Source organism: Diadema setosum, chromosome 14, assembly GCF_964275005.1.
Source record: "Diadema setosum chromosome 14, eeDiaSeto1, whole genome shotgun sequence".
In the NCBI taxonomy this organism is placed as follows: Eukaryota; Metazoa; Echinodermata; class Echinoidea; order Diadematoida; family Diadematidae; genus Diadema; species Diadema setosum.
In genome coordinates, this window is record NC_092698.1 from 28,446,551 (window position 1) to 28,501,238 (window position 54,688).

The 54,688-nt window shown below is 37.9% G+C and overlaps 1 protein-coding gene across 1 annotated transcript; it reads left to right on the forward strand.

Moving 5' to 3' along the window:
* The first annotated feature begins 3,901 nt into the window (after positions 1-3,901).
* On the forward strand, positions 3,902-48,940 carry LOC140237856 (LHFPL tetraspan subfamily member 2a protein-like). Its single transcript, XM_072317788.1, has 2 exons — positions 3,902-4,493; positions 47,791-48,940. Exons 1-2 carry the CDS (start codon positions 4,019-4,021, stop codon positions 48,045-48,047), a joined length of 732 nt encoding a protein of 243 aa, XP_072173889.1. The 5' UTR covers positions 3,902-4,018; the 3' UTR covers positions 48,048-48,940.
* The last annotated feature ends 5,748 nt before the right edge of the window (positions 48,941-54,688 follow it).

A 54,688-nucleotide genomic window follows, 5' to 3' on the forward strand; every position in this document is an offset into this window, starting at 1 on the left:
TTGACATTGTAACAGGAGCTAGGAGCCTTGTATCCAGTCACATGTAGCTTTGTATGGCAGAGTTTGTTTTGACTTTGCTGGTTTCTGATGAAGGTGCAATGACCTGCTTGCCATACAGTTTTTTCATGTACAATACAGTATGACATGACAAAAAAAAGAGAAACAAAAGAAACAAAATGTAAGGCATATTATGACTCAATACAATGATCTTCATCCGGTGGATGTCATTAGTCATTTGTTCATTTGGGAGTCCTTGGGTGTCATAAGTTCATGCAGGGTCCTTTGATCTGTCGATGTTATGATTGATGATTTCTATTCTAATTGCCATTTCTGATGTTGATACTGGTGTAAGTCATTTTGATACATCAGGAATGAAGAGAAAAAGTGAGCCAATAAACCTTTCGTTGTTGACTACACTTGTACTTCGAAACTTCCAAAGTATTTCAATATCAGATCTGTAAACAATTCCCATTGCTATTTCTCACATAGTACAACACTGCACACTCATGGCACTGGTCCAACACCCCTGACCAGTAAAAATCACTGTCGGACCTGTAACTTTTTCAAGAATGGACCTGTAAAAGATGGAAAAACTGGGCACCTACTGGTCCTACAGACAGGTCAGACCAGTAGAAAAAAATGGGCTACAGTGTAGTGTGCAGCCCTGCATAATATCTCTTACATACCGGTAGTGTAGCTGATGTTGTGAATCCTACAAATTTGTACTCCTTTTCTTTTATTTGCACAGAAGAGGATGAAGCTGTCGGGTTTTGTTTTTCTTTTGTTTTAAAACAACATGGCAAGTGTGTCTTTGTTGCTTCTTGTGCTGAGTCCAAGTACGTGTAGTGTGTAGCTGATGAGAACGAGATGAACGTGGTACTTCCTTTAATAGACTCTATGGTTACACTATTTGTCTAATCGATGGCACCATTCTTGTGTAGTCCTTTCTGGTCTGGGATCAGCAATGTTTACACTGCAAATTGGATTTTATAATCACATGATTGCCTACACTTGGAGCAAGACCTGGTTTGACTACCTCCCACATATACCGAATCCCATGCAACAATTAATACTAAAGCTTTCAAGCCGCAAAGCATGCAATTACTAATCACTGAGTCAAATCCAGAAGATTTTCTGTGCAAGGCTATAAATTGTTTGCCATTATTACAGTGCCCGGACGTTAAGTTCATACATGGGCGATCACACGTAGCAAAAAAATTGGCACATGAGCCAAGAGTATGTAGCCTGGACGATGTGCATTGCTTGCATCTATCACAGATATATACATGAAGGGCAACTAAATTTTTATTCCTACCCTAACTTTATAGTGTTCCTCTCCTAAACGACATTTGCCTATAGAATGTAAAATGTATGTATAAAATTTACACTTTTTATTGCCCTTTTAATATAATTAAGGGTCTTTTGTCAATTCAATTCTGAAAGTGGTCATGAGTGAAATACAGAGAGACAAAAGAACACTGTGGAAATCACCTAACTCACAGCTAGTGAAGTGAACTTCCTATCCTTTGTGTCTCTTTTCCCAGAGGACTATGTGATTACTGAAGCAGTACGAAGGCTCACTGAACATTCACAATGTACAACCTACCTGTTCCTTTTCCAATGTCCCAGCTAAATTACCCTGGTTGTCTGATAGATAACAAGTTACTTGCAACAGGCCTTTCTAATTGGATCCACAGATTATAGTTCAGGTGTGCCAAAGTAACAGGTACTAAGGTATTGACTAACTGTGTGAGGAGTGTTGTGACACGTGGGAAGAGGGTACCAGTAACCTGTCCCGGCAAGTATTTTATTGTCTATGGAATCATTGGTGCAGTATTACAATCTACCAGCTTTTTTGTAATCATGTATTAAATTTCCTACACCATGAAATCTGCAAAAAAATTTTAATCAGCAACACCTTCTTTCTCATGATCTTGAACTTTATGATCCAATTTGAGAATGGATGCGAATCCATGGGAAGGAAAGTGCAGTCATGCAGAAATAAGCAAATTTTACATCCAAGTGCAAAGTGTGGAAAGACCAAATAACAATATGATTTGTTCAAGGATATATGTTAAACTTCACCAATGGCTGACATTCTTTTATCCACCAAGGGTTAGTTTAAGAGTTATGTAATAATTATGATGAGAAAATGCTAGGACCGTAGGAGCGGTACCCAACCTCCCAACAGTCAGTCCTGGACCAATCTGTAGATTGAAAGGTTATGATAGGTTGATTAAGACTGGGTTAACCTATTGTAAGCTGGAAGGTACTAGTGAAACACTGCAATATCATCTATCATTGACAATTGCGACATCTAAAAAAGCACAATGTTTTTGTGAAAAGTGCAAGGCAACTGCCATAAAGCCACTCAAAACTGTGCCTGCAAATTTGCAGAGCTGTATGTGGGGTGCAGTTTTCCCAAATTTGTTATAAATCACATTTTGCAGTGAGGATTCACACAACACTTGAACAGACAAACCACTATGCTTCACATGAACCCCCACTCAATGTGTGGATTCTTCCTGTGGCCACACACATATAACATACAATGATGTACAGCATTGTACCAGAGTGCGCCACTTGGTATTGTACATATTATATGCGTTCATATCATTACAAATGTAATATGGAAGTAAATGCCTGTGATCTTCGTACTTAGGTTGACTCTTGTTGCAGTGTGAACGGAAAGTTCAGACATCACATTGTTGTTGTTGGGTTTTTTTATTGAATAACTTGATATCTCAGAGGAAGAATCAGTTGACCAGCTAGTAGTAGACATGATAGTCTTGCCCTTTAGCTATGAAAGTTTGTAAGTCTTCACCTGGCACCTCACAAGGGCTTAATCCCAAAGAAACCTTCACAGTCAGCAAACAGGATTTGTTCTCTAATAATCTGGGCTCCATTACGTCCAGAGGTTTCTTATTGCCAGCAGTGATTCCTATTCTTATAAATGTACTCTGTGGAATCAGTTGTTTGAAAGAGTCAAGCCACATGACAAGCTTTGACTAATCACAGAGTACTTTAAAAAAAAAGAATAAAGAAGGAAGATGCTACTACTGCTGAGTGAGCTTTGTATTCTGCCTGACTATTTTGTTGTACCCATGGAGTGGAACCATTTATAATCAGTTACAACACTCACTAATCTTACTAAATAAGGAAAAGGATTAACTGATCTTTGTCGTTTTTGTTCAAATGACTTTTGGACTATACACACATAATATTCTGAGGATTAAGAGAAAAAGGGGTCTGCGTTTATAGTTGTGTTATGATCAAACAGTTAATTCTCTTTGTATGTAAAAATTAGGCCTTCTTTGCCCTTTTACTACAATGATGCATTTTTCTCTGAAGGCCCTTGTGTTCTAAAAGCCTTTTGGATGTTAACACGAAGTGGGCTCAACATTGTTTGAAAGGAAAGCTTATAAATTGCAACAGCAAACCTACCCTTTGCATCAAAGGCAAACTTGAAAAGAAAAATAAAAATAAAATTGATAAAAAGAAAAGAAATAACACCCTCAGGGAGCATCAAGAAATTATTTCATTCTGCAAAACCTAAGTTTGTAGGTTGAGCTAAAATAGCTAAAATAATCTTTGTAAGCAATTTGTTTGGATCCTGGAGGAATCTCAAAGATACAACTCCTGTACTTGTAAAGGACCTCTGATTTATCAAAGGATGGCAACTTTATTTGTGATTCATCATGTGGTTGTGAAGTACAAGCTGAATATATGAACTATGACATTGAAGGATACCATAGGCACTCACCTTTAATGAAAACAAGGAGTCACTACAGGAATGTTTCATTACATCACCACATTGCTCATTCTATAAATGTGCTACATCTCTGATGACTTTCTGTGTACTCACAGTCTTTTCTATCATCTTGTTTTGTTTTAGGAAGAGACCAACGGAAGAGAGAAGACCAAGTGTATTGCTCTAAAAAACAAATAGAAATAAACTGACAACTCAGTCAGCTGTAGTTTTATATTGAAGAGGAACTTTTCCAGGTGAGGTGTCAAAATGTGCTACGTCATTGTAACCATCCGTTCTCTCTTCTGGACCCTCCTGAGCATCGCCATCGTGCTGGGTCACCTTGTTGCTCTGATGACATCATACTGGTTGCTAGGAGAGGAAGAGATGTTATTGGGCAGCAGCAACCTGTACAGTACGGACAATTCCACTCTGCCTGTGGATGTACTTGAGCCCTCGGAAACATACACGCCAACCTTGGGCATCTTCGTCAGGTGTTCGCAGATCTTCCGTGCGGCCGAGCCCGATGCGAGCGAACCAGTCCTTAACCCGGTCGAATGCACGTCCTATATCAATTCTTTCATGGATATACCTAGCGGGTTCTGGAGGGCATTAGCCGTCTTCTACGGAGCTGGATTCTCTGTGTTGGTTGTGGTGGCACTGCTCTCCGTGTTCAGTCTGTGCTTCCAGAGTTTGTGCAAGAAGAGCTTGTTCACAGTCTGTGGTGCCATCCAAGCAATGGCAGGTAAGATTTTCATTGTATTTCTCTTTTTAAAAATCTTCATTCAGGGAGGCAATTAAAAAACAAAAAAATTCCTGAAGAGGGTTTTTTGATTGTTGCCTAGCAACTTCCCAATGAAAAACTGTAATGTGCAAATAACTATGTTTTTATGGCAATATTAATGCCCTTAGTGTTCCATTTGAAGAAGTAAAAGGCAGAATTGACACCTGTCAGGTAGAATCCACTGTGTGGTCTCAGCTTCTATGACTAAAAGCTTGCTGGCAGCATCACAGAACCTAGTCAATCAGTTGAGATGTGTTGACATTTGAAGGTTGAGTGTACTTCAGGGATAAATAAAGAGAGCCTAGTGGACGTTTATCCCTGACGCTCCTACCCCTATAGGTCAAATGATGACAACAAAACTTTCTACACTACACAATTAAGTGACTACAAGACTGCTTGTGTGTGTGTTTGTGTGTGTGTGTGTGTGTGTGTGTTCCAAACATCCGTCCTTCCACAACCTGTTCTGTCATTCCTCTGTCATTCCTTAAATGTCACTTCTGTCTGAAAAGATCCAAATGGGCAAATGGAGGGGTCATCCAGAGGCCTAGGTCTTCCATCCCATGGCTGACTGACTGTGAATACTAGCACAATTGGACCCCCATTCTCAGGCTGATTTGTCAGACCTCAAATGCAGCATGAATGGAATCAATTGTTCACATTGTGTAGACATTGATTTTTTCTTTCCTCTCCCTCTCTTTGGTGCTCAAAAGCCAAATTTCAGACACAAACTTTTGGGTGATATCTTTGTCTTCGACAGGTTTCACTGCAGGAGCAGGGAGGTGGGAAAGAAAAAGACCTCATCTCCCTGAAATAGATGGATACTTCAAGAATGAAAGGGGATGGGTTCTGTGTGTGTGTGTGTGTGTGTGCGTATGTGTGCATTTAATATGGATTTCACATTGAATGAAACTCAAATAAAAGAATATTATTAAAAAAAAAAAAAATTTACATTTGTACGTGCATTTGTGTTTGTGTTTGCATATCCCAGTCGAGAAGATATTAGCAGAGAAGATTTTGATCTGTTTGAATCGTAATTGAGTGATGTTCGTTACACTATGTAGTCAGGTTCCCAATTACAGTATGGCAAAAAGAGAAGGGTAGGGGATAGGCTACAGTATGTAGTTGTGCATTGCCTGCGAGTTGGTGTTAGTTACTTGAAAGTTTTATGATATTTTGAAAGTCTTACCAGGGGCGGATCCAGGGAGGACCACAAACGGCGCACGCCCCCCCCCCTTTCTTTTTTGTTGAAACAAAAGAAATAAAAAGAAAAAAATGGGGGGAGGGGTGCCTGCGCCCTCCCTTTATTTTTGTAAAAACGCCCCCTGTTTACGAAATTCCTGGATCTGCCTCTGCTTACAGTATTTTGTGGTGTTTTGTCACAGGAATTTATATACCAGGTACCTCACTCTGGAAGCATCATATTTTGGGCTTCTGATTGTGCTATCATGTTTGTTATTGAGTTACTTACAAATTAACAGCATGCCTTGCTTTATAGTGAATTGTGTAATGACTCAAATAACGTAGTACTTAAAAGGATCATAATGTTTTGGTTGAGACCTAACTTCAGGTTTCTAGCATTTTGGGGCAATATAATGAGAAACCTCATGTGAAATATGAAAGATCATGTAATTCCAGGAGGAATTCAGCATTTATTTGATGAAAATTGGTTTTGAAATGGCTGAGATACCCAAAACAGAGTAATCCTAATAAAAGGTGGGACCCAACATTTATTACGATTGCTTTATTTTACTTTGTTTTTGGATGTCTCGGCCATTCCAAAACCGATTTCCATCAAATCAAGGAGGAGTTCCAACTGACTGTAATTATTCAGTTGTCACTTTTCTATTGATGTACAAAAGAATTCCACAGGTGCATCTGTGCCTTTGGTGACGGGGTTTGATGCCGCCGTCTTGCTGAGCAATCTGAAGATTCATTTTGAACATTAACTTAATGTTGGCTATATTTTGCTTGTTTATCTATTAAATGAAACGAAATCTCACTTAATGATAAAGCTCATTAAACAAAGGCCAATCCCTTCAAGAAATATGTGCAAAAGTGTAAATCAGAGCTGTATCATGAATGTGAAAATGTTTAAAACTGTACCCTCCCGGAAAGCCGGTTTTATCACTTTTCCACTTAATTCCTCCAAATAAAACTGATATGGAATAATCTTCGAGTATAATTCTATATTAATAGATATCAGATTAGTGGCTGGGCACGGCCAGTCGAGTAATTTTCATTTTCATTTCATCATTTTTTGCGCAATTTCTATTTGCGCATCCCCGTGTCTTTACCATTATATACCACCTATCTTTTATAAGTAGGGATGGCGAAAAGTAATTACCATCACAAAGACATGTTTTCGTTAGAAATTGGCTGATGATTATGCAATGAGACATGAGTCAATTGTCTTCCTATCTGCGCGGCAGATCCAGTTTGCCACATGCTTCAAATACTTTCGAGTGGCGGCATCAAACGTGACTTCCAAGGAAATACGACAGTTGTGACTCCACTCTCTTGAACCTCCTTGATCAAATAAACTTGGAATTTGTCTTAGAATGGTATGCTCTGTACTATTTCACAAGTGGTTTCTTGGTATCTCGCAAAAAGTTACAAGCCCAATCCTCGTCTCCACCAATACTGTACCATCCCTTTAACAGGCTGGTAGGACATAAAATGTGCATTTAAAAACTGAATGTCAAATTTATGTCATACAGCTCATTTGTGCAAAAATGTGTTCATACCAAATAGCAAAGATGCACACACATACATCAAACACATCCCATGCATTTCATAATGGCAAAGTGACCAATACGCCCCTAAATATAGAAGTCTGAACTCCTTTTCTCAATGGCTGTGGCATAAAGTGCTTGGGACAAGGTACTTTGTAACACATATTGTCTTTTATCAGTGGAAAAATGAGCAAAGAAAATGGGATTCCATCGGGATTGAATGGAAATATCAAGAAGCCTGTTTATTAGTGATGGCAGAGTTTCATAACACGCTCACTTGGTAAAGTACATGCTGTACATGTATCATGTGTCTGGGATGTTGCCGTTCACAAGAAAAAACAAAACAAACTAAATTCTGTACAGCCACTGTGGGTGAATGCCTAACAACCAACTTCCTATAGATCTTTCAGACACTCTAACCGCTTTCCACTCCTTCTGCAATGAAAAAAGATTCACCTGATCTTGTCGCAAGCTTTGTGTGATCCGTTGACGTCAATCTTAGGAGATTACATAAGACATACTACCTGATTGCGAGGATAAAAGGGAGGCCCTTTATGATTTTATTTTCTGAGAATCACATCACATATTTGTTGATGATGGAAAGAATGCAGGAAAAGGGGAATTTGACAGAAAACAGACACTCCCTAGTCAGTCCTCATGGATGTAAGGCCTGTAGGGATCATTGGTTGCATTTATACATGTACACCACTTGTGATTTTCATAGTTTTTTCCTCCATTCCGAAAACCCACACAAAAATTATAATGAGACATATTCATGAGGGGTATAGGAACAGGACCTAGAAATGTGGACTCATGGATATGCGCTTACACATGAGTTTAGATAAAATCCTCATTTAACACACAAATCACATGATTCAGTTCACATTCATGTACAGTGTATCATGCAACAACTGGTCCATTTACTCTATTTTTTTTTTGCCGCCCTGTACACGTGCCCCCCCCCCCCTTACTCAAACACTATCAAAAGTTCATGCAAAGGCTTTTGTCTGACAATGGGAAAATTACAGTAGTTAGATTCATTATGTACACTGAATAAAAGTTGTGAAGACTGAAACATGTTCAAACAGAACCATCACTGCTCTGACAAAGTGAGCACCATTTTATCTCAAATTTGGGATGGTTTTCTGTCAACTTACATATAATGCATGTGCTCCATCAGCTGCAAAAATCATTTTGAGATTTTCGACATGTCTGTGGTTAAAAGAAAACAAATCTGTAGTGACAGAATTAGCAAATGTGTGGATGCATTTTATTTCTTTTTCTGGAAACTGATGGACAGAAATGGCATGGCTGACAGATGTTCAGCAAATAAAACTCATATTCTTGGGGAAAATTCAACATACCGGTAGACAGTGACCCCTCGTCCATGATGAAAGAGACTTGTTCCATGTTTATTTCACATTTCATTCCATGACTCTGCAGGCATGCAAAATATTGATCTGCATTGGCCCAAATTAGATGTAAAAATATAACTCAATACAAGCATCTGCCCACACTTGTGTACATACAAGGACAATTGGTGAAGGGCACCATCTGCTATGTAAGAGGAAGAGGAGTGAAAAACACCGACTGCAGGAAATATCTAACATCAGACTAATTGGTTTTTTGTCATCATCATATTGAGAGGTGCCACTTGACTGTGCAGGCTGGCAACATAGAATGACATAATGATGTATATAATCTGCTGATGTCAGAAAGATGTACCATATCACTCCATTGTTTCATCATTGGATCTGGCATGTACAGCTATTTCGTCTAAAACAATGTGAACAGGGCATTATTGATTCATAACACTCTGTGAGGGTGGTGTGATATAGTTTTTACACAGAACACCTGTTCCTTGGAGTCAATCATATCTACCATAATAGTCTGCTCCTTTGGTCTTACTTTCAGACAACAAAAGAAAAAACAAACAAACAAACTCTTCACCTAATCCATGACAATGAAAGCAAACTTGCTCTATTGTATTGGACCACAAAGATGGAAGGTTTGGCATTCCATAATGGTCAACCAAATTCTGGTAGAAGATGCAGTGGTTTGGAATCTAGACCACTTCTGCAGTATTAACCATTGATTTGTTATTACTCTGTATGCACAATCCATCAATAAATGTATGAGCACAAACGAAGTGTACAGGTAATATTGGAATTTGCACTAAATCTCTCCAATGTTACTGCCTACATCTGAGCTGATAGGCCATGGTAGTTTGGAAGTTTAAAAGCAAATCACAAAATTTCCATTTTTCCCAGTCTCAGAAGAAGAATGGTCCTGACATGAACATCTTCATGATGTTCACGGTAGAGCACATGCAAATGGTTTACACACTATTTTGATTTCCCTCAATTCTCAAACTTCTGAGGATGCTGAGAGTATTGGAGCACCCCATAGTTTCCAGGTTTAATAGCCAATGGGAAAATGATGTGCCTCATGCATAAATATCTAGGTTTTGTGAAAAGTTTAAAGTTTAACTTTTCACAGAGAGTTCAAGCATGACAATAAATCCCGAATTAGTTCTTTATTGCTATCAATAATGCTATTAGATTGAATGTATACTACCAACAATAGCTACCATTAAAGGTAGGGGATACCATTTACAGACCTCCCAAAATGCAGCAAAACATTAAATATGAACCTCAGGGGACTTGTTTAGGCCACTGCTGAGAAATTTGGAAGTCAACAGTTATCTACAATTTGAATAATGCACAAAACTCAACTACTCAGTAGTTCTGTGTGTCAGCCACACTTAAGCCTTTTTGTTGCAGTCTTCTGTATTTTCTTTTTTTAAACACAAATCTAAAAGTATAAGAGCTGATGTAATAACATATAGCGTGTGTGGCAAGAATGTATATAGAAATGTTTGTAAGTTTTGATGAACTTTCTTCACAAAATATACATGATGGACACACATGCAGTGCATGGGTCTGCAAAGGTAGCCTAGTAATGTACTGGAATTTACGGTGAGCCCCGAAAAAAATTCAGTTCAAAATCTAACGGTCAATAAAAATGTACTAAATGTTACCTTCCACTTTCAATACTTTATGGGAGTTTCTAAAATGATACTCTCTTCAACATACCACTGTATTTATACAACTCTTCATTTGAGGCATGCAAATGGGATTCCCTACCTTTAATATGTGCAAATGACACTGAAGTTTTGATTTGTTTTCTGATCACTTCATTCGTCTTTAAAGGGGAAGGCTAGTAACTGATCAGTGGGAATCAGTGGAAATGCTGGGAGATGATTGTTCCAATCCTTATGGGATTCATTCAAGAGTTCATTATATATCTATTGTTGTGTGAAAATGATTTGCTTCAGAATGGTCCCATATTCAAGTAATGTGCAGTTTAATGCTTCCAGGTTAGCGTCCCTGGTCAGTGACGGAGCATTAATCTGCACATTACTTGAATATGAGACTGTTCTGAAGCAAATCATTTTCACACAACAATAGATATACAATGAACTCTTGAATGAATCCCATAAGGATTGGAACAATCATCTCCCAGCATTTCCACTGATTCCCACTGATCAGTTACTAGCCTTCCCCTTTAACAACACTAACATACTGAAAGTTTCTGAGTAATTGTCTTTATATTGAGTGGACAATGACATCCACTCAATCACATCCACATCCACATTCAATGACTTCCTGGTGTAGAAAGCAAAAATTAAGCACCAAGTCCGAAAGTACACAAAGTGTGTACAAGAACAACAGCTTGCATTACTGTAAATTACATCCTCCTCCAGTAAAGTATATTTGCTATTGATGTGATCTGCTTCAAAATTTTGCATGATATCTAGAAACATTTGCATTACTCGAGGTATACCAAGTCAATGCCTCTTATCAAAAATCAGACGTGATTCATTGTGCTCTCTGAAGGCTAGAGATCATCATTCTGTTGCCTAAGATTAAAATGTAATATTTCACGGACATATTTCATTCGTAGTCATTATTACCATTTGAAGAGGCTATCTCGGTGTGCACTCGGTTCTGGCAATATCCCAGGTCATTATATCTCCTACTTTGTTATGTATGCATGTGTGTACCAATCCCAGGTCACCAATAATCATTATCACCAATCTTTGAAATTGTGATTGGACGACAAGCAAGCCCTGGATGATTCTACTGAGTCATAGTTGAGTGGCCTCTCTTCCCAATACTCCCTTTTCTTTTATTCTTTATTCTCTCTTTCTTCCCTTCTCTCTCTCTCCTTTCTTTCCTTCACTCTCTCTCATTTTTCTCTCTGCTCATACTTAAAGTTACATGTCAATCCATCCTTCATAGTCAAAACCAGACGCTGTCAGAAATACATAATAAAACGTCTCCTTGCGCAAGTCAGACAATGGTGAAAATAGATGGAATCGTGACGGCCGCACAATGTGCTCATCAGCCATCCGTGACGAGAGGAAATAAACCGGTCCGAGAGTGCATTGTCTCTCTCTTTTTTCTCTCTTTGCAATCTAATTTTTTCAAACTATCCAGACATCATTTCGGGAAGTGACTCACGCCCGTGTGCTGACTGAAAATATCTTTTAACTTCCCGGTTTGTTTTTTTTTTCTCCCTCTTTTTTTTCCTCCTTCTTTTTCTTCATCTTCTTCTTCTCCTGAATCTATCTATTTTCATAGCTGTTTCATATTGTTTTACCTCAGGGCAGGGAAAGTGGTGTGTGCTTGAGGCATATGATTCCAGCCTTGATTAGATGCAAGCTCGTGAAAATTGAATGAAGACCATGTGTTCATCGGATGATAAGCTCTGTTTTATGGTGCTGACTCTTCTTCGGTGCTGACTCTTCTTCTTTGAGGGATAAGAATCCTGATCTCATAAATGGCCCATAGTGGAGACTTAATGTGCAATAGGGAGATTGAAAATTTGTAGTCAAGATTCTGATTCTCTGTACTTATTCAAATATGAATTGATAAGACCAAGGAGCGTGAATCTCCTTGTTTGGTAAGACCAAAATGTTGCAAAAGCTCACCTAATTTTTGCTCACACATTCTGTTGGCATTCTGGAATCAAATGTGAATGAACCATCTTGTGGTATCTCTACTTTAAAGGGATGGTATACTTTCTGTTGAGATGTGGAATTCAGATTTAAACATTTTGCAAGATGATTAGAAACCACTTGTGAAATATGAAAGAGCATACAACTCTAAGAGAAATTCAAAGTTTATTTGATGGAAATTGGTTTTGAAATGTCTGAGATATCAAAAAACAAAGTAAAACAAAGTGGTCATAAGAAAAGGTAGATCCCATCTTTTATTAGGACATCTTTGGTTTTGTTATCTCAGTCATTTCAAAACCAATGTTCATCCAATAAACTTTGAATTCCTCTTAGAATTGTATGCTCTTTCATATTTCATAAAGAGGTTTTTCATTATCTGTAACAAAAAGGTTGGAAACCTGAAGCCCCATCTCAACCAATACCATATCATCCCTTTAATATACCACTGGACTGTTCTGTGACCTGGTTGGAAAATTCCTTAACTCTCTGAGGATCACTGCCTCAGATTTGCATTGTTACTGGTACAGTTTGTATTTCCTTTTGTGGTGATAGGGGTTAATGGCCATGGCAGAGAAAGTACATACACGTAGCAATTATGTACACCTTGTAGCAGAGGCCTTGCTGTCTCAACATATCCTTGTTTTCTCATACCTTTTCTTATCTTTGTGTCAGCTTTGTGACCTACAGTAATCAGCTGAAATGAGATCAATTCTGCCTTTGAATCATTTGAGATGTGAGAATAGATGCTTCAAAAATCTGTCGGCATTAACTGCCAATGAATTGTGAGTCAAAAGAGACTCATAGATCCTCTTTAATCTGTCACACTTCAAATGCAACGTAAATGTCCATCAAATATCAAACATTCATTTATTCATGTTTTGATTGTTTCTCTACTAATCATTTCTGTTATGTGTTCATGCATTTCTATAGGAGGATTAACAAGGTATTTTGACTTGTATCATGTTTTATTTAGATCTGTATTTTACACTATTTTATTTATATATTTAGATCTATATTTTACACTATTTTATTTATATATCATACATGTATGTTATATCATAAATTATTACTGAGTAGGCCTACCTGTATTAGAACAAATGGTTTCTATCACTAAAGGAGTAGGTCCTTTGTGGATACACAATCTGTAAACTTATTACATTGTATTCACCTTGTATGAAGACTACCAAACACCACTTAGAGAAGAACTAGGATTTGCATGATTGCAAAGGATTTTGAATTGAATTGTAATTAGCAGAAAAAAAAAAAACATGTCCTGTCATCAACAATTCTTCACATTCACTTCACCTCTTTTGGTTACCAAATGCAAAATATGTATGTTTCATTATTTAAATAGCAATAAGAGAAAAGAAAAAAACAAACTGTTGTGGATAAATGTAAGCTTGGACTGTATGATTTTCAGCATGTCAAGTGTGGGCAAATCTGAGGCAACAAGAGAGATTGGTGGAGTTTTGGTGATCATGACCTTTAATTCCCAGGTCAGTGTTCCGACTGCCGGCCTCTTTGAAATAGGATTAAGATTTAGTTTGAGGTGACTGGGCTAAGCCTTCCTTGTTCCTGAACCATAAAATCACACTCGACGTGGCTTTGATTGGGGGAAAAAGCAGAATGGCTATTGACTCACCTTGCCTTTGGTGCAATGACAGTTTTTACTTTCTTTACTTTCTGAGACCAGGAAAATATCCCCCACCCCATGACAGATTATCAAAATGGATCATGTCTCCAAATTCCAGCCTGTCCACTGAAAAAAAAAAAAATCAAACGAAATTGCCACACTCAGTGTACCGTAATGGCATGAACAATAAAATGATCTGAATTATCAATATGATGATATTTAACAATGTTCTATATGTGAATGGGGTCTAGAGTTTATTGAAAAAGAGACATCCAAATGCTTGTTTTAGAATGACTTTACAACTAACATCTTGTATCCATACCCTCAATATGCCACTGAAACTACCTGCTTATGGTGATACCAGGTTCAATGAATACGCAGCAAGCAAGTGCATTGTTACAAAATGTTTTCTATTGATGTACCTTTGATTTTCATGTGACACTGCTGAGACTGACGTGGCATTGGCATGTGATATGAACCCATATATTCACTTAAATTCTGACTTTCCAGGAAGCCCCTGCAAAAAGTGATACTCCAGCTCATCGTATGCCACCTTGACATTTTGTATTTGTGAAGAAAGGACACTGTTCAACAAGCATGAATTGCATTGCTTCCCATGACGCTACTGTAAAGAAATCTAAAAGTTACTCGAAGACCACTTTGAGTTTTCAAAGTATTATTATCTAATGTCAAACTCATACAAAAGCTATAGGAGCTTGCAGTGTTTATGATTTAAACTGTCACTTGTACGAAAGCATTTACAACATGTATGACAAGGAGGTACTTTGTATGAACTGGCTTTTAATGGAATTGAGGCACCTTCCTGCAACATTCTTCATTTCTAGTCAGTGGGACACTGCCACTGAGACACAGGTGATTACACAGTTATACAGGTGACTACTGTAATGAGTAAATTACACTTCTCACACCTCGCGATCTAGGGAAGAAACACTACTATAGTACCCCCTTGCTGTGAACCATTGTACTTCAGTGTTCATCATCATCATCTTGGCAGTGATCTTGTGCAGCCTACAGCACCTGTGGCGGAGCTATGACTCCGTTACATGCTGTGGTTAAAGGCACTGACTATTTTGTGGTGGCAAAATGTCAGAAGTTTGCAAACTTTACTGTCTGGACTTTGTGATGATGCTCAAATACATGTAAAAAACAAATAAGCAAAACTCTCCACCAGACACAATGTGTGTGAATTAGGTTTTCACTGAAAAGAGATCTGTTAAAGAAGTTATGTATTCCAAGCTTATAAACCATTTACTGAATGGTTTTCTATATATGCCATTTATTTTGCAGGCTTGTTATTTTCACGAGTCAGTCAGGTACTTCTCCCAAATTTCACAAAACATAAAAGTATTAACTTTGACCTCAACATTAATATGACATGCATACATACATTTCTCCATCCACTTTTTAACTCTATGGTGGCAAATTATCACCACCCATGATATTGTTGGGAAGTCCTGATTCACACACACACACACACACAAAAAAAAAAAATTGTACTAAATATATGGCATATCATTCAGTATTCTAACACTAATCTCTGTGGGAAATATTGAGCATATCAAGGAGGTACTAGGCGCCTAGTACCTCCTTGAACATATGGACTAGCAGTAGATACAGTCACTCACATGTTTTGTACACTACAGAATCATTTAGTGTGTATATTTATCCCTGACATTGGCATCACGTCATATTTGTATAATATCAGAAACAAGCTCAGATTTTTCAGACTGGAAAACATTGATTGAATACCACCTTTAATGTCTGGTTAGTTGGCTGGAGGGAAGTCTGCTGCTCTGTGAGATGAGTCAATGTATCATGAGTTAAAGACCTCGATCAGTGCAATACATCGGGGGTTGAATGGAGGTCAATAGTTTGTTCACCTGTCACAGTGTATGCACCATATATCTTTATGAGTACTGTAAAACCAGAAATGTTCATACACATTTTAATTTCATGAGTTTTGTGAGAGCCAAGATTCGCGAAAGTAAAATGCAAATGAAAGTTCTTGTCTACTCTATATGCATTGAATGCCAGTAGCAATTGGCGAAAATTTCATGCTTCTAAAAAGTCTGTCAGCTGCAATTAGTAAAAATTTCATGCCGCAAAAATATCTTGCTTTACCGTAATGAATTTTGCAAATTGGGAATTGTAATACGTTTTTGTGAGTGTTTGAATTTGTTATCAAGTACCACGGTGACAAAACGAGAAATAGCCATTATTACTTTTGAAAAAAAGAAGTAGTGATTTTCCACCTTGCAACATAAGATGCATAATAATTGTGTTACAGGTGGCAATAACTTTGAGTTATAAATATCAGTTAATTTGTCAATTCAGGTAACTAAATACTAACTCAGCAAGATATACCACTACTCTGTATACAGTGCTTACTGTGGAGCAACCTGCAATCATCGACAAATAAAACCAGAAAGAAGCCTTAGATATTCTACTAAGGGCAAATACACACACACACACACACACACACACACACACACAGACACTTGAAAATTGCAAATCAAATCTTATTTCCTCCTGGTAATAAAAGGGTCTGAAAAGAGAGGTGAGCACAGGCAATGTGAAGTAAAGGAGTCAAGACTACTGTAACTGTATCAGTTTGCAAGAACCAGTGTTTACTGGTGGGGAGAAACTTTGGAATACTTTTCGATCAATGCAAATGCATTTATTGGGACCTGTTTCATCATGAAGGACTTTGTTCAAAATTATTTGCAGAGGACTTTGATGAATTTCATGGAGAATTAGCCTCAGAGATTAAAGAGATGAGCTCCACAAACATCATAATCTTGGAGATGTTAGGGGTAAGGCGTACATCCCCCCCCCCCCCCCCAATCCAGTTACAGTGAAATGATATTATATTAGGCTGACTTATAAAACCAGTTGCAGAGCCTTCCCATGAGATAGCCTTACAGATAATACACCTTAGCGGATATGGCACAAAAACAGCACTGCTTAGTCTCTGTTGCCAAACCTGTTTGCCTTGCCGTAGAGCTATCTTATCAAATACAAAACAATTGTAAATTCTTTATAAATATTATTTGATTTTCCTCTTGCATACTCTTGGTGATGGTCAAAGATGTATCATAGTTTCTATTGTGTTTTGTGGAGGTTGGTGAAGAGTTAGAAAAGAAAGTATGTGTTAAGTCAAAACCTGTCTGAAAATGTAGACTAGGGTGTCTATTCATGGAGACACAGAGATAATTTGAGTGGCAACAATTTTGCTATCAACATGTGGCTTGAATTCTGTTGGAAAATGACACAGAAGTGTGCAGCAAACTTTCAACATGTAGCAAGGAGCCCCTCAGTTATTTCACATACTGTACGAGCTGAAATTTTCGCGTACAGATATTTTCACGAATTGGTACTGCGAGGACTTTTTCGCGTGTTGTTAATTTCGCGGTTGCGAGTGTCTAACTGAACTTAGTTATTTGCGCGTTGTTATTTTCGCGTGTTGTTATTTTCGCGATTCAAAGGCGATTCTCGAAATTCGCGAAAATAAAACCACCGCGAAAATTTCAACTCGTACAGTAGTAAGTCAATGTGCTGGTGAAATTGGCATTTCAAGAGAATTCAATGTCAAGCCAGCATTGTATATCTTGAGAAGTTCAATGAAGATATGTCTGTTCTATAAAACATCAGTGCTGGAGGTGAGTGTATCCTAGTGAGGAAAAATTTTGCATTCTACAAAATATTCTCCCCCTCCCCACCCCAGTAACTCCTCTTTTATTTCCCCAGTATACTGCTGATTTTGTTAGAGCACTGTGGTACAGTGGAGATTGCTCTGGATCTCACAGAGAAGATACTGGGTTCAATTTCCTTCTCATGTGTCCGACCTTAGACTTGGTGTCTCACTCATGTCTCTTTTTGACTAGGGTTCTCAAATGGTTGCATGGAAATGCTGGGGTGCTGCAGATGACAAGGTCACCGGAAGTGCATCTTGTCCAAAAGTGAACAAGACTGCATTATTATCATTCCTGTCAATCACATAGATTTCGGTGTTGAATTAATACAGGAATTTAAAATAGAAGTTTCCCGTTCACACACAAGGGAAAAAGTGAGATTTAGAAATTGATTTTCTTATGGTGATCAAAATTTCAAAGTTTTTTCCTGTGTGGACAGAAAAAAATCACTAATTTTCGCAATCCTAATCGCGATCCAACTCACACTATATTAGTGCAATTTTTCAGAAAAATCACTATTATTTTGCCAAGCGTCGTGTGTGTGAGCGCGATCGAGATTCGGAAACGGGTATTTTTAATTCCATCATTCGTAGCACGTGCGAAACTCTATTGGGACCGCGGGGTCAGTCTTCGGTCATGCAAGTTTCGCGCATACGCAATTTGGCCACTGATCATTCTATCCTTGCTGCGAAGTACGATTTTTCCCTGTGTATGAACGGTCGGAAAAAAAAAAATCTAAATTTGGATCGCGATTGTAATTTCGATTTTCGTTGTGTGTGAACGGGCCTATTTATGGTCATTCTTGACTTAGACTGGAGGCATTCATGTAATGCTAGGAGACAACAGAAAATAACATTAACCAGACAAAAGTTTCTCTTACAAAGTCAGTATCCTACTACTGTTCCAGCAACATTAGTACACATTCAATATTACTGAGTGTTGAACAGGAAATGTTTATTGCTAATGCCAGCGTGGTTACCTTGATCACAGATATTTGCTTTCCAGTCAGACATGCCAAATTACACATTTTGAAGAAAGAAAGTATAATAGACAGGCCAATGCATATTTGCAGGGGAAAAAAATATATTGCCTTTGTCAAACCAGGAAGTTGAGAGAGGAGTTGTAATCATGTTTGGAGTCACTATGAAGTGAAGTAGATATTATTTTTGATTACAATGGGGCTTCAGATTTGTATTTTTACCTTTTATTGAGATAACAAGAAACTACTCATGAAATATGAAAGAGCATACAATTCTAAAAAGAAATCAAAGAAAATCACTGAGTTATTAAAAAAAAACCAAAGTGGTCCTGAGAAAATGTGTGTCCCACCTTTCAGCAGGATCACTTTGTTTTTGAATATCTCAGCCATTTTTAAACAGATTTTCATCCAATAAACTTTGAATTCCTCTTGGAATTTTACAATCTTTCATATTTCATAAGTGGTTTCTCATTATCTTACAAGAAAGTAAAACACCGTAAGTCCCATCTCAACCAAAACTAATGAGATAAAATACTGGGGACATATCAATCACAGTGTGAATTCTTTTCAAAAGAAACTTACCTGTGGCACATAAACACACATATATACACACACACACACACACACACACACACCAAAAGGTAAGGTGTGGGGGGGGGGGGTAGAGAAGAATATGGAAGACAGAGGTACAGATAGAACAATGATAAAGAAAAAAAGAGAGAGGGAGAGAAAGGAGGAATAAAGGAACCTGTGACTGAGGAAGAATCTAGAGTTTACAGACATTCACAATGAGCTGTCAGGTAGCTCTTTTGGTTATCAGCACGTGGGAAGCGTGAGAAGTCTTTTTACTTCAAATGCTGTTGACTTCCTCAAGAATCCATTGTTTGTGCTAGCAGCCTACTGGAGCGGTATACTTTGAATACCTCCCCCCTGAATAGTCGGTATTCTTCAAGGGTTTATTGGAAGTGCTTGGTCATTAGTGAGAAGAATCAACGAACGTCTTGAGATTCTACTCTTTGTTATGTGTTTTTATAGGGGGTAGGTTGGGTGGCAAGGGGTGCCCTATTGGTCTGTCCAATGCCCACGTGGGTGGCAAAACTTGCTATTCTTTGAACAGCCGTTGTTTCTTGACCATGAGTCACCATGATCAAGGTAACCCACAGAAGGTCAGGCAAGGCCCAGAATCAAGCGGAATTTGGACATCTGTGAATATGCTTGTCTGATTAGTTCTTCCTTGAAATTGAAGCGTGCCACACCTTAGCACAAGAACCCCTGTAGAACTAGAACCTGCAGTCCTAGGCAGAACAGGAAGGCTGTTGTATCATCCTCGTAACAGCATAAAGAAGAAGAAAAATGACACTATTTCACAATTGGTTGTGATGTCATCAATCACTTTTCACAGTGAAAAATATTTACCTGAACAAGAAAGATGGGGATTGGGGGTGGGGTGATTGAATAGGAAGGGAATATTTCACAGATTAACAACCTCACAAAAGAGATAGAGAAAGAGGTATGATGAATATATGGGTAAGCTTTGCTTGAAGTAAGCTGTATATCTGTGAAAAGTTTCCAGGCCAATACTTCATCAATCAAATTGTTAAATGATCAAGAAAAAGTGTTGGAATGTATTGGATTTTAGAGTGAGCAACCTTTTGCTTTATCTGGAAGACCTTTCCTGTGTTTTATGCCTTTGACTGTTGAAGAATTGTTGAAAATCATCAGTAAAGACCAATTATCTTCTGAATCTAAAACTGTCCCCGCTCGGTCTAGCTGCCTACATTCTGAAGAGGAACGGAAAAGTGTTGTTTGGTCCATGCCCTATGTAAAATCAGTGAATAGAAAACTTAAATCCCTGAACAATTTTCTTCTTTTTTGTTTTTTGTTTTTGTTTCAGGAGCTGCATGGCGTGTTATTAGTCATGTGAAAAACTTCTCACTTCTTCTGTAAAGTTATGAAACAAACATTTACCACTCTATCTCAAACTAAAACACCCTTTATGTACAGGGGAGGTGATCCATGTAAAGAATATATTGAATTTAGCTAGCCTTGACAGGAGAAAAAAAAAATTGCAGAGTATACGATTCTTTTATGATTAATAAGGTTAAAAAAAAATGCTGCTGCAAAGGAAAATAAAGGAAGGCATTGATTTTGCCAGTCCTTTTGTTGGTCAGCAAACAGGAGTTCAAAGATCACATCCGCACCAATTTCTAACAGCAGCTTTTGAACATGTGAATGGGGGAAGGCCAAGGGTAGGCATGATGGAAAAAGAATTTGTGCCTTTTGTGCAAGGGTATCCACCTGAAAAGAAGTGTATTTGTCAGAAATTGGGTCTCCGTGGGATTGATTGTGCAAGGTGCTGTCATCGTTTGATAAATAAACATTCGGGATAATATCTCAGCTGTCTCGCTGTTAAGGAGTGATTTGTAAAGGCTCCCAGGCAAATAGCAATCATGTGATTGATTTTTGGAGAAAAAAAAATCAAACTTGGATGGGATCAACCGTGCCCTGTGCAATAGTAAAGCGCTTATTTGCAAACACTCCTTGCTTGTATGAAATCTTGTGAAGGTCTAAGACCTGGTAATGAATGTGTGGAATTTAGAGCAAGTTTTTCCCCTTTTTTTTTTGGGGGGGGGGGGGTTGGAGGCTATGAATAGCCAAACTGATGTTTGAAATTTGTTTTACATTCTTTGAAGGGACTGAAGACAGTGCTTCAGCTGTATTAAGATAAAAATCATATTTGATTTAAAAGTTATGACCACAAAGATTATTGTGATACATCACATACAAGGAAATGCACAATTTGAAAAGACTTAAAGTGAAGTTTACCAGAGACCATTGAGGTGGTTGCAAATTTGGGACTAATTCACCAAGATACTGAGTTTTGTGTAGGTGTTGAGAACACACACATCTCATGCCCTGAGGAGATGCAAATAGATGAATCACAGGGCATTTCCATTGTATTATGTATTTTTTGTTGATAAAATTCAAAGGTCACTAAGCAGCTACTTGTGCATAGTACTTCTCAGAGCCATTCTTGTTTTTAAGCAAACATGGGTCACTTAATGCCATGGGCTATGGATAAGTGAGAACTGTCTTTTTTTGCCATTCATTGCATATGATTATCACAGATGCTAACATCTTGCTTTCTGTACAGTAACTACTTAATGCCATCATTTCTCTGAGGGAGCTTCAACTCTTTCTCCAGATGAGTGTGTAAATGGTGTAATTTTGAATGAAGCATGCAGAAGGAGCTTGCAAGTTTTCTTCATGTAATAGATAGAGCTGCATCAATGTCTGTGGTTGAATCCACTGCTGTAATATCATGATATAGACTGTGTACAGTGATGGCTCGGAGAGGACCCACACAGAGTAGGCCCTACTCATGTGGATCTGTTATCCATTCTCACCCTTCCTCAAAGTGGGCCTCCTTGTACAAACTTTCTTCCGATAGCCAAAGATATTTAACGTTTCCACCTCCACACGTTGACATAGCTGCTCTCTGAGTCACACATGTCCAATTTATGACTTTTTGTTTCTTTCATACAGTGATTTGAGGTCTAAATTGATGTTTGTCCCAATTTATGACCTTGCTGGTTTGGTCACCTGTGGAAGAAAGGGTAAAAAGGGTAAGAGATGTAGTGATGACAAAACTGATCTCTTTTGTTACTTTTATAAGCGACCCTGAATGATTGCTTTTAGACAGGATTAGAGTGGCTGCATGACGAAATTGCTCTCATTCCCTGAATGGGATCCTTGTTTATTTGTGGCTCGATATTCAAGCAGCTATATAGACCTACATATTAAATATTTGTTTCTTTTTTTTTTCCAAACAGATGTGTACATTGAGAAGATTTTCATTAAATTTTGATCAGGCTAGATGAAAAACAAGACAAATCATCCACTGATGTTAGGATTACTTTCTATTTATGTGTTGATATCATTGCAAGATCCGACTCATTCAGATGTCCAATGCAAATCATCAAAGTCTGTGCCTTTGCCTTCTTTACATGACAAGACATTGGTACTATTCGGTCTAAGTCTTTTTTTTTTAAAGCCGAAAGACATGCACACACACACACACACACACATACAAAGAATGATAAAGATGAAAAGGAATACCGTAATAATGATGTTAATGTGGATTTGTTATCCCAATCTGTAACTGTGACTAACGTCCCACGTAGCCGTATTGTGGTCAGAATGGGACAAGCCTTACAAGATGATGCCAGTGGCCCATAACCACAAGATTTCGAAGAGGAGACTCCCTCCCACTAGAACCGGGTAGTTTCAACTGGTGTTAGAGCATTGTCAGCAGACCAACAGGTATGAGTCAGATTGTTTTGGGAGGTAATCCCTTCAGTTTTGTGGGAAAATTTACCCTTTTGGCCCAGCATTTGGGTGGTGAAGTAGGGATTTAGGGTGTATGCCGAGACTGAGAGTTGCCTGTGAGGAATGAATAAGTTTGGTGGAGTGTGACTATGGACAAAGAATGGATTGGGAGTTGATACACTGATCTCATATGTTGCTGTGCTTCCTTTTATCAATTCTATGTGTAATACTGGTACAATAAACATGGCTGTTTATTCTGTTCACTCATGTATTTCAACAGACACTCGTGAAGATAGTGAAGTTATTATCATTTTTTTTTTTTGTCTATATGACAGATGATGTCTTGTTTTAGCCATGAAGCAGTTCAGTATGTGGTAGAGGAATTGCTAAAATCAGCCATAAAACAGGGATCTAACTTTGTTAGGCCCCAGATAATTGCTCACAAAGGAGTGCATTTGGGGAGAAACTTCGGAGAGTTGGAGGGATTTTTGTAGATATGTACCCTTGAAGTTTGACCATTATGTTTAAGAGGTATCTTTTTGAGATGATCGTGATATTTAAAAAGTTGTTTGTATGTGTGTGTGTGTTTTTCCTCCTTTTTTTTGGGGAGGGGACAGGGGGACTTTTTAGACATGAGAAGGAAGCTTCACAATATTTCATCAGGTTCCCAAAAATATAGCACAGCTTGACTGCAATAGTTTCCAGTTATGGAACAGATAATGTAACTTGGTACATTTGCTCAAATATCTGCTTCCTGCACCATATTTTGAGAAGATAAAAGTTTCTTTCCCTTACTTAGAGGAAAAAAAATGATGAAGAGAGAATTCATACTTCCACTGAACAGAATTGTCCCAGACCTGGTACTATTTCCTGACTAGGATTCACTGGTCCCTGGCCTTGATATCAGTTTGTTTTGACTCCAGAAATCACACTTAATACCTGTGATTGAGAACAGGGTCATGTGACTGGGATCATTGAATCCTCTTCTCCCCCCCCCCCCCCCAAAAAAAAGAGAATATCTTGGCTTAACTCTCTCATGGCCATAGGCAAGATTTTCATTTGTAGTATGAATTAAGTTGTCAGACAATTGGTTCTGGAAGGGTTAAGCAGTCAGCCTTCACCTCCATAAGTTTGTTTGGTCATGGTTGACATGGTAGCCTCTTTCTTACAGCAGACTATCACATCACAAATGTTTTTATCTTCGCCTCTGCCACAGAAGTTCTGTTTTTACCAGCGTTGGTTTATTTGTTTGTGTGCCTGGCTTTTGCAAAATACACTGTAACTCAAAATGTTATGAATGGATTTGGATGAAATTTTCAGGAAAATTGATAATTACACACAAAACAGAAGATTAAAATTTGGTTGTAATCCAGGGAATCCTTTTGAATCTTTTGAAGGATTCTATATGATTGGGAAATATGGCTTGTTTCAGCATAATATGTGCTTGATGGAGGTCTCCACATGCTCTCCGAGTGCTTTACTAGTTTGTTTTGCTTCAGATATTATTAAACAGGCCTTGTCAAATTTCATTTTCATTTTCATTTCTTGTTAACCATAAAAAAAGAAGAAACCATGTCCTGAAAACTATGCAACTTTCATTTATTAGGACTGCTTCCTTTGTTAGCTCTCTAAATGATTTAGACAAGTAGATTAAAGCTCCAGTATCAAATTTCAACAGCCCTCCATGTGAGTTTATGATTGCCATGAATGCGAGTTTGTGCGTCAATATTTTGCAGTATTTGTGAGTTTTCAAATCTTCCAGATTGCATCAGCCAGTGAAGATTAGTCAGTTGGTAGTAATTATGATGTTCAAATGATTCCATGTGCACAGTCCACCTCGCTGAATTGATCCAAAATGGTGAAGGAACATCAGATTGTGTGGAAAAGTCTTGCTACCAAAGAAAAGTTGAGATGAAGTTCTTCTTTCACAATAAGGCGACAGCTGCCATCTCTCCTAAGTACTTGACATTGGAGTGTCAGGCCTGGGCATCCCTGGGTATCTCAGAGGAGAAGGTCAATTATCTGTGATTTTAGGGACCATTATTCTTCTATTTCCCCCTAAGTGGTCTGAGAATATATGCCCCCTTCATCTTTTGTAGGCATACAACAGGCTTTGCTCTGTCATAGGTGAGAGCTCGGCTTTGAATCAGCACGATTCCGTTTTCTATCAACTCTATACAGTTTGTTTTTTGTTTTTTAAACCTTAAATGGATACCACCATTAGCATTCATCTCAGACTTTTGCATCTTACCCATCAACTCCACGGCACAGAATAAGCTTTATGAAATCATTGCAAATGGCAATTCTTTCAAGCAAAACTGACTCGCTCAAATTAATTTGTCCTTGTTACCTCAGGATGACTGATGTGTACCAACTCAGTTGTAAACAACAACAAAGACCAACTGTTTTACATCAGCTTGTAAAATAAAAAAAAGAGGAAAATTCACTGCAAATACCTGGTCTTCCGGGCATGGCCATGGCGCATGACTGTGACCTCTGATTGACATGGGGCTATCGTCTGTAGCAGGTGATCGTTTGACTGTAATTCATTATCCCAGTGACTTCTGGGTCAGCTTGGGCCTCCAGGGCTACTGCTAAGTGTTAGTTGGGGTGAGGGAGGGTCAGCCCAGTGCTTCATGCTATGGTATTCCCTTTAATCCCACAGAGTTAATCACATAATCACATTACCGGGCAGGGCTAAATTGGTAGGGGTGATGGTGGTGGTTTTGGTAGTTTAATATACTTTGAAGTGGTTGCTCTACTTGGTTATTGATACTATAGCCAGCTTTATTATAAGTTGATAAATGAAAAAGAAATGCACCAATCAAGAAAGGATTAGTATAGACCTACATTTTTGTGTGATAGACTATATATCATGATCCCCCCCCCCCATTTCTGTGTCTTAGCCATCAAATTTTGGTAAGCTTGAACAAGTCTAAAAAATCAATTTCATAATATTAAAGATTTAAATAGACAGTAGGTAACACAACAAGCTGAAACTGCTGGTATATAAGGCTGCATGCAAAGTTCATTGGATTGCACTTCATAGAATGCTGTGAAGAATGATCTATTTGTGTCTGGATACAACGTACACAGTTTGGGTGAGCAGTGAGTAGTGACTGCATGGTGTATCCACAGTTGATGATCTAAACAGATCCCAGACAAAATGCAAACTGGGCCAATGGTAAGATGATATGATTCTGTCAAGTAGGCCCGAAGACAAGTCAGGTCGAAACCAAGTTGTGTTACAAACATGTTTTTGATCTCACACAAACTTTAAATGTTACTAGAAAAAAAAAAACCAATGAAGTATTTGTAAATGTGGTTATTACCATACCACATCTAGCAAATACTGCACTTTACTGCTTCTGAATTATAGGCATGATAGCGAGGCCCAAGTGTGTCAACAGATATAATAATAATAATAATACATACAATTTCTATAGCGCCATTCTCCACTTTGATTAAATGCTCAAGACGCTTTACAATAGGTACATCAGAGCAAACAGATTGAAAATACAAGTACATCACAGTAATAGAAGAAGATGAAGAAGCAGAAAAAAAAAAGACATGAAAGTCTGTCTTCAAAAGACACTGGTCTTCAAAATGCACTGCTAAACAGATAGGATTTTAAATTACTCCTGAAAGATGTTATAGAGCTTGAGTCTTTCAGCTCACGAGGAAGTGAATTCCACAGTGTTGGTCCAGCGTGAGCGAAAGCACGTTCCCCCAAGATTTCCTAGAAAACGGAATATGTAAGAGACCTGAAGTTGAGGATCGAAGAGTTCGTGAAGGTTGGTATTGACGAAACAAACAAACATTGTAATCAGGAGCTGTTCCCTCAATAACATGATAAACCAAAAGAAGTATCTTAAACCGAATACGCTCCTGTACAGGCAACCAATGAAGACTCTTCAGGATAGGTGTGATATGACTGCGTTTACTTGACAAAGAAACAATACGTGCAGCGACATTTTGTAGCTTTTGTAATTGGGCAATTTGCGAGTTTGGTAGATTGAAAAACAAACCATTACCAAAATCAAGGCGTGAAGAAATAAGTGCATGAACAAGTTTTTCTGTGGCAGAGCGAGTCAAATACTTGCGAATAAAACCAATATTGCGCAATTGATAACGGACTGATTTAGAAATGTTGGTGATTTGATCGGACATAGCCATGTGAGAGTCAAACATAACACCCAGATTGCGACATGACTTTGACAGAGGAATATCATTACCTACAATCGAAATACAATTAATATCCAACTTATTCAAGTGAGATTTAGAACCAAAAAAGATAAATTCACACTTGCTGTGGTTTAGAAACAATGAGTTAGACCTCATCCAAGCATCAATATCAATGATGCAATTTTCTAGACAGCGCAGTGCATGAGATGCTTGGATTTGATGTGGTGGAAAAGATACAAAAACTTGTATGTCTGTATAAGCCTGTATACACTTCTTGAACAAAAACCAACCTTTTATCATTATTCTTTGCAACAGTGATATAATGCAGAGCAATTTCTTTTTCATGAGTGATAGTGTAACATGTTTGCATTGAGCAGCTTACGTTACATCACAATATTCTTATTAGCTTGCATGCCTGTGGTGTCCAGATCGTAGTATGTGCATCGTGGATGCCAAGGCGTACTTTATGACATGTGGACATTAAAGGTTCAGTTTACCTTTGGGAGCAGTGATTTCAAAAATGTTCAAGATATCACATTTGATGCATATGTGTAGGTCTGTTGTATCATAAAACATCCTATCATATGAAATATTTGCAATAAAACCTAAAATATAAGGAGATATCAGGGTTTTTCTCAGTAAACCGTAACTGTATACGGTTTAGTCTGGAAACATTTTTATTATAACTATTGTTCACATTTTGTGTATTTAACAACACTTAACATCGATTATATGGATTCAAATTCTGACAGTGGTTGTTTCTATCCCTAACTCACATTTTAGAACTATTTTAAAGCACTAATGCTTTCATCTGCAAATGGTAAATTATGCCTTTAACCTGAGTTGACTCAATGGGGAGAATAGCTGTTTGCACAGCCAAACATCAAGAGTCACAGTTTATTATCAGAGCTGTGTGCCAAATTCAAACATTGTTGGGATACCCCAGACACATTTTATTAGCATTGACTCACCTTTTCAGTGTATCCCACTGAATTATGCCAGAATATGTTTGCTCTGAAAAGCACGAGTGGGCTTTATGGCTGAAAAGGGATTAGACCATTTTGTTTGAAACTTGCCCCAAAGAGGAAAGGAGACCTCAAAATGTACTATGTCACATAAATCTGTCCTTCAGAAAAGCACATACATGTAAGTGATGTGTAATATAACTGTCAAATAATTTATATGTTTCTTATTTATGATATGAATTAATTTTCTTGATTGTCTTGTGATGATTTCAATGTGAATGTGCTGATCAACCCTTGATGGGATCATAACTTGGCACAGTCTACATTATGATACATACTTAAGTTGATAGCATTCACGATGAAGTGGCCAGAATGGAGCATAGCAGAAATATTTGCAAGAACAAGGATACTGGAATTTTGGGGTCTGAAGGGATAGACTACTACAAGATGTATACTACAGGGACAGGCAGCTTCTTCTGGACCCAAATCACACTAAATCAAGACATGGTAGTTGAACCTGTTTACAATCATTTTAATGGCATGCATTATCCCACTCTTTAAAGAGTGCTGTCTCAAGATCTTATTGCTGAAGTACGATTGTAAGGTGTACCTAGGGAGGTGAGACTTTCACCTCCCTGGTATACCTTTAATAGTGAAGACAAGAGTTACAGACCAGGCAGATGTTTACATACCCTGTATCACATTCCCCAAGCTCAATGCCTTTTACACAGACCTTCTGAAGACTACCTTTTGGGATTAAATGCCACAGAAAGAAGATGTCACGGTGTCAAGTTTCCAGAGTGCTTTGGAGTGGATTAGTATGTAGAACTATCTTACCGCCCAGACAGCAACAGCCAAATTTGCCATGAAATTGTACCTCACCATCAAATTTCACTTGTACAAGAGGACAGTCTGTGGTGTGCAGTGGATTTGTTGCTTTGCCTCTGACTGGGTTCAGAGTGCTGTAGACTTTTTACAAGCTCTCTTGACTGTTTTTCTGAGCTGTAGAATGTGAATAACTTCCAGGTGTCTCCAGAATTGGAGTCTAGGGGGATAATGTTTCTTTAAGGATTTGACTTGCGGTCTTCCTAGTCTGCATGGGTGCTGAGCTGTTTGCTTATTATGGCAGGCACTCCGTAGATCATAGGTAGCATGTGTTTGATATCGTCCCTCCATATACCATATTCTTCTTGGCAAGATTTGGAAATTCCACTTCTTCTCTGCCAATTATGTCCCTTGTCTCCTCTGCTCCAAGCCCACGTATTGTGATTTTGAAATGATTGACAATCTTCAGAGCTGCGACAGAGAGTTTCTCCACCTTGCCTTGTGATTTCAAGTTTATTTAGAGTTTTCATTGAGATTAGTTAACTGGTACACATATGTTCCCCATTTTTCATTGCTGTTATTCCCTCAAAGTGATTGAAGATCATGTCTGACAAACATGCTCCTATTTCCTTTCAGTTTTAGGAAAGTAAGCAATACATTCTTTGTACAGGTAAGCATAATTGAGCTTATCCTAGACAAATGAAATTGTTTTATCATACACTATCTCTTGTCTCTGATCTATAGAGATTAAAACAAGATGCAAAACTTGGATGCGGTAACTTTAACTTATCTTTTACCACAGCACAGCACATAATGCATGTATTTAATCAAGTTTAGATTACTATTTCTGTCCCAGTAGTCATCCTCAACTCTCTCATCTATACATTATCCTTATCTACATCATCATCACCACCACCACCACCATCATCATCATCATCATCATCATCATCATCATCATCATCATCATCATCATCATCGCCATCCATCAGTTCTCCTCACCACTGTGTACTTCATAATCATCATCATCATCACCACCACTGTCATCACCATCAACACACCCTTTTAGTGAGTGTTCGCATACCAGTCACCTGTGACCCTAAAGACCACGTTCCCACGACTATCTCGCCGTCTATCTGTCATCGTATCTGTGTCATCAGACTCATCCCACTATAACTGGCTGCGAGATCATTCTCTGCCAAAGCACTTTCTGAGCTAGAACCAAAAAGTGCAGCTGCAGCAGACAGTATGACACGCCCTTCTCAATATTGGTTAGTACTTGAGAGCTAATGGCTGTATCATCTTTCACTGTTGCTGTCATATTCCACTTACATGGAAACCGAGAGACACAATTGAGCTAGTTGAGCTAGTTGAGCTAATTGAGCTAATTGAGCTAATTTAGCTATAAGTTTTAGAAATGAGGGGAAATAAGTGGGAGATGGACAGACCGCAAAACAATATATAGATGGATTTATTTATACTGCAAGAGGGAACACAATGTAGTGTAGTAAGTTACTAGTACCATCCATCGCCCTCTTACACCTGTTCACTAGCACCCCTCAGGACTGGAATGAACTGAAGTCAGTCACCTTTGGTGGCAGGGGTGGGGTGGGGGTATATGAGGGAAAACTGAACATAATGCAGTATTGTTTTGTCAAAGTTCTTTGACCTGAATGCTGACAATAACAAGAAGAGGGTTGATCACTTGCATTTTCAACCCCCATCAGCCAATTACCCATTGCAAGACTAGCAACCAAACATCCTATTGTGTATCAACATATTACCCACAGGACTTTTAAAGTAAAAAAGGGAAATTTCCTCAGACATTCATGGATTCATTAAATGAAGAAAAAAAAAGTGATGAAATATAGTGAAACATTCAGTAAACGTGTGAGGGTAATCAGACAATCCTTGAAAAATATGAATATTTAATTTTGAAGTGTTTTGGTTAGGGAGTGTATTGTCACAGTGATAGAATGATATATAAAGACATTGTAGAAGGACCTGCAAAAAAAAAAAAAAGATTTTAAGGACATCGAGACAACACCTCACTGTGCTCCTCCAACAGGCATTGAGAGTGATATTTGCCTTAGCTACGGGTCAAGGGAATGTGTACCTTTCATAAAGAGAAAATGTATGAAGATTCATAATTTTTTTTTTTTTATTGATTGTATGATTTCCTGTAATGTTTGTAAAATGTTTAACAAATCTTTCTGCATTTGCTGAGCCCATTGGTAATGTCTAAAGAAGCTTCCCTATAAATTATTACACCCTAACTTACATACCTGTCCAAACTTACATATCCTCAGCAGTAGATTGAAAGAGAGGGAGAGTAGGGGTGGGGGGGGGGGAGGGGGACAAGGGGAGATGGAGGAGGTTCTTGAACCTGAACGGTACTTCTAGCACTGACATGAAGAGGGTTCACGTTGATACTGGGTACAATACCTTTTGCACTATGCACACCACTGCTCCACAAGCCAGACAACATCAATCTTTAGCAGAAGAAAGAAAGGGAGATAGGTAGGTAGGTAGGTAGATAGATAGATAGATAGATAGATAGATAAATAGATAGGTAGATAGGTAGGTGGGTAGGTAGGTAGATAGATAGATAGATAGATAGATAGATAGATAGATAGGTGGGTAGGTAGGTAGGTAGATAGATAGATAGATAGATAGATAGATAGATAGATAGATAGATAGGTAGATAGGTAGGTGGGTAGATAGATAGATAGATAGATAGGTAGATAGATAGATAGATAGATAGATAGATAGGTGGGTAGGTAGGTAGGTAGATAGATAGATAGATAGATAGATAGATAGATAGATAGATAGATAGATAGATCTTAGATAGATAGATAGATAGATAGATAGATAGGTAGGTAGGTGGGTAGGTAGATAGATAGATAGATAGATAGATAGATAGATAGGTAGGTAGGTGGGTAGGTAGATAGATAGATAGATAGATAGATAGATAGATAGATAGGTGGGTAGGTAGGTAGATAGATAGATAGATAGATAGATAGATAGATAGATAGATAGATGGATGGATAGATAGATAGATAGATAGATAGATAGATAGATAGATAGATAGATAGATAGATGGATAGAGGGAGAGAGAAAAGTGAGAGACTGGAAGGGTCAAACTCCAGCAATCCAGCCATTATCTCATAAAATTCACCTTACTTGTGATGCCAGCGCATGGTCATGTTCAGTGATAGCAGGGAGGTGAGTCCCTGGTGATAGTGGAGTTTCCTTATCAAGGCTGTCGTGAATGAATTTTAGCTGTTTTGCTTTCTCCCTTCAAGCGTTTCAGCATGCAGTGTTGAGTATAATAGGGAGAGGAAAGTGAGGGGAAACCTGTGGATTTTACCGGGAGACAAGCGTGTGGTGTGAGTCAGCAGTAAGGTGAGATGCGATCTGTCATGCTCTCATCCATCATGTAACCGGCAAGCCTTTCATGCTCGGCTAATGGTGGCCCAGTTTACACGGGTTGGATTGGTTGTGACGTTTTGCAATTCTTGATGATATCACAGGAATCTTGATGAGCCACGGTCATAGGCTTTACCTACCCCACTGCCTGCAGATATTAAATGGTTTGATCTAGATGTATCTGGAATATTAAACAAGAAGTAATAGTTTTGTACACAATGTGGCAATTGTAATGTGTTTGCATTGTAAATTTAGTGTATGTTCATGATTATATCTGACTTTCTGCTTCAGGTGATTTGAGAGAATTGAAAAAAAAAAATTGACAACATCGACATCCTATTCTACAATCATGCTGCTTGCTTATTTTCACAAAAGGGAAAGTTTTGTGCTGTTTTATTTTTGTAGATTGAGTGGCTTGCCAATTTGTGCACTGATATAAGTTATTTAATGCAGAATGTTTGCTGATCCCTTGCAAAATAAAAGCACAGTAAAGTTCAAATTTTAGCATTCAGTTAAGTGAGATGAAGTTCATATGTTTATGATTTGCTGGCTGTTGATGTAGAATTGATAATGTGGATCTAATATTGATCTATGTAATTAGACAGATTGCTTTAACTGAAATATTTGCCATGTGTATATCTTTGTGATAATAAGTTGCATGAAATGCTTGAAAATATCCACACCATAATTTCCATATATGGTACAAACAATCTTCATCTTAGCCTCCAAGAATGAGAATACTGTTCCTCACTTGTGATTGAGGGAACCATTCCATTGGTGTGTGTGAAAGTGGGTATGCTGCTGCTGTATTAACACTTGTTAGCTCGTTGATGCTAGACCTGTGATGAATGCAGCGTGCAAGTGCAGTGGACTTGAGAATGCAGCCGCAGGGATCATTAAGAAGGTCTAGACCGCCCCATCTCATTCATTTCCTGTGCTTCCTCCTTCGCCTCCTCTGTTGGAATCTGCCGCTCAAGTTTCCATCACTTCCTTTCTCGAAACAAAGTAAATATTGGCAAACAACAGGGTACCTACTGCATACAAGAAAAAATAATTAAATGTTCTGTTTTTGTTTTTGTTTTCTTGGGGATGGGCATAGGGGTGGGCAGAAGCATTGTATTTGCAGTAGGTTTGATGATACTTATTAATTAGTCAACATTACACAAATGTCATGAGCTCACTAGTTTGGGGGAGGGGTTAATCATGATAAAATTCGATATCAAAATCATATACCCGGAAATTTAATGTACTATAAATCTCTAAAGTCTCATTAGGTTTGTGAAACTTGATAAATAACTTAGGTAGAACTAATGATCATACATAGCATTTGTAGGTAGAACTAAAAATTCAGAATACCTCATCTTACTAAAGGTTGTGTCTCAAAACATCCATGTTTGCAATACATGGTATGCAGCTTTCATGCACGAACATGACCTCATGTCTTTCGCGTGATAACCATCGGCACATTTTGATGTGACTTCACAACATTTGATTCCTCAAAGATGCCAGAACTGATAGTCAATAAAATCTGTCAGTCCTTTCATGTAACGCAAGTCTTCTTTAAGTGTGGCTATTAGCTTGCGTTCTCTTGTCAATGTCAATGAATGTCAAGATAAGTACAAGGGTCAAAATATAGGTCATACATTCATGCCAATTTGGATTGTATCATGTGATTTGTTATGACACATCTCAGTTATTCTGAACAGGAAGACTTTTACTCTACATGTCAGGGTCATGTCAGTGTCATCATGATGCATACATTGGGTTGTGCTTATCTGATTAAGATGTCACTTTTCATCATTGTACGCCATCTTCTCTCTAACACTTTCAATATCAACTTGGAAAGAGGGATGTGTTCTGCAACCTGTTAATTCAAGATGGTCCAGAGCCTTTCACTTCACAACTTTCCACAAGGCGTCAACCTAGATTGTTAGCAAAAACGTACCCTCTTCAATTTTGGTAGGCCTTTGCACTTGAAGCATTTGGTCTGTTTGTGTGTAATCATGACTTCTTCTTAACCAGGGAGCAAGAGAAGGAGAAGGATATGGAAGAGAAATTAAAAAATAAATGGAACTAACTAGAATTGATATTCTCACTTTTCAATCATCAGAGACTTGATATATGGGTCATTATTTTCGTGCATCTGTTTGCAATTGCCGGTATTCTGCTTCTCAAGTCATACCAAATTTGATTACAAATCATTTATGTAGTCATTCTCCAGCATGCATAAAAAATCCTGCGAAGTAAACCCTCAAAGAATACAAATTAAGATCTGTCCTATAGCCAGGCACACCTTGTGCTGAAAATTGATGATGTACATGTATTCTTGCCTTCCCCTACCTCTCATCGAACTTTTTCTCCCTCCACCTTGACAGCATGATTTATGATGCCTTCACACTGCCGTCGTCGTATCCGAGCAGTTGGGTTGGTATAGTACCATTTTCACACGTACCAACAGTGCATAATTTGAATCACGATTCTAGTGAAGCATCACTCGAATCTTGATTCAAATAACGCATTTTGGCTGTGTGTACGCAAACTGGAATCGCGGAGGGTAACTTGAATCGTAATTCAAGTCGTAATTCAAATGACGGCCCGGAGGTGCTTTATTCCAGTGACAATTCCCCAGAATTACGCAACGAAATAGTTGAGTGTACAGATTGGCCTCTTAATCATATTTTAGGGGGCGGAGCTTATGGTGACCTTTCAACCACTTCTAATCTGCTGAAAACCTGTGCTCCTCAAATGTTTGCACTGCATAAGCTGCACTGCTCTGCAAAGAGAGGAAAAGAGGTACTGGTAGTCAAAGTCACTCAAGAATGAGTGATGGGAAGTCAGAAAGAAGCCGCACCTCTTCTCTTTGCTCTGAAATAAATGTAAAAAAAAACCCAGAAACTGTAGATTCCATGAATTTAGTGTTCTTCCTGGGTCCTGTGTTTGGATGATAATTCTAATTGTGATTTTAATTGAAATTGTAATTCAGCATTGCAATTACATTCGTAGCCCCATGTGAAAATGGTATAGGATGCTCGCGAAGTCTACCGGGCGGAGACCCAGTTTCGTCATAATGTATACATGCTCAATCAAGGTGACATGGATGGGGTGCCTAGATTGAAAAAGATGAGCATTTTAGGTTGACAGGTGGCCCCATTATTTTGTCATCAGACTGTGCATTGATGTTGAGCGATTCGGCATGTTTTTTGAGGATTTACTCTGCCAACCGTAACTCCTCTCAGAGCACGTCTGCCATCTTGTGTGGATTATGAGTGGAGCAGAGCTTGATTACATTTCTACCTGTACTTGGGGAAAATATATCATTTTGTGATCAAGTTTGTACTGATGTAGTTTTCTGAAACCTTCAAGGAAACTTAAGGCAGAATCTAGCATTTATTTGATCATTTGTCCAAGAAGTTATATACAATTAGGAAAGGTAATGGCAATGAAAGTCTCTTGCTTGATAAAATTGTATTATTCATCTAACTGACACATTATTGATCATTAAAAAAAAAAAAAAATCAGTGTTGTCCCATTTACCTGCATTTATGTTGGTAGTATTAAATGCATGTAATCTTAAGTTTATGTTGTAATTTGTTCATGTTTAGTGATTCCCACATCACCATGGAGATTCATATTGATATCATACTCATCTGTTCAGCACCAGCTCTGTTCTATTTTTTTCTCATACACAATTGTTATTTTGATAGTCTACAGAACACAGACACAGATACACACACACACACACACACAAGAACACACATAGCCAAGATATTATTTTAGAGGAAATATAACAGTTTAATTGCTATAAATACTTGGGGTAGTAACTACAGTTATCTTGTTGCTCACACAATCTCTCGCCTTGGTCTCTACTGTCCTTGTATGAAAACTGGGAATGGCAAACCATATTTCACTAAATGCTTCAGCGGTTGAAATGTGTCGTCTGCAGATGTATACAACCCCACCTGTCTGTTTACCAGTGTCTGCCATTGACTCAATGGATGAGAGCGTTTTTGATCTATGTGCCTTGAGTAATATTTAGAGAGCAGGGCGGCATGCCAGTAATCAATCATGCACTCTAGCAAAGCTATGAGCAGTGACAGAAGAGCTAGAACCTCTCTCAATCAAAAGTTTTGAGTACTAATTTGTAAGGGGGGGGGGGGGATTCCAACAATATGTAAAGGTCCTGCTGTAGATTGAAATTAGTCTAGCTTCCAGACCTATCAGTATGATAAGTTACTCCTGTGAATAAGAGCAAACGAACAGTTTACCAGTATTTTCAAATTTGTGGTTTATTTTTATCTCTTAGGACCTAGCAGCAACTTCAGCAAATGTCATCACTACTATTAATTTGTATAGAACCTTTTACATACTTTGTTAAAGGGGGTGTACAGTTCTGGTTGAGGTGAGGATTTAGCTTTTAACGTTTTGCGAGGTATTCAGAAACCACTCTATGAGATGTCAAAGAGCATGCAATTCTAAGGGGTATCAAAAGTTTATTTGATGAAAATCGCTTTTAAAATGGCTGAGATATCCAAAAACAAGGTGAAACAAAGAGATCTTAATAAAAGGCGTGGCCTGTCACCTTTTATTATTACCACCTTTTTTTTTTTTTTTTTTGATATCTCAGCCATTTGAAAACCAATTTTCATCAAATAAACGTTGAATCCTTCTTAAAATTACATGCTCTTTCATATTTCATAAGAGGTTTCTCATTATCTCACTTCGGAATGTTCAAAACATGAATCCTCACCTCAACCAGTACTGTACAGTCCCTTTGAGCTTTCAATTGAACAACATTGTCATTGTAATTGAGCAACATTGTTGTTTTGATTGACAGTGATTGATTCATCCAGTGCTTTGGTTCTTTGCTTCATAGTACAGCTGTCAGCTATGATAATCCATGAGAATAATTCCTACAGTTTTTGTTTTCATCTCCCTAGAGGGAATATGTTTGCAAGCTTTTTGTTTCTTGGTAGAATTACTGCTCTCCTAGTCCATCCCGTCACTTCTGCCATTGTCGTTATTGAAAGTTATCACATTGTTTGTATTTATCCCTGAGCAGTTCTGTGATTCCAATAGCATGATGACATCAGTGTGATGAAATTTCAGATGTGTGTGAAAGTGAAACTAATGTATTGAAAAAAGAGAATGAGAAGAAAGAGAGCAAGAGAGATGTTTGCACATTTTATCTCCCAGGGTCTTGCCCCGTCCCATCCCAGTATTCACAGGCAATTTGGATTCTGGAATGGCTGGCTTGCCAGTCATGTCTGTGTAGCTGATAATTGCCATATCAGCTGATCAAAATGATGAGTAACCTACGACATCAGATTCAGGGCTTTCTGTCTGAAAGACAGCTAACCGTACAGACTACATATTGGGGTTAGAAATTATCAAGCTTGTCCCATCATTGGTTAGAATGCCAACAAAGTGATATGTAACCTACTTTTGTGCAGTCAGTACTGAAATATAGTGATTTTTGTTTCTGTTTTTCTCAGCTGTTTTTTTTTTACCTGTTTATTATCATTATTTTTTTTTCAGGCAATACCAACATTATCTGTATAATTGTGTGATTTTGGTAAATGTTTGAATGTTGCTATTCTGATTTGTGAATCACAATGTGATAGATGTAGCATTCAATTTTCATCACATTTGCAGTGCAGCAAAGCCCCATTTTGATATGTCATATTGTCATGGAATACAGATGTTTAAAAAAAAGCTTAGTAAAGCATTTTACTCTCATCCTTTATTTTTTTTTTTTTAATGAGAGGTGGAGATAAGGAGGGTATTATCAATTTGCAGAGTATATCTGCAATTACTGCTTTCTGCATCTTATGCGATGAGTAACAAGCCAGAAATATTGCACAGATCAGGTCAACATCCTGAGAGACTCAAATACAATAGCTTTGTAATCTGAGAATTTTTAGTAGGAGATCAATTCTGCATTGTGCACATCATGTGTGGCTGCCTTACTCAAAGGTGGAACCAGTAGAGTGATGATGGCTCCTCAAATCCCGTGAGGCCATTATGGAATGATCTGGGCGGTAGTCATCCAGACAGCGGTGTTTCAAACCTCCCATTTCCCCCGCTCTGGTCCAGTGAGGTAAATTCAATTCTTCATGGTCATGATTAACCATTTTTTACTTCCCAGTTCATTGCAAGCTTATTTAACCATTCCTCGTTGGGATCAGTGCGTAGCACCCCTCCCCGACCTAATCTTTCATCTCATGATCTTCTGCCATTATTTTTCATCATCGTCTCAACCGCCACGTGATTTTATTGACACCTCTGACATCAGTCTCCATAATTGGAAGGTGGTTTTGCCCCCCCTTTGTGAGAAGAGTGAGAAATAATGGGGGCCATTTATGGAAGCAGATGAGATTTGACAGATAGAGATGTATTCAATTGCTTGGATATGAAATTGAGTGGGATATATCCTACTGGGATGAGTATCGGCTACCTGCTGACTGGAATTAAGGGGATGCTGGAAGGGGGTGGGGTGGGAGAAGGGGTAGGAGACATCAGTCTGTTATGCAGTATTTATAGGTGATGAGTCCATTCACTTCCAGAAGAACTAAGGGACTTAGTTATCATGAATGGATACCAATTTCAGCATGGCAGTATAGACAATTGAAATTGGTTAGGGAAAAAAAAACACAAGGAGGCAAAGAAGTAAAACTAGCTATGATATATGTAATATAGGTAAATCCAACTCAAGCAAAATGTGGTGTGCATAGGAGAGAAAGGGATAGGGAGGAGAGAGAGAACGAGGGGTGCAGGGAGAAGGAATTGACAGGATCTTTCTCCTCATTTTCATTCCCTTACTCCTGTTTTTGTGTTGTTCAGGGATGATTTTAAAGTATTGGTGACATCGTAGTGTGCCTAGATCTATTCAAGGCCCGCATGCAAACAGCTCTGTCACCACCACCACGATAACCATAACAGCCGAAGGAAAGGAGAGATTGCACACACAACAAAAAATGTTCTCCTAAAACCAATAAAGATAAAGTCATCACTTTTTTTTTTTTTGGTATGCAGACATCACCTAACGCACTGAGGTGATTTGACATATGAAGTGAGAGACAAAAGTCCATATGATTATTGATTCGACAAGCATTTCACTGCAGCATTTTTTGTTTTGTGTTGTTGGTTGGTGGTAACTATCAAAGAAATTCTATCCTCTGTCCTAATCTGATATTACTTGTATGATATTTTGCAGTTTTAGTCATATGTAGACTTAAGTTAATATCGGTAAATTTGATCATCAGTACCTTTGCACACAATTCTTCCAAGTATGCAGAAATGTGCATGCCTGTGTTATTCTGCCTATGTGTACGTGCATGTCACGCACATCTTTCTCATCGTTTTTCCACGTACAGGGTCGAATTCCAAGATTTCTAAATACCGATTTCAAACAAAGACAGGCAAATGTCTAAATGTCAAATCCTGTTAGCCTACTTGGCCAATTTATGCATGCATGCATGCCCACAGGGGCCATCGATTCCCTGAGCCGGAATCAATACAACGCCTTTTGTCTTGTCCATGGCCCGAATGTAATTCCAGCTTTTGTGACTTATTAACATTCTTGTCTCAGTCCTAACTCATGAGGGACATGCATTGTTGTAACACTGTGGGATACCCAGAATCGGACATGCCTCGTGAAGGCAAAGGTCAGACTAGATAGCCACTCTATTAATTATATTCCCTCCTAAATGTACTAAAGGACATCTTCTGATTTGAATGAGTGAAAGTAAAGTGTTGTTGGATGTCTGGTTAAATCTATGCTGAAGCAGGGTGCATTCACATTTGAAAAACTTAAGTAGTAAATACCTCCATAATTTGTTGGCACCATTCTCATTGGCAAAGTACCATGATAATAGATAACTGCAGTAATTCACTTGGATACTTGTGTTGGATCTTGTGAGAAATACACTGCTGTATGATTGGTAGTATTTTGTGACACAGATTCACACTCAAATAGTGAATATAATAAGTGTATTTCGTGCAAAGTTTGAATTTCCTCCCTAAATGTCATAGCCTTTCGCGATGTATTTCATGGTGTATTGGTATACATGTAATACGAATTACCAAGTGAAATGTCATGATATTTCACCATCGATGTGAATGCACCTATAAATAAGGCTTCACATTTCCCAGTGGAAAGAATCCACTTGCAAAGGACACATTTTGTGACTGAAATTGTTCAATGTATACATATTAAAGGTGATCTCAATTAGTGGTGTCACTAGCAGTTATAACAGTGATGGCTTTGATGAAAAAAAGTAGACAATAATGTATGGACAGGTTACATTACATCCACTTCTTTTGCATGCACAGGTAAAACTCCATCTTATCTATTTAAGTGGCCCAACTTATACTTATACATTGAGTCTAGATTATCATTTCTGTACCTTCTTACCTTTATTTTTCTGCAGTAATTGAACTTTATGTTGTAAAATATTTTGAAATATCAATTATTTTATCATATTGTACATTTAAAGTGTGGAAATATAGTCCTTCCTGAAAATGAATTTAAGTATATCAGTGATAAAAAAAAATGATAGCCTGGACTTAAGGCTAATATGTGTATAGTATGCAATCCACAAGTTAAGACTAAATTTCCTTGAGGTATAGGCAATTTCCCACATCACATACATCACTGCTTCCTTTTTGTGTATCAAAACCAATTTGACGCAGGATTTAGCTGGGGCAAGGGTTTTCTCTAGGGGCAAAATGTATTGTTAGGATAAAGAAAATGAAGGATAGTGCTCCCCCTTTTTCACAGTTGCTTTGAAAGAGGGAAAGGGTAGACAGCGTATCAAAATGGGCAAATTTACCAGCTGAGTGCAACTGCCGCATGACTGGGAAATGAGTATTGTTTGTGTTTGGAAACTGAGGGTGTGTTGCACTTTCGGAGCATCAAGGGTAAGATCGGCGACAGAGTCTAAGAGTGATGTCATCACCAGACAGCAACGCAGAAAATTAATATCTTTTGAAGGGAATAAATGAGGAGTTTGATTCATTTGAGTAGATTTCATTCAGGTTGGGCACCCATGCCGGATACGTACTGTTACCGGCAGGTCTGTGCCCATAAATGTACATGATGCGTACAAGATATTTTGCAAGTATCGAAATCATGATACAAGGAAAGAATGTATACAAGGTTTAAGTACAGTAGAGTAAAATGATAAGAAGGGGAGGGGGAATTAGACATATGTATGTAATAGCCTTAAAATAATCATTTTTTAGCACTGACTGATGGAAGGTTGAAACAAACGGTATCAATCATATCTGTGATGTTATTCTTCTGTCCATTTTTTCAAGGAGGTTCTGGGTCAGTGGCATTCCTTTGGTCTCTCACTTGAGCAGTTGCCCTTCAACTTTGGTCATTTGCCCTTCCCTCGGATATAATATAGCTATCTTCTCAAGTGATCGTGAACATATCAGGCACATCTCACAGGATCATGACTTGAGTCCTCTTACCTCTTACATTCGCTATGTGCCTCTTATCCAATCTTCACAAATCCTTTCGTAAATACTTCTCTCCATGCAGAGTGATGGGGAGACCACTTTGTAATGAAAACTGTGTGTTGTGACTTCCCAGCCTGCCCCTGATGGTGACAGCAAGGGACCAGGGCCAAGATTGTTAAAGGGAAACATCACTTCATGTTACAAGTGGACTGTACCCATACACACTTTTTTAAACTCTTTTTCTTTTTGAATAATAAACAGAGTAAAATCAAACATGCAGAGAATTAGAACTTTCATTAAAGGACAAGTTCACCTTCATTAACATAAGGATTGAGAGAATGGAGCAATATTAGTAGAACATATCATTGAAAGTTTGAGGAAAATCGGACAATCCGTTCAAAAGTTATGAATTTTTGAAGTTTTTGTGCAGTCACCGCTGGATGAGAAGACTACTGCAGTGTATGATGTCACATGCGTACAACAATATAAGGAAACTATAAAGAGAATTTCACAAAATTTCATCTTTTGAAAAAAGTACACATTCCCTTGACTCGTTACTAACATATGTTATGGGTAATATTATTCCCATTGCCTTTAGAAAGAGGCAAGTCAAGTGCTCTTTTATTATGCAAAAAAAGTGAAAATTTGTTGAATTTTCTTTACGTTTTCTATATACTGTCGTACTCATATGACATCATGAGCCTTAGTAGTCTCCTCATCCAGCGGTTCCAACACAAAAGTTTTTAAAATTCATAACTTTTGCATCGATTGTCCAATTTTCCTCAAACTTTCACTGATGTATTCTACTAATATTGCTGCATTCTCTTATTTCTTATGTTAATGAAGGTGAACTTGTCCTTTAAAATGGGAGATTTGATTAGAGAGCTTCCAAAAAAGGGCATTTTCAAATTTCAAGATGTCATGAATCAATGATGTCAGAGACATTTACATGGAAATTAACTGAGGAGATGATCCCGTTAACATGAACACAAATCTTCACAATAAAGTGTTCCCTCCTTGAAAATAAAGTCGAAGAGAGTACAACATTTACTTAACACTCAATTATTGTAGAACATAGCAGTGATAAAGGGGTTGCATAGTCGCTAACAAGTATCAACCTATAATACATTTTTTTAAAGATTCTTCTGTATAAGCAAGTAGGGGAGTTTTGAGGTGGTGACATCATTACCTTATTGAATTTTCACGTTCGGTTTTGACAGATATTACTCTTTCATGATGGAAAACATTAAAAACTTGTAAACTTGAAACTTTCCTCCTATTTGTCGTCACAATTTGCAGTGACTTTGGTACTCTTTTAATCAAAGTAAAGTTGAACATTGCATGGAGTGCCGCTTTAAGGAAGGATTCTGACCGAACTAAGTTTGGAGGCTGCCCGTAGTCATGGCTGCCTTTTCATTACCGAAGGTAGAGAGGGGAAAAGTGCATGTGATATCCCCTGCTACATTCTTCAGTTGAAATCAACACCTGAGCCACAATAACGCAAGCAAACAGAATTTGTGTCAGTTTCACAAAGAAGTTTATTCGGTATTTAGTACTTAGGGTAGAATTGCCTTCTAAGCCCCTTCTTATCCTATCACCTTCATAAGAGTTGTTAGTCCAATCCTTATACCCTTGTTTATTTCTTCTTTTTTGGCTAGTGTCAAAAAACAGGAGAAAGTCATTCTGTTAGACCTTTGGCTTGTGTGGAGGACAAGGCAGCCCCACTTTATCAAGAGAAGTAGCAGAGATAATCCTCAGAATTTGTTGAGGAATGCTGAAATGGAGATGAACAAGTTACAACTCAGCTTAATCTGGTATTGATCATTTCGCTGATCCGCAATCTGCTACTTCGCAAGAGGATTGAAGATTCTTGTGACAGCGGAGAATAACTGTCTAGCTGAAGTTTTGCAAAGAACAGAATTGAACTGTAGGCCAAACCCTGCTCTTGACTGAAGCTAAACAGCAGAAACACATTAGTAAAAGTTTTAATCAAAGGGGACAACCTTACACGATCATTAAGTTATCCAACGTGTCATGTAATAGAGACCTACATATGGCTGGACATCTTAGTCATAGATATGGCTTATGACATCTCGTTGTGAACACTCCTTATTTGTTTTGAGCAAGCAAAATCATATTTTTTAACATATCTAACCAAAAGAAAATATGTTTTACCTCTCTCTGGTCAAGATGAATCACCTCATCTTACTTCATATTTATCCTCCAAAGCAACCAAAGTTTATGCTATAGTCTTTAAAAAAAATCAAGATTAGTGTAATAATACACAACAAATCAAGAGTTTAAACTGTAAAACAATACTTTTTGCAGTCTCCTGACTTCATTTTTTCCTCTTGAAATGTCACCTTCAAATGCTTACTGACGAGTCCCATTTTGTTTAAATACTTCAGTTACTTCTGGTGAATATGTGAAAAAATGGCATTCTACCTTCCAAGAATACCACAGATCTTGTTATCATATTTGCAATTAGAACTGACTCTGTGCTTCTAAAAGAGTCTTTCTGTTCAATGATTTTCTTGCTTGGGAAGGAAACATTCTCATTTTCAAGGTGTAGCAGCTGCACAATGTACGCTGCTAAGCAATGACTTAGCCTATTAAAGTCAGATTTTTATGGACTCCAAGGCTCATATGCAATGGAGTGCATCATACAGCTGTTGTCATGTGAACAATGATGATGATGATGATGATGATGGTGGTGGTGGTGGTGGTAGTGTTGGTGGTGGTGATAACAGCAGACATTACACATAATTATTTTTGTTAAAGGATTTATAAGCATGCTTCATGTCTCTGGCCTCAAGTTTGGCAAGCGTCTCTCATCTTCTCGTGGTCTGATCCTGCCTTTATTGAGAGCTTCCAACCATCACCGCAGTGATGAACTCTCTTTCGTTAATGCGTCTGAATACAGGGAATCATACAAATGTGCAGTGCCAGTAGTGAAAAATGAAGATGAGTTCCTTGATTTGTGAACTTGGACTCAAGAGCATTCACTTATACCCCGTGCCATTCCTCCTCTGTCTTTAATTGATGGAGAATTTGTCTGGCTGTGGCATTGATGATATTAGGCTGTGATGCTCAAACCCCTCAGAAAAAACAAGATATTTTGAAAGTAAGGCCTACCAGTGGAGTCAGAAATATGGAATATGGACGCCTGCATTATTAGGTTGATTGAGGGATTAAATCATACACACACACTGATACTGTATGCACAAAGTCATCTATTGGTAGGGGAAATATGGGCTGGGAAGGAGAAACAGTTTTCACTAACATGAAAAAAGGAAGCCACTTTCTGTTGCGGCCTTCTGCTTTCATTTCCCCTCAACTGCTGACAATGTGCCATGAGGTGAGTCAAAGGGGGCTCTCACACTAATGAAGGAACTCGTTCGCAATCACGTTTCCAAACGTGTTTAGATATACCCAATCAAGTGTAATTCTAACGCAGAAATACATCACTTTGCTGACTGCGAACTGCAGACAACATTCCACATGACAGCTGTATCACAAATTCATGTGATACACATACATGTGAGAGTTTCACACTTGCACACATCATGGTTGGAAGTGTATGTTTTCAACTGTGTTTTAGAGGCCAAACCTTTCAGATTATTAAAAAATCATCCAGAATCCAGTGAAAGCCAGTCAGAACTCACCTGGCCTACAGCTAGCCAATTGATGTGACATAAGAGACGTGTTTGCGAGAAATGTGATTCAAATTCACATTCAGCCCACAAAAAAGCAAAACTGACAAACCTATGTGACTAGCATTAAACGTGTTTCTAAACATATTTACAAACCAGTCCTCTTGTCAGTATGAAAGCACTCAAAAGCCACATGAGGGGGGAGACCATGTGAAGATGAGAACCCATGATGGGGGGGGGGGGGGACCACAGCCTCCCCCCCCCCCCCAGTATTGACTCAAAGTGACGACTTGTACCCCTAATGAGGGGTTCTAGACAAGAGACAAGGTATTAACCCCCAAACATGTGAAAAACCATGTGTAAGACACAGCAACAAGTCAAAGCTAGACATAATGAATAATACATACTGTATACATATAAGAAGGATAGTTATTTTTGTCTTTAGGCTTCCATGACCCTAGCAAGTATGACTTTGATAGAAATGTAAGCATTTGCAATTGTTATCAATATTCCATCCCAAGTAACATATTCAATAATTGTCCCAGGGAAGTCCCAGCAGACCTTCAATTTCAGCAAAAACACAGACAGAAAATAAAACCAATGGAATGAGGAAATCCTGCTATAGATGTGTATACTCAGCTAGCAAGTTCATATGAAACTTGATATCATTTCTACTCACAACAAGTTTATATGAAACTAGATATCTTCTGTTATTTGTATGATCACATGATCATTCTTAAGTCAACAATTTATGAAAACGCACTCACATACCCTCATACTACTTAAACGTACAGTATGTGTAAAACATCCAGTCTCTACAATGAAGACTACCCAGAAATTATTTCATTGGAGTTTCAGGTGTACAATTTTCTGGAGTGGATCTGCCTAAAATCTTGACATCATTGACTACTGATGTACTTTGTTTTTCTTTGTACTTTGCTTTTCTTATCAAAAGGAGCAAAAGGGAGAACACTCCCACTAGTAGACAGTTTAACCTGTTGAAGATGAATCGGGAATTACCAACAATTTTGCGAGTGGTTAAATTCGTGATCGTTGAGTCCTGTACTGAACAGAGAAGTGTATATGCATACGTCACATTCACATCGGAATCAGAGTCAATGTTTTCGCGTGTCTTTAATTTTGTGAATAGCACCTGACCCGCGAAATTCGCGAAAATAAAAACCTCGCAAAATATTCAGTTTATACAGTATACTCATGACTGGTCTTCAAGGGGTTAAGTATCTTTGACCAATGTACTAAATGTTGATGGGAGAGGTAGACAGTTGATCAAAACAGAGTCCAGGATGCCGGAAAAGCAGGATCGCATGACACGAAGTAACATCCTCTCCGAAGACATGATCCCGAGTCATGTTTCACCGCTGTGCATGAGAATGTTATGATCTCCCTGACTAGAGAGATCACAAAGTATTGTTTTAAAAGACTACTCCATTCCAGACCATGTGAACCTGATGTGCAATATGATCAGACTCAAATTCTTACTTTTATGACACATCCGAACAGACAAAGCACTTGTAATCACTCCCCTTACATGCACACACACACACACACGCACTTTTTTTTTGGTTTGTTTTTCAGTAATTTTTGTTTGATTTCTATTATTTCACTTAACGAAAAACATTCATCTGGAATGTATAAACACAATATACAATATAAAATCAGCAATGTTTGAATAAAAAAATGAAAAATTAATCGGTGCGTGACCCGAAATACATACGCACACACACACACACACACGCACTATAAATATATATTTTAAATAATATGTCCTTTCAAGTTGTTGTTCCTTCTCCAAATGTTAATGAATACTGTTGTTAGACTGTAAGAAAGCAATAAAAGCATTCATTCATTCTTGTAGTCTCTAAAGCAGTTTTGAGGTTTTATTCTTTGTTTACAGCAGATGATGTCATCTACAGTTATGAGTATAAATTAAGTTTGGCAAAAGTTGCATTAGTTTGAAATGGGTACAGTGGTAATCAAGATGCATCTTCAAATGATAAACTGTGTATATATACAGGTTGCAGTGTCAAAATGTTAGCTATGGTCTGAACAATCTACATCTTTCCTGTGTATTGGTATGATGGGTCTTGTCACAAACCAGTCTCCACAGTCTTGGGTGAGCCAAGCATGTGTATTGTGTGTAAAAATAGAAGGAATAAATGGCTTTGAGCGTGGGAACCAGTCAATGGCTCATACTTTCATTGTTTTTTGAAATCATAAAAAATCTGATGTTGTCTCTTGAATCACTTAACCTGGCTCTAATAATGTCATTTGTTTTTGTTTTTTTACCCCCATCCACTTCGTTTCCCCAGGTTTGCTGATCATAATCTCGCTGGTTCTGTTCCCAGCTGGCTGGGGTGCAGAGCGGGTCCAGAATCTCTGTGGGACGGATGCAGCGGCATTTGAACTGGGAACCTGCTCCCTGGGCTGGTCCTTCTACGTTGCCGTGGGCGCCACCGTGTGCACGTTTGTCACCGCCGTCCTCTCGGTGCAGGCAGAGATCGCCACGTCCAGCGATGACATCCAGGACGAGATATCACAAGGAAAGTACATCATATGTCTGCCTTGAGCGAAGGCTTGTTATTTCCCATGGTCTAACTCTCGTAGCAATCGGGACCAACAAAGGCTGTGAACTTGACCCCCATACTAAGACCAGGGCTGAGAACTCTTTGTAGACAAGCCCAGATTGTTCCTTTCTGGGTTGGATTTAAGGGGGCTATAGTCAGTGTGACTAGACTTTTGATCAAAACGTGACATGGTTACTTTCTTTTATTGTTGTTGGGGTTTTTTTTTTAGTAATCTTACCCCTTGGTAGTAAGCCATCAACTTGTGTTGTCTTTTCTTTTTGTCAGTGTTCATGTTCAGGTATTATTTATTTGCAGTCTTGATTAATGTGTACACTGTTGGATTGAAGTTGTCGAAATCTATAACCTCCTGGTCCTTTCTGCTGCAACTTTATGGACTAGAGGGATCTTCTAATTAAATATCTTGTGTGCTTATAAGGCTGCAATGAGAATTGGTTCCAGCTATTGGCTACTGTTGTATTGCCCATTCTAGGAGCTGAGATTGATAGCTGTAGAAGATGATTATAAATATGTTTCTACTGGTTTGTCAGTTTTCATGCTTTTGCAAAGTCAGAGCAGATCATTCACTACTAGGGTTGGTATAACCCTGTGGACCACTCATGTAAGACAATCTGATGTGAAGATGATAGAAATGAAAAACAGAGAAAGCTAGAAAATGCCCATGAAATCTTCAGATAAAGATAGATCAACTGATTCTGACAAATGCTTTGTTTTTCTTATGGAATATTGTCTTATTTAATTTGTGTAAAGCGACTGGTTCACACTTATCATATGTATTTGATTTCCAGTGTAGGCCCTTCTTCACTTTTAAGAGTTGGGGTAAAGATGTGTTTCTTATAGCGATTGTTTGCTGCATAACGAGCTCTGTTTTTCTTTCGTATTCGTTGGACAAAATGTTAGTAGAAATATCAGAATCTTTGAGAGAGATTTCAGACATACAAACCTTTGTTGAAGTTTTTTTTTTCTTTTGGAAATAAAGCTTTTCTTTTTGCTCATCATTTTTATTTCATTCTATTTTTTCGTGTTTTTGAGAAGAGAGAAAAACCTACATATTTGCTCTAATTCTGAGCAGTGTCCAATGTGGCTTCGTACCCCATCCATTCCGCCTGATTCATGCCGATCCTTTCTGATGCTTGTGGAAATTGGCCGTGGCATATGTCATGTTGGGTCAGGTAGAGGAGTAGTCTTCACAAATCTTCTCTCTCTTGGCTCTGAAATTTGTTCGAGTGAAAACATAAATTCAAGTGTCACTGACTTGGTTTTTTAAATACTTTTTTAGAAATAAAGCTATATTTTGTCAATAAAATCAAAGGATGCTCTGACACACTGTTGGGATGTGACTGCAGTTATGCTCTTGACACAGTCATGGGTCACAAATCATCCACCAGGCACTAAGTGAAAGAAATCCTTGTTCCGTTGCTGACTAATGGACAAACTTTTGTGTCGAGGGGAATGACACTAAAAACTTGGCAGTACATTAATAGGTGTAAATATTTTGTCAGTTATGATTGCAGGGCAGTCTCCTTAACTGGCATTTACACTGGGCCTTTAAAGTCAAATGGCTGTACACATTCATGTTAAATTTTCCTCAAAGTAATAAGAGAATTGCACAATAAAAAAAATGAGAATTTTCATTCGTAGTGAACCTATGATAAGAAAGCTAAAGAGTTTAATATTTGTAAATGTTTTGGGGACAAAAAAGGAGAAATATTGCTCACAACAAGTGAGCCTTCATTGTGGAACAGCAGTTTACTTCAATGTGCAGTGAATCGTTTCTTGCATGTCTTTCAAACTATGTCGTGTATGAAAGGAATATCTCTTAAGAGTGGATAGCTCACTGGGTGTTTTTATCAGACAAGCAGGAAATGTAACTCTTATTACTATGTTGGCTTGTCTTATAATTTGATCTGAATTTTGTTTTATTACAGAGATGTAGGTCAAATAAGACATGCTGGCAATATTTTGCGTGAGTGATTTGAATTTGAATCTCGTAATTTCTTTGTGACTCTAGCAAGAGGGCTTTCAGAAATACCAACCTACATTTTTTTTTTAATTATATATGTATGAATCATTGCAAACTATAATCATGGCTGAAAATCATCACATTAACAGGAACCTGAGAATCCACAGTATGTTCTTAGGTGCATTTTAATGAATAGTTAGGCAGCATGCTTTTATTCCCCAGTCATGTTTTGATTTCTTGCTTTAAGAAGCAAGGGAAAAATCCCCTATGTTTGCCTTACCAATATTTAGCAATGTGTCTCAACAAAATCGTCGAGATTGAGACAGTAATGTGTCTTCAACTTCCTCCTAGATATCCATTTAAAGCAGAGAAGGATATTTAGGGCTTCAAGTGAATAGCCTGGATGTCATTTTAAGAACAATTGTCAATGAGTCTTTCAGTGTTTTCCATCGCGACCTGGTAACAGGAAATCCTGAGAACATCTCTGCTCAATTTAAATGTCCAGGTTGATTTCCTTTTCCACGAACCCGAAGGTAAATGTGAAGCTCAGAAGATATCAATCAAATCTAGAAAGTGTCCAGATTATTCTTTCTGCTACTCCCATTTCATTATATACTGTAGATCCTTTTTGAGAAAGCAGAGTGCTGGCAATTGACTGCAGTAATGTAAAGTTTTGTCTGATCTATTCTTGTTCTCTGACCATGAGCTGTAGAGCAAATTAATTATTTATACTTCAGGGATTGGATAGTTGAGGTATTTCACGGTAATTGCTGTTGTTGGAGGTGAATATGCAATTACTGTCAAGTACAAATGTTTGTCAAAGTATCAAGTAGATTTTTTTTTGTGTATGTAAAAAAGAATGATGGGACATTTTACAGGCTGCAACAAACCCCCAAAAGCTTGCTTGCTTCAGGCAACCCAAACTGTCTGTAGGGCACGTAGATTTAAGCACATTTGACTATTGCATGTACATAATCTGTTTTGAGACACTTGCTGATATGTGTGATTTAGCATTTTATTTTGTTTTTGTGTCGCTTTTCACATTGTTGTGAAAATGTTTTTTTTTCTTCCAAGTTTGTTTTCTTTTTATCTTGTCAAAGACATCGATGACAGTTTTATTATCATTTGATTTATGTATTATGGTATTGTATGATGTGTTACATGTAAGTAAATTCTTTGTTACAACTCATGTCAATCACACAATGTACATGTATTTCATGTCTTGGAAATGTATTAGTTACCTCACAAATGGTACACATAGTTGTATAATCTCTTTAAAGTAATCTGAAATGTTGATTTTCCATAAAGGCAGATGTTTGTGTAAAATTTCCAGTCTAATTTGCTTCATCATGTTTCTTTCATTGGGGTACAAGTAGTTCTTAGAAAACTGCATGGAATGTCATTGTATAAAGATTAAATCTTTATTTATCAAGAATGTCATGACAATAGATCTTAAAGTGATGACATCAATGTTTTGTATGTATTTATTTGCAGTCTGTATATTTGAAGTGTTAAGTTTAAATGTAAAAAGATGAGTTTCCTTTAGATTTTCTTAAAGGGGTATCAGTAATGTTTCTGTGTTTTCCCATAAGTATGTTTGCTGTAAATCAAAGTGTTTATGAACATGCACAACTCAACATTTGTACTCTATGAAGGAACTCTGGATTAAAGTTTACATAAACTTTTAAAGTCATGTTTGCCTACTTCTCCATTTTATATTTGTGGCTTTCAGCAATTCTGTTGACTGACGATGATTATGGCTGTCTTTTTTTGTCTTCTTATTCATCCCCTCTTCTCTTTTTCCTTTTTATTTTTTCCCTTCTTTCATACTTTCTTCTTGTAATCATGGTATGACCTAATTACAAATAGATGATATAAAAGACATAAACAGATATACAACCATTTAATGGAAAGTTGTGTGTCAGTGTTGGTGAAAAGTGTTTGCATTGGGAGGGGTAAGCACAAAGGAAAACAGACACAAATGCAATGGCAACTAGTACTTATAAAAAATGTCAAATTCAAAGATTTTAGTTGTCTGAATGGGATGCCAGAGGAAAAAAAAAGTAAATGTCGAGCCCCTATCATATATATATATAGACACACACAAACAGCAAAAAAGAAAGCATTTTTTTTTTAACAAATTCATATTTCTCGTGGAATATTTGACCAAAAACAGTGTATTATATACCATAAAGGTAATTTAATTGGCTATACTTGCGGCAGGTCAATTAAAGGGGAAAATTTATGCACGCTTGAACACATCCGTTTCTCTCTTTCAAGGCACAAAAATAATGGTTGCAAAAATGAACAAGTTGTCATGTATGCGTAAGTGCTCTAAACTCCTTTCTATAACAATGAGAACAAAAGACAAATTAACCACAAGATGCATGAACTAATTTGCAAAAATAAACTTGTGATCTCTATAATGTCTTTGTAGTCGTAAATATAAAGAAAGGCAAAAAATAATTTGAGAAAATGAAGACTCTTCTGTCAAATCCAAATTCAAATGACATTAGAGAAGAAGCGATATTGACAAAAATGGTAACAATTTGAATTGTTATTGCAAACTAGGAAAATTGAAAACAATATTTGGGCCTTGAATTTGTCTCACAAATTCTTAAATTCCTACATTAAAAGAATGACAAAGAAATTTTGTTCATTTAATCACCTTTTCTGGCTTTTCTACCCAGTGGCAGAAAATTTGCATTTCTCCCCTTTAGCTTCCCACTTTGTTTTTAAGGCTATATAAAGAGATACAGTCATACGTACACTGTATTTGTAAATGTTTATATTTTGTATGCTTGTTTGTGATTGTATATAATCTGCATGTTATTTTATGCAAGATTGATGCATATATTCACCCCCACCCCCACCTGTGTAATTATTCCCTGCCGTCTCTACCTCCTTCACTGTAGTTATCAGTTCCGCTATTGTTTTGATCATCATTATTATTTTCTATTTGTGTATATGATATCCATGTTTTGTATCTTGTCCCCAGTCTTGACAAAGGGCAGGAAGCCCGAAAGCTATTTTATACACACTCCAAAAAGATGCGACAACCCAGGGGTTCATCATTAGCTGAAGACACACGACTCACACCTATATATATATATATATATATATATATATATATATATATATATATATATATACATATAGACGTGTGTGTGTGTGTGTGTGTGTGTGTGTAGCTTTCAGTGTTTTTGGAACAAAGCGTCATCTTGTTTTCATCACAATCATATATTGGAGATTCTATATGAAAAAAATATATATCAGCAAGCGACATCTGCTGTGTAGATATCAAGGAATCCGAGAATCGTGCTACATTGTAAGGTGCTACAATTTTGTTAAATATAAGTAGGTTATAACCCAGGGCAAAAAAAAAAAAATACAAAAAAAAATCTTACGGGCAGAGTTCACATGAGAAAGGGGCGTGCTATGTGACTATTCAGCTCAAAGGATGGACGGAGTGTGGTGTAACAACCATAGAGTCGAGATATATCAGGGAGGGTCCCACCTCCCTGGATATATCTAGCCTACATGCGTATCCTTATAAATGGCTACATCATTGTAGCTCTATGGTTACATCATTCATCGCTCCTGACCCATCATCGAAACGAAATAGTACACACGGAAAGAGTAAAGTAATCCAGACAGATCTTTATAAGGCAATTGCGTTGCCATACGGAATACGTCTGCCAGCACGTCCTGTGTTTTCGTTCAAGCGGGGCCAAATTCTTCTGATCTTGGCCTACAATACACGTCTTTCTCCTTTCTGCTGTCTGGAAAAGGTATTTAGTCCTTTTCCCAAATTTTTCTTGCCCCCACTTCTTTGGACAAGAACATCAGAAACCATGCTCTTGTTTCGTTCACCACTCACTTCGTTTCTGTAAAATGTACTTCAGTCAGCCGTTGTGAAGAAGACTTTGTTTGCCCGAAACTAGCTCGAGTAAACTTGATCACAAAATATCGTTAGAATTGTGAAGCGAAAAGATGGCAACATGGCGTGTATAGTTTGGGCTCGTCTTTATTCAATTTATAGTCACGACGTGATATTATTACAGAAAGAAAATTGTACACCAGTTTATTTGCTTTTCAATCACAAAACTTATACCTGACGATGCACCTAAACAAGATATAGGGGCCTATCAGAGGATAGACGTAGACGACGAACGAGTCGATTATCCAGCCAGCCACGCGCAGTTGTTGAAGTTACCTTATGCACGATAAATTGGACGTAAAATGGAGGTGCAGAAGGGTGGGGGTTAAGAAAGAAACTTTCAGTTACTTTCTTTAATTCAGGACAGACCGTTCTTGATATTACCTTTCACATTCACCAAGTAACATTATCGAAGTAGCTCACCAGACAGGAATTTACATGTGTTGTCAAGAATTAGAACTATTTCACAGAGCCTGAAAGTATTTTTTTCTTTCAATTACATCTTTACCGTAAATTTGACCCCTCCTCAATGCACGTGGGTCAACTTGCTGATTTGTGTGTTATTTACTTTTCTCTCTCTCGCTTTCCTTGAGCAAATAAATCCGGATATATCCGAGTATAGTTCGATGAACTGGAGTGACCCAAACGTCACCTCTAGAAAGATATATTGTTTACGGTCAGCAGGGACCTCGAAACGAAAAAGAAAATCCCCAGACGAATTA

What these genes read in the sequence shown, in the direction of transcription:
- LOC140237856 (XM_072317788.1), top strand. Translation starts at nt 4,019, where the DNA reads ATGTGCTACGTCATTGTAACCATCCGTTCTCTCTTCTGGACCCTCCTG. An exon ending in TGCCATCCAAGCAATGGCAG is followed by an intron (nt 4,494 to 47,790) that starts GTAAGATTTTCA and finishes TCGTTTCCCCAG; the next exon opens with GTTTGCTGATCATAATCTCG.